The following is a 61,111-nucleotide window of genomic DNA, read 5'->3' on the forward strand; positions in this document are numbered from 1 at the left end:
ACATGACATTTGGTTTACTGACATAATAAATACAATCAGCTTCGGGCACCCCAGATGGAGCCGAAATGGCTTGTGGTCTGAAAGTGTGACGTTCAAAGCTGATAGCCATCGGATGTCAATCAGAACCTTTCGAGGAATTATGAAGGTAAATGTTTGAGGCGCACGTAAAATCTCGTAAATTTAGCAAAATTCTGTCTGTCCACCCGTCCTTCCGTCACGTTTCGTTTCCGTAGAATAGCTCGCAAACCATTTAATATTTGATTTTGAAACTTTGCATTTTTCTCAAACACATGACGAACATGTGTCTTTTGGTGTTTTGGTATATTTTAAAAACAAATTGTGTGTTTCCTTGGCAACAAACTGGACTTTGTCTCAAATTCGTGTAGCATTCGTTTCCTGAGCATAACCCGGAAACCGTTCAATACTGGTATTTTATAATGAAGCTTTGAATATGTATCAAACACGTGCTTAACAAGCAGTATTAGCTACATCCCTTTCTCCACATATAATCATTACTATATTAACCAACAAAATTTGAATGTGCAGGGGACAGTTATAACGCTGTTTTCTTCTTTTAATTTCTTTGTGAAACGTCCATGAGGCGTTTGGGTAATTGAAATGCTGCATTGTCAGTTTGATACCTGTTTATCTTTTGTTTATCGTAAAATATGTTGTCTACATGTAGTCTCTTCATAACCGACATGAGGTGTATTTTTAAAGGTATGTTGATTTCCATTGTTTAAATTCGACATTTAATTCAATGACTACAAAAATGAAAGAGGGACATTTTCTGTGATTGTGTTGAGACAGAGAAAGAGATTCACAGACAGGTTCATTATCATCACCCGCCCATTTCCGTAACCAGCAAGAACAATCGGCCAACCTCGCCATTTCCGTCACCTGCAAGAATTTTCATCCCCTCGTGATCAATGCGAAAGCACGACAAACCAATCAGAACGCGCGTGTTGTTTTAAGTACTTTTTTCAAGAATCCCACCTCAATAGCTTGTATCTTAACGTCACCAGAGTGACAATCACAATTTATTCACCGTACTGAATAATAAGTGGCTGTAAATGGCAACCGTGTTATATTGAGAAAATATCGTTGCAAAATTTCAAAACAACGGTGGATATTGACGAGGTCTGTTTGCGTGAAGACGGAACCAAGTTGTCCACGAGAGGGCATTCGCATTCGGCAAATCTCGAAATTACATGAGTGGTCACGGAAGAAGCATGGTGTATTATTTCAGTTTGACTTGAGATCGTCCATATCTTTGACGTATGCTTCGTTGATTGCACTCTTCCTCGTGGGCTCGGGAATATTTTCGTCCGCGGAGTTATCTGCCCATGGCTCAATCTTTCCACTACCAAAGATTATAAAAATTAGGGCTGCTACTACATAGATGCCGGCGCTGATATAGAAGACGGTTGACCACTGTTCCCGCGTCCTCTGAAATACGTAAAATATAGTTTACTTTCACAGATTTTTGTGTGTGATTGAGTGGTGTTTAACGCCGCTTGAACAGTTTTACAGTCATATCACGAAGCAACAACTTTACGAAGGAGAGCACGAATGGACCACCACTGAAACCTACAAAAATGTATTTGGTGTTTTACACCAAGGATCATAATGAGGGTTCAAACTCACAACCAGCTGATCCTTGCACGGCTAAGGGACGTAACTCTGTACAATAAATAGAGGCCAAGAGAAAAAGACGGATTCCGGCGTGTGAGCTTGGTGCTGGAGGAAAGCACGAAGTGATGCATGTTGGAGTGAGTGAGTTAGTTTGGTTTTACGCAGCTTTCAGCAACGTTCCAGCAATATCATGGCGGGGGACACCACGAATTGGCTTCACACATTGTACCCATGTCGGGAATCGAACCCGGGTCATCGGCGTGACGAGTGAACGCTAACAACTAAAGTGTGGACAGAACGTGTGTCAGAACTGAGTCGAAATTGGTTTCGAACCCCCGACAAATGTCCTCTGCTTCATGACATGTTTTTTGTCGAGAGTTATTTGTTCCTGTCGTTGATCCTGTGTGATTACCTCTGTGACGATGTAGGACACAGTGACGGGGGAAAGGGAGTATGCAACGAAACCGAACACCTCTCCTAATGCCGTTAGAAAGGAAGCGAACCTGTTGAATGAAAACAAAGAGAAATGTAATCAATGTGACCAATCAAATAGATAAATATATCCGGGTGGCGTGGTGACGTAGCGGTATGACGGCAAAGTGGGATGTCGGCGTGGTGTGGTGGCGTGGTGACGTAGCGGTATGAAGGCAAAGTGGGGTGTCGGCGTGGTGAGGTGGCGTGGTGACGTAGCGGTATGGTGGCAAAGTGGGGTGTCGGCGTGGTGAGGTGGCGTGGTGACGTAGCGGTATGGTGGCAAAGTGGGATGTCGGCGTGGTGTGGTGGCGTGGTGACGTAGCGGTATGGTGGCAAAGTGGGATGTCGGCGTGGTGAGGTGGCGTGGTGACGTAGCGGTATGGTGGCAAAGTGGGATGTCGGCGTGGTGAGGTGGCGTGGTGACGTAGCGGTATGGTGGCAAAGTGGGATGTCGGCGTGGTGAGGTGGCGTGGTGACGTAGCGGTATGGTGGCAAAGTGGGATGTCGGCGTGGTGTGGTGGCGTGGTGACGTAGCGGTATGAAGGCAAAGTGGGGTGTCGGCGTGGTGAGGTGGCGTGGTGACGTAGCGGTATGGTGGCAAAGTGGGGTGTCGGCGTGGTGAGGTGGCGTGGTGACGTAGCGGTATGAAGGCAAAGTGGGATGTCGGCGTGGTGACGTAGCGGTATGGTGGCAAAGTGGGATATCGGCGTGGTGTGGTGGCGTGGTGACGTAGCGATATTGTGGCAAAGTGGGGTGTCGGCGTGGTGAGGTGGCGTGGTGACGTAGCGGTATGGTGGCAAAGTGGGATGTCGGCGTGGTGTGGTGGCGTGGTGACGTAGCGGTATGGTGGCAAAGTGGGATGTCGGCGTGGTGACGTAGCGGTATGGTGGCAAAGTGGGGTGTCGGCGTGGTGTGGTGGCGTGGTGACGTAGCGGTATGAAGGCAAAGTGGGGTGTCGGCGTGGTGAGGTGGCGTGGTGACGTAGCGGTATGGTTGCAAAGTGGGATGTCGGCGTGGTGTGGTGGCGTGGTGACGTAGCGGTATGGTGGCAAAGTGGGATGTCGGCGTGGTGAGGCGGCGTGGTGACGTAGCGGTATGGTGGCAAAGTGGGATGTCGGCGTGGTGAGGTGGCGTGGTGACGTAGCGGTATGGTGGCAAAGTGGGATGTCGGCGTGGTGAGGTGGCGTGGTGACGTAGCGGTATGGTGGCAAAGTAGGATGTCGGCGTGGTGAGGCGGCGTGGTGACGTAGCGGTATGGTGGCAAAGTGGGATGTCGGCGTGCTGTGGTGGCGTGGTGACGTAGCGGTATGGTGGCAAAGTGGGATGTCGGCGTGGTGAGGCGGCGTGGTGACGTAGCGGTATGGTGGCAAAGTGGGATGTCGGCGTGGTGAGGTGGCGTGGTGACGTAGCGGTATGAAGGCAAAGTGGGATGTCGGCGTGGTGTTTTGGCGTGGTGACGTGGTGGTGTGGTGGAGTGGGAAGGATAAGGCGTGATAAGATGGCGTGGTGAAGTAGCGGTATGGCGGCGTGGTGGAACTCTTTCTATCTCGACAGTTGTATACTGTTGACATGATGGATCGATCTTTATAACGCCGACACTTATAGAATGTCGACATGATGGGAATCTTTATTGCACTTGTATAAGCTTAACATGTTTGAACTCTCTGTATAATCCCGACACTTACTAGTATATAATACTGACATGATATAACTCTCTTTATAATGCTAACAATTATACAATGTCGACATAATGGACAATTGTATAATGTCGACATGATGTATCGATCCTTATAACGCCGACACTTATAGAATGTCGACATGATGGGAATGTTTATTACACTTGTATAACATGTTTGAACTCTCTGTGTAATCCCGACACATATAATGTTGACGCGATAGAATTATCTTTATAATGCTGACATGGAACTCTTCATTCTCTCGACAATGTATAATGTCGACATGATGGATTTATCTTAGCGGCTTATCAACATCTCACCCGAAACTTAAAATGGTTTCCAACTTACTTAACGATAACATTGCTGAGTGAGTGAGTGAGTGAGTGAGTGAGTGAGTGAATATGGTTTTACGCCGCCTTTAGCAATATTCCAGCAATATCACAGCGGGGGACACCAGAAATGGGCTCCACACATTGTCCCCATGTCGGGAATTGAACCCGGGTCTTCGGCGTGACGAGAGAACGCTTAAGCTTTACCCACTAGGCTACCCGACCGCCCCGCTGAGTTTGTAATCTTTTCAGATTGGTTTTGCAAGCGGAGGTTATATAGAACGTCGTGAGAAAAGTTTTAAAAAGATCGGGGCCTTAAATTGTTTGATAGGCATTACTCAGCAGTTGACGGATGATCGGGGCCTGTTCTGTTTTAATATTCTTAATGCCTCGTTCTTTTTCAGATGAAAAGTAGAATTTATCATCCTTGATTAGTCATCCTTCCCCACAAGAAATAGTTCACGTGACCCCCTACTGCGGTGCTATATCCACGGGGCTGAGCAAACAGGCAACGGCGGTCACCGACTGGAACGGCATGGACACTACGAAGATGGCAACGGCGATGTTCTCCTGACCATCCTCCAGAAAGCACAGACCAATGGTCAGCACGGATGCCACAGCAAACCCTGGCAATAATCAATGACGTAATGTCAATGTGGGTGAGTGAGTGAGTTGAGTTTAACGCTGCTTTGAACAGTATTCCAGCTATGTCATGGCGTGTAAACTTTTTATGCGGAGAAAGCCCGAAGTGAAGACAGGTCCCAGATGCTTACCCCTTTAGTGAAACACGAGAACAGGTATGGTGCTGACACACCTAGACACATGGGAACCGGGATTCGAACCCACAATGATGGGCCCAGCGGCGCCTTGGACGGTTTGGTCAAGTGCAGGCAATAATCAATAAAATAATAACAATAAACAATGAAGTAATGGCAATAATAAAAATAATAACAATAATCAATGAAGCAGTGGCAATAATCAATAAAATAATAATAATCAATGAAGCAATGGCAATAGTCAATGAAGAAATGATAATAAACAATGAAGCAATGGCAATAATCAATAAAATAATAATAATCAAGGAAGGAATGTCAATAAACAACGCGGCAATGACAATAAACGATGAAGCTATGTCAATAGTCAATGAGAAAATGGCAATAAACAACGAAGCAATGGCAATAATCAATGAGGCAATGACAATAAACGATGAAGCAATGGCAAAAGTCAATGAGGCAATGGCAACAAACAACGAAGCAATGGCAATAATCAATGCAGGAAAGTCAATAATCAATTAGGTACTGGCAATAATCAATTAGGTACAGGCAATAATCAATAAAATAATAACAATAGGCAATGAGGCAATGCAGGAATGGCAATAATCAATTAGGTAGTGCACGTGGCAATAATCAATAAAATAATAACAATAAACAATGAAGCGATGGCAATAAACAATTAAGGAATGGCAATGATCAATGAGGTAAGGACAATAAACAATGCGGCAATGGCACAATGAGTGACGTATGAACATCGTTACAATGGCAATCAAGGTAGAGAAGCCAACCAAATCCATATAGTTGGTGCGAGGGGCCCCTTCCAACCCGGAAGTGTTGTGTTATGGTGATAGGGTGGAAGAGGTGTGTGTGGATACCGGTGTGTCCCATCTCTCTGACACTCGGGCGGTCGGGTAGCCTAGTGGTTAAAACGTTCGCTCGTCACGCTGAAGACCCGGGTTCGATTCCTGACATGGGTACAATGTGTGAAGCCCATTGATGTTGCTGGAATATTGCTAAAAGCGGCGTAAAACCATACTCACTCACTCACTCTCTGACACTCAGATACTATGGTCATGGACTTGGTCGAAACTTATTGAAGTCTCAAAGTCTTTTTATTTGACACACATATGGCTACCACCTGTCGCGGAGTTGTTCAGTGTGTGCTTGAAGCGTACCGATTGTCTGTATAAGTTTCCGTGTGTGGGTGACGGAGATCTTTTTCACCAGCTTCATGCTGACGTGGCTCCAAAACACAGTCCCCATGACACGAGTGACATAGGGCAGCGAGGAGAGCACACCATTCTGTAGAGAAACAAACAATAGGGGTGATAAGGAACAGACCACTTGACATTCTTATTTTTAAAAGAAAAACACCTTGCAACAATGTAACTTTTGTGGCAGGCAATTTTTTTTTTCAAAAGATTTTTCGGGGACAATTAACATGTTTCGATAAAATCCCTTGTAACAAAAACATGCTTCGTTGCCATGTTTTTTCTCAATGGAATTAACTCCTTCAAACTGAATCAGTTTTGGTTATTGTGAAACGGAATTTCCTGGAATTTTGGGTTTATTTTTCCATTCGAGTTAGTTTTATCAAGAACGACATAATGCTTCAGTTCCATGGCTGGCCCAGTAGGAGGAGGCGCCGTTGCTTGCCGGTGAAATTTAGCCCAAAGGGTTCGAATATCTGATTCACAGAATATGTTTGCCCTCGCTTTGATCTATCAGCAGAAGACATTGCTCCCTTCCCCATGGAGTATGGTGCTGCCAAACCGGGTTATTCCTTGTTCGAACCCACGTGGCGCGGATCCTGCATGCTAAGGGCCGTAACCCTGCACATAGTGTTGCAGCATCTTTGACCACTGGGCTACCAGCGCCGCAAGCTCCAACCCCTTAATCACTGCATGTGTCAAAATCATTGAAGCTCCATAAATGGGAAAACGTATTGCATGAAGTTGTTAGGCTTCGGGCCAACGATAACTGGGCTTGGTTACCTGTTCCACGTCAAAGTTGAGCACGGTTGCCATATACAAGGGGAGGTAACTCGCCATAATACTACTATTGCACGTATGCAGAAAGATGACAATCAGATATGCCCACACGGGTTTACTCCGGAAAATGTCCTTCCAGGGAACATGTTTGTCCTGGAAAATATGAATGGGGGGAAAAGATGAAATTCAAGATTGAAAATAAACATGAAGCCATGCTATATAATAGAACAAAGTACATGTTCTAAAAAGAACGATATTCCCCGATTACAGCTAAAGCATATAAAATAAATCATATTTCCTGTGGGTAATTGAGGACACGGGTTGATTGTGGTCCGTGGATGTCCGTGGGCACGGGTGGATGTCCGGGGGCACGAGGGGATGTCCAGGGGCACGGGTGGATGTCCGGGGGCACGGGTGGATGTCCGGGGGCACGGGTGGATGTCCGGGGGCACGGGTGGATGTCCGGGGGCATGGGTGGATGTCCGGGGGCATGGGTGGATGTCCGGGGGCATGGGTGGATGTCAGGGGGCATGGGTGGATGTCCGGGGGCACGGGTGGATTATGTCCGGGGGCACGGGTGGATGTCCGTTGGAACGGGTGGGTGTCCTGGGGCACGGGTGGATGTCCTGGGGCACGGGTGGATGTCCTGGTGCACGGGTGGATGTCAGTTGGCACAGGTGGATGATGTCCGGGTGCACGATTTGATGTCCGGGGACACGGGTGGATGTCCGGGGGCACGGGTGGATGTCCTTGTGCAGTGCACGGGTGGATATCAGTTGGCACGGGTGGATTATGTCCGGGGGCACGATTTGATGTCCGGGGGCAAGGGTGGATGTCCGTTGGAACGGGTGGGTGTCCTGGGGCACGGGTGGATGTCCTGGGGCACGGGTGGATGTCAGGGGACATGATTCGATGTCCGGGGTAGGGGTGGGTGTTTTGACCATGTTGACCAATATGGCACAGGAAGAGGAGTGTCACTGTGCAGAGTTGCATCCCTTGGGCACGCCAGAAAAGTATGACTGTGGGTTCGAATCCCGCCCCTATAATATTTCTAGTTTTTTCAGCGCCATACCCGAGCTTGTGGGTTTTACCAAAGTGGTAAACGTCTGAGACCTGCCGCAATGTAACTGAAATACTGTTAAAAGCGGCATGAGGCCCAACCCACTCTGATGAATGACGTATTTGAATACGGTATTTATTGCTACTAAAATAAAAAACCTTGAGCTCTATGTCGACGTTTGTTCTGTTTGTTAAGATATAAATCTTTTCATGCTGTGAGATTCTTGGATGCATTTCCGGTTTGTCATGAGCCCAATACATCCACGCCAGACCCCAGAGGATTGCGCAGCCACCTGGAGAGAGAGAGGGGCGTCACTGAATGTGATGATGATAATGGTGAATAGTAGCGGCATTCTACACAATAAATAGTATTTCAACAACAGAATGAGTACCTTCAATTATAAGCATAACCTTGAAATGGGTGTGGTGGTCAGTGCCCTCCAGACTATGTTGTCCATTCTTTATGACGTCCTCGCATTCTCTCTGCCGCTCGGGTACACGTGGAAAGACTTAGAGAGAGAGGACATTTTTGGTTGTCATTATTTGTTGTTTTAGGCCGCACTCAGCTATATTCCTGCTATATGACAGCGGTCTATAAATAATCGAGTCAGGATAAGACAATACAGTGTTTGACATCATGAGCATCGATCCACACAATTGGGATCGATGACATCCATCAACCAAGTCAGCGAGCCTGACCACCCGATCCCGCTAGTCGCCTCTTACGACAAGCATAGTCGCCTTTTACGGCCAGCATGGGTTGCTAATGACTTATTCCACCCCGGATCTTCACGGGTTCTTTTGATTGGTAAAACATACACAGCCAACAGTAGTAGTCTATTGAACTGAAACTCCCTCTTACCAAACACGTAGAAGATGAACGGCCAACCGTTGTCTATTGGAGTGAGACAGAGGAATCCACAGATAAAGAACGTCACAATACTTGCTATGTTGTATCCTGAAAATTGAAAAAGAAGACTTGACTTTTGCCCTTTTTTTCGTGTGTTGAGGTATAAACGTAAAAACCGGAGAACAAACTATGTAAATCCGTTATACTTGTTTTTCAAACCACAAACACATTATAACACATTGAAGTTAATTCTTGAAAATAAATAAGTACAAATAATAAGACTGCTTATTTAGTCATTAACACAAAATAACTGCAGCCAACAAATCAAAATCAAGGAACTTTGTTCAAAGTAGTCAGTCAGTGGGCTTGGCCTAATATTATTTGGTTTATGGAACACAAACGCATAATGAATTGCTTGTTTAGCCATTCAACGGACTCACAATTATTTTTTATTTGCTCTTTGTTATTGATATACTGTGAAACCTCGTTGTGAACATGTCAGACCTTCTTATACATGTATGGATAAATCAAAATAAAGCACGCTGAATACACTCGAACGTTATGACCTCTTCAAAATCCACATCGCACCAATGACTTCATGTCGGCATTTCACTTGTCTCGATATGGCGCGACATGTGTAGACGGTTGACTGTTTTTTAATGTTCGGATAAAAATATTTCGACAAAATTATTATTTACACCGCCACCATCGACCCGTATTCTACATGGTATGGGTACTGGTGTGTCAATTACGGGTGTCTCCAAAATATAATACCACACATCCCCACTGATTTCGTGTGACATGACAAATACCATGTATAAATGGCAACATGTTGTGCAACGTCCCCTTGGTCTGATAATCATGAGTTGGCACCACCGTAACCTGTTTAAATAAAGTGGTACACGTCGACGACGTGCGCTATAGTGATTGCTCTCTCTTAAATGACCAACTATTTCATATCATGGGAGAATGGGGGTGGATGGTTTTGGAGGGAATTTACTCGAAACAAATTTATAAGTCCCTTTCTGTGCTTCAGACTGTTCAAAGAAACAACACAAAAATCACACTGTTGCAAGTTGTTTTTCTTCTTCATGGTTCTATTATAAAAAAATATCATTTTTTGAAGCGAGATCTAATCAAAGCGGGGTCGAGCCTGATTCCTTCCCTCTCTTACCTGTGAAGGTGTAGGCCACCAGCTGTGCCTTCTCTTGTATGGGAGCCCAGTACAGCCACACATCTAGTGTTATTGGCAGGAAGCCGTTCTGGTTTGTAAGGAACATCATAAACATACAAAAAGAAATTCACTAAATTGATGTTACAGTGAAGTATTCCTCATGCTACATTTGTGGCTATTTTATGTGTTATTATTCAATAAAGAGAAGTTTCAAAATCAAGGCATCTGGTAAATATGAAATGTGAAATCTTGTTAGTTCGAATTCCTTCAACTATTCACATATCAAATATCGGCGCCCCGCTTGTCTCTTACAACAGATAACTCGAATTTACAGTTTATATTGGTTAACATTAGTCCCTGAAATAAAGTTATCTTATTTAAATACATATATCTACAAAATAAAAAATATATAATCCACATGGAGCCCAGAACAGTGCTTAAATTCAGGCATCTTATCATTCTAGACTTGAGTTGGACTCCTTTTTAATTTATAGGAGATAGACTTCTGTATATGGTTTTGGCCTTGTACGCGCACAATTGCAAATCCGAGAAGCAGTCTGCAAATGACAGCCAGATACACGTGACTTCTTGCCGCTACCGGAACAGCGATCGTCGCGACGCCACCCAACATCATACATGCAAACATGACTCTCTTGGCACCAAATCTCCGTGAAGCCATGCTACCAAATATTGGCGAAATAATTCCAATGTAGTAAGTTGACGATATGAGAAGACCTTGCGTCTGGCTGCTGTAGTCAAACTCTGCCGTAGACGCCTGGAAACAACAAGACATTTAATGTGTGTGTGCGTGCGTGCGTGCGTGCGTGCGTGCGTGCGTGCGTGCGTGTGTCTTTTGGGTTTAACGCCGCTTTTAACAGTATTACAGTTATATCGCGGCGTGTTAGCTTAATGTGGGAGGAAAGCCCGAAGTGATGCAGGTCTCAGACGTTTATCACTTCGATGAAACCCACGAGCACGGGTGTGGTGCTGACAAACCTATAAACATAATCGGGGCGAACCGGGATTCGAACCAACAATCATAGGTTTCTGGCGTGCAACTAGGACGACTTTGCCACCCGTGCCCCCACAAATTCGATGAGATTGGCGATATAACACCAATGTTGCAAGTTCTGAGTTAGTATAATGTGTATAAGTTGAATATTTCTGTTAAACTGCAACATGGTATCTCAATGGGTTGGCACTATAAAACTTGCATTAGTCCGGACAGGCACAAGCAGCCACACAGACACGCACATACACGTGCACGTCGGTGTTAAACGCGACGTTATACCCAATTTCATCTCAGCTATATTCCGACTGTAAACATGAATGAGCGCATGCGTTGAAACAAATTAACGGTTGTAGCCCAGTGCATATTCTGAAACCCCGTGTTCGATTCCCCTGTGGATGCAATGTATGCCCCCCAACGTAATGTGGGGGACATATGAACAGTAACTCTCACTTCAAAATATTTGATAATCAATGTCCATTTTTAAAAAAAAAAACATACCTCACGTGAATAATTTAGCGATCCGCTGCTTCCGGGTGAAAATGCTGCTGTGTAATTGGTGCCAGCATTGCTTCGGTTTGAGTGCTCTCCCTTGTTAAGAGTTACCCCCCTTGTCATGCATACTAAAGCGAATGCCATGCAGTTCTTCATGCACTGGACAGAGACCATTCCGAGGATCATCATATATCCAAAGCGCCACCTGTAGGAGGTGTATTTCTGAATCACGGTCGGGTAGTTTTCGGGAAGTGTGTCACTGTGGTGTTGTTTTGGTGCGGAACACGTTCCATTAACTGCAAAAAAGATAATGTGATTTTGTTATAAACATCCGGGCAAAGAAAGTTTACACTCATGCTTGATGGTGGCTCAAAATGAAACAAAAAAAATATGGTTATTTGTTGTATTTGGTACTGGCATCATGGTTGTGTTTCGGGCCGTATTTGGCAGTGTGCGACTGTTTTCAGGCGAGTAACGTTTTGATAACGTTTGTAACTATTTGGTGAAAATATTCTTTTGTTTGTTGTTTAACGCCTCACTCAGCAATACTCCAGCTATATGACGGCGGTCTGTAAATAATCGAGCCTGGACCAGACAATCCAGTGATTGACATCATGAGCATCGATCCACGCGGTTGGGATACAATGACATGCTTCAGCCAAATCACCGTGCCTGGCCACCCGACCCCGTTAGTCGCATCTTAATATTGGCATAATTAGGTTATATTATTAAGGTAAAAACTCGAATATATAATGACTTATTAATACAAGTAATTCTTATATATTAATATAATCCTATAGTGTGGATCACTGGTACCTATGCTTGTCTTGAAAGGCGACTTAATAGATAGGTGGGCAGGTTCGGGGTTTGATTGACAGCAAGGTTTGTACCCCAATGGCGTAATGCTCATAGAATCAACCAGTGGATTGCCAATGCTGGATATTTAGCTGTGAGGCAGACTTGATGTCCCTATTATAATACGACGCCATTATACAATGTTTTCACGTCCTTCCTGTCAACTGAAGCCCTCAAAAGCAAAACGCGGAGTTTACAATCAACAAAATCAAGCCATTCTGATAATATTGTTTAAATTATAAAATATAAATGCAACACCCAAGCCGAATGCCAAGTCATTTTACGATTATGGATTTAGAAAAGCATATGAACAAACAAATTCAAACTCAGTGAAAGGGTAAGTAAACAATATTTCCGTTTTAAGAATCCTATTTGATAACGTGTTTTTAACCGATCAGAACCACATTATTCATTTAGCAATGGATACTTTGTAACTTCAGCAAAATCACCTACCTTCTGCCATGTTGTCTCAGTGAAGTTACGTTCATGGAGTAGTTCTTGGATTTAACACGGTGAGTATATCCCAGTGCTGGGGGGTGTGGGGCACTGACACGTGGAGGTTATGGTGTCTGTGAGGGGGCATGTATAATCCAGCACCAGCAGATGATGACACGGGCGTGAAGATTTCAATTGGCATTCGTGCCGAATTTGTTCTGGGCTGGTGGTGCCCTCGTTTACACGTCATAACAGAATTTTATTGTGCCTAAGGCCGCGTATAACAGCATATGAAGTACATCGTGATTGAATAAGTCATTAGTGAGTGAGTGAGTGAGTGAGTGAATTTGATTTATTGTTTGTTCGTTTGTTGTTTAACGCCGCACTCAGCAACATTCCAGCTATATGACGGCGGTCTGTAAATAATCGAGTCTGGACCAGACAACCCAGTGATTGACATCATGAGCATCGATCCACACAATATGGATCGATGACATGCATCAACCAAGTCAGCGAGCCTGACCACCCGATCCCGTTAGTCGCCTCTTACGACAAGCATAGTCGCTTTTATGGCAAGCATGGGTTGCTCAAGACCTATTCTACCCCGGTTCTTCACGGGTCGAGTTTGATTGAACGCCGCTTTGAATTCCAGTTGGATTGTATATCACACGGCATGTCAGATTAATGTGGGAGGCAAGTCCGAAGTGATGCAGGTCCCAGACGTTTATCACTTTGGTGAAACCCACGAGCATGGGCATGGTGCTGACAAACCTTGAAACATCATCGGGTCGAACCGGGATTCAAACCCACAATCATGCATGTAGGCCATGGCGTGTCCCAGGGACCCAACTTTGCACAGCGAATTTTGGCGCCAGCTACGCCCCCGAATACGCCAACAGAACTGTGGAACGTATGTATGAGTGAGTGAGTGAGTGAGTTTGGTTAAACGCCGCTTTTAACAGTATTCCAGTTATATCGCGGCGTGTCAGCTTAATGTTGGAGGAAAGCCCGAAGTGATGCAGGTCTCAGACGTTTACCACTTTGGTGAAACCCACGAGCATGGGTATGGACATATGTGTGAAAGTCGAGTTTAACAGTTAAGGTTTTAACGGGACTTTTAGGTTTTCATAATGACTGAGGACATTAATCCCTCTCCTGTGAAACATATAATCACATGCAGTTTTTGGCCTACTGCGATGCTGCCATCATATATTGAATGCCCTGTGGGTACGATGTGAGACAGCATGGTATTCAATCCCTATTTCATCGAGCTTTAACATAGATTTGACTAAATTTAGCGAAGAACTCGTTCTGCAAGCAAAAATCTTAACCAGTGTTTCCATGGAATAGTAACACAAGTATACACTTTTGCCAGTTCCTAAACGGACCCAAAATCTAACCATACATGTACAGGTTCTTGCTAGTTTCCCGTATAACACATGTTGGTGTATTGACTTTCACACAAAGAGATGGACACTTTCAATCATTTACCCATGAGCTAGAAATTAAAGACACCTTGTCCGTTTCATATTTACAAACCCGTAGCACAGAGCGTTGTACGACAGTATAAGACTGTACGACATGAAATGATTGCTTCACACTTGTAAGACAACATATGGACATAGGCTAAACAACAGCCTATTTATTTGGTATTTTACAAATAAGTGAACAAATAATACGTCACCCGAAGACAACGAATAGTCAACCAAACGTATATATTACTGATACAAGTAACACATATTACTGATACAATAAAGTCAGGGTCAAGATCCGTGTCGGAGGAATAATCAGGGGTATGCTCGACGGAACAGCTGTTTGTTGACATTTTAGAGAAAAAACGGACAACATATAAAGTTTTAACCTTTATTCCATCAATTGCATAGCAGATAAATGTACGGATACAAAAAACCATATGTGCTGTATAAGACCTGGGATGGATTTGTTCTAGGGTGGACCTGTGGAAACAAGGAAGGAAAGGTAACTATATGCAAGCGACGCTTTGCTTAAAACTTAACATTTGAGAGTGACTGGTAGGACAGGACAAGCGTAGCCTTTTCGCGAATACCTGGTGTCATCACTGAGGTTTCAGTGAACAATTCATATAATTTTCAACGCTATTTTGCTATTTATGCCCAGTGGAATCTGTTTCTGTGGATAACCGAGACTTCATATTCTCTGGCGTGGACGTTATAAATTTATATCACATCACAAATGCAACCTCAGCTAAAACCCTCCAGAAATGTTCAATCAGGACTATTAACCTATGGCTGTTTGCGCATTAAAACACAATAAGGCTCAGAGCAATAGTTGTATATATTCCACAGGGAAAAAAAATGTTAGGAATCATAAATAATTTTAAAAGGGGATAATTTTATGAAAATGTGTGCCCAGTCGTCACTTCAAAAGAAATATCCTACTAAAATATTTGTGATCAATAACTTTTTATGTTCAGTGTATTAAATTGGAATATAGAGGTTATCACGCGAGTGTGTTTGGGGATGGTAAATATCCTGCATTAGGAATAAACATTGTATTTAGCGAGCCTTGGCGAGCTAAATACATAGTGTTTATTCCTAATACAGGATATTTACCATCCCCAAACACACAAGCGTGATAACCTCTTTATCATATAATGTCATTCTTCAATTCTGTGCTTGAAAATCGCTTCCCCTCACTCACAAACATTACCTAAACATTGCGAGTTTTCCTGGAATGCGCGCATTAATATTTATTACGTCACAGGGTAGGTGATGTGTCAGTCGGACAGTGACAGTAGCCAATATAGTTCAAACTGAAATCTGTTTCTTATACAGTGGCGAAGCAACATATACGCAAAACAACAATTGTTTTAACTTGCCTTTCGCGACAATCCATCGGTCTGTCCGCTAGAGTAACTGCCCTTTGTCAAAGGGAAGCTACTCTAACCCTAGTCTATGAGACATCACGGCCAGTGATTGTTCACAGTCGGCCTGTTCTGTCCCAACGTTAAGAAGTATAGTCAGATGTTTACACAGCGCCAAAACGAAACAAGGTAACAATTCATACATATTTCGCCTAAACCCAACTATTTTTATTTGTGGAAAAGGTTTCAAGCCGCAGAGGTCTACAAGCACAGATATGGCTTCTGATCCCGCTCGGCTAGGCCTAGTGCCCTCCCAAAATTGTTTCGAAATTTATATCTCCAAAGTTGCCCAAACTTATAAAATTCCTTAGTTACGTCGCAGTTCGACACTGACTTTCAGTATATAAGACTGTTTTTTTTAAAAATTGTATCAATTATCCCTGTAGTTTATCCAGATTCACGATGGTTAATTCTGACTCGATCGCCGAATGACAAGTGCGACTCCATGTTTGTTTATAAACACTGAAAGTAGTCCCTACTTGACCTTTGATATTTGCATCTCTATCCGCATATGACCCCAACGGATATCGTTTTTATCCGTTGGCTTTATCCTGCCGAGAAACCTACCCATTATATGATAAACGTTTTTACCGGTCTATATTTTGAAATTGTACCAGGTAAGGTTGTACAAGCACTCACACGAGGACGCCATGTCCTGCCTTGCCTGGTCCAGCTGCATCAGATCCAACATGGACTCGAGTCTGCGACCACAGATGTCCGCCAGGTTGTCTACACAACTGAACGCTGTCCGACCCATACTAGAAGGATACACATATCAATCTCAATAAAATCAGGTTTTAAAATCCGATGCCTCACCTCTCCACGTGAAGATCTAACAATCACTCCATAATCCACCAATCAGCGTCGGGACGTCGACATTCTCGGTGCGAGCGAGCGAAGCATTCAGATCAACATATCTGATGTTTCAATTACACACAGACAGCATGCACGTCACTCAGTAACACACACACACAGACACGCACACGCACAACATACACACACACACACACACACACACACACACACACACAACATACACCAACAGACAGCATGCACGTCACTCACTAGCACACACACACACACACACACACACACACACACACACAGAGAGAGCATGCACGCCCCTTACACACACAACATATGCTTGTCTCAAACGATTTACAAACACACAACCTTTACACGCCTCGCGTACTTAGTACCTACATGCACAACCTGCACACCCCTCATTTACACACACAAGCACATGGTCAAACACTTACCTACACATGGTCGTACCCGCACCTTCCGGCTTCTCGTCCCCCGAAAACAGTTCCATGCAGGCAATAAGCCTCTGTTGGAAGTCCGACGGACATCGTCCTTTAAACATTAAACAGTCCATGAAAATAAAACAGGCTCCGGGTTTGTAGCTGTAGCTGAAAGATATCAAATCACTCTACAAAATCCCCAAAGACGCACCCACCCCCTCCACCTAAACTCAATTGCTCGGTCCACAGTAAGCGCCATTGAGGGTATGATTTTGTTGTTGTCAGTGTGTGTTTCTGAGTCCTCAAGCTGTTGGATACTTTCTACGTAGCCAAGGGTAGTGTAATCATCTCAGGTGCGTTCTAAGGGACCCAGTATTTAGTATTCTGTGGCAGGCGGTTCGGGTTAGTTTTGATTTATTTGTCGGTCATGGCCTTAAAACATACAATTTGTCTTCGCCGTAACAACGAAACGAACAATTTCATTTTTTAATTTACAACCGATTTTTTCACGACAACCAGGATGTAGAGCAAACAATATTTGACGCATACCTGAGGAAAAACTGTTACCTCTTGAACGAGACCAGCATCACATCAGGCTTTCCTCAAACATCAACATTTGCAGCACAGCGATCCAGTAATAACAATAACACCAGATCACATGTTGCATGAGTTCTGCAGCAGTATCTGACTTAGAACAACATTAATGTGTTACCCTGGCCTGCGAGGTCCCCTGATCTTTGACTAATCGAACAAGTCTGGGATGAAATGAAACGATGTGTGCTTCTGGTTCTTCGGATATTAATATATTTAGTTTAATGAGGCGAAAATGTCAGGCCTGCCCCAAGGCACACTGTGGACACACTCGCTACTGACTACTGTGTAGACTGAATCCCCTCTTATGGCATGACTAATGTCCACATTATTGGAACTCTTGTGCCATGAGTGAGTGGGAGAGTTGAATGAGAGAGTTGGTCTTAACAGACACCCGTGTAGATCCGGGTTGGGCAAGGCCTTCAACCCATGTTTGCCGTAGGAGGCGACTATGCTTGTTGTAAAAGGCGACAAACAGGATCTTGTCGTCAGGCTCGCTGACTTGGTTGATGCATGTCATCGTATCCCAATCGATGCTCATGATGTTAATCACTGGATTGTCTGGTCCAGACCCTATTATTTACAGACCGCACTCATACAGCGTTGTTCGTCAAACAACGAAGACACATAAACCTTTGAGAGTCAATCATGACTTTCTGGTGGAATGTGGCATAAGAACTCACGACTAAGGGACGCAACTCTGCACAGGAAACCCACCCCCTGTTTGTCATGAGACCAATGAAAAAATAGTTACCTAGTCTTCCACTGTACCCAGGACCTGGTGAATAAAATGTGCAAAATATTCATGATTTACAATACTTTGTTATTTTCAACCTTAGGAATTTATCAAATAGGAGCTATACTACAGACTAAATCAGAGTGAGTGAGTATGGTTTTATGCCACTTCCAGCAACATTCCAGCACGGCGGACAGGGGGACTCCAGAAATGGGCTTCACAGACTAAATCAGCGGCTGCTTCGTAGCAAGTTGATTAAGCAGCTTTGAACAGTACTTCAGTGATTGTGGAATAAAACCACACAAAAACAGAAGCTTGCCACGAAGTCTCTGGCAAAACCCCATGAACACTGATGGATCTGACATATCAATGATTGTCGGATCTCAGCCCAAGATAAAGGGACCAGTGAAGGTCTACTTTCAAGCCACAATGCCTCACTTGCTCCCTTGTGACGGAGGTGTCCCATGCATGTATGAGGGGTTATTCGGTGAACGTTATAATACTTACACGGAAAGTTGAGCATAGTTCTCATTTGGTGCACATTGAACTTGAAAGTGAGACTGGCAAATTGAGGTCTGTTCCTGCAGGCTTCTGTTATATTGACAACACAGTCCACGCTGTGGGTCAGTGACCTGAAGGACACGAAGACACACACATCATATCTACGCAATCTCATTCAAATCAGATCTAAGTTCTCGCTGCCGCTAAACAAAGATCTGAGGACATCCCATTACGGGTCACGCCAGAATGTACTTTCGCGAACTTTGACCAACCACTGAAATGATTAACAAGAAGTCGACATCAGCCAATTAGAAAGCAGCTTTCTCGAGCTTTACGGCAACTGGCGACTTCCATTTCAGACTCCGCTTGAAAAATATGTTGACACAGTTCTCGATTAAAGTTTTGAAAACTGAACAAACGAACATTCCGGTATGTCTAATATATGGTTGAGATTGTATGGCAGTGCTTCACACATACTGTGCAACGCCTCCTCCGTTCAAATGTTTATCCCACGGAAGCGAGAGATAGACGATAATTTTGACGGAATCAGTCGTACGGGCCGTAACTGTCGTTCGGAATACCCCGTGTAAACTTTTTAGAGGTTGAATGATTAGAAAACACATTCCCGCTGTCACTTTATGACCTGGTAAGCGACGCTTTGATTGGTTGGATGAAAGGTCGTTCTGACGTGATATACAAGCAATTGCTATATACTGATGGAAAGAAATAAGGGAACATCTACAGACGGACATGTATTGCAGCAGAATTTTAAAATGATAACAAAATGAGTTACTAATATTTGTATTTTTCGCTCTCACTCGTTTGATACGTTCTGAAAAGGGTATCTTACCTGGATTCGAAGAGTTTTTCATTCCTTTTATCAATATGTTAGTTAGTTTTCAATGTCTAATCATGTCAGTTCAGCTAACAGTGAGTGACTGAACTATACAATACAATACAATACAATACAATACAATAAATACAATACAATACAATATAATATAATATAATATTATATTATATAATATAATATAATATAATATAATATATGTGCGTGAGTTGGTTTTAATGCCGCTTGGAACAGTATTCCAGTTATTATATCACGGTGTGTACGTTAAATATTAGTGGAAAGTGATGCAGGTCTCAAACGTTTACCCCTTTGGTAAAACGGCACGGGTATAGTAATTGGGGCTAAGTGGGATTTGAACCCACAATCATTGGTTTCTGGTAGGCCCAAGGGACGCAGCTCTGCAAAGCCGATTGTGGAGCCTTGGCGGACTTGGACACCCGTTCCCCATATAATATATGTAAACAATTATGTGCAGGATCTCATTTTATGATTAAACATCTTTCAACTGCAGCTGTTACCTCACACCTGTGTGAGATCCTTGCTCTTGGTGAGACAACATGCTTCACTTAGCTCACCTGGTAAGTAAAACCCTTCCCATATACACACAACTTCTCGTACATTGTATAATTCTGACTATATCATGAACATGTGTTTATCAATCACTATCATATAGTGATGATACCAAGTGTTCGCGAAAAGGTGAACATATCCTGCCCCACTGGTGGCACCCGTCACAAACACATGCAAAGACAAGTCAAGTGTTCACCTGATAAAACACGGAGCACAAACAAAATAGGGAAATGCATCGGACAACATTCTTCTCACTGACATCACATGTCTACCAGTAAACGCTTTGAAAGTTTTTCCTGTATCCTTGAGTGATGTTACCTTGATCAAACAACTTTTGTAATGCTTTTTGAAACTTTCACTATTTTATATCATAAAACAACAAGCATCAGAACACATGATATATGTGCAAGTCTATGTGACTGTGAGATCTTTCGCTCACAAAATAACACTTTGCATCAGTAAGCTCACCTGCACGCATCCGCTAGATCCGTGACTCCCCACGGAACATAGGGTATCAGATTGCTAAAGTCCTCTTGGCATGTCTGTAGAAGGGTCGGGAAGTCCTCGGGGCAGTCATCTGGCGCTTCAGTCGTGGTTGGCGCTTCAGTCGTGGTTGGTGCTGGAGTCGTTGCTTCTGTGGTCGTGGTTGGTGCCCTTGTTGTCACTTCACCTTGAAACAAGTTTTGATGTTAATATTGACACAATACCTGTTGGTGAATGACTTTAACGTCGCTTTTATCAGTATTCCAGTTATATCCCTGCGTGCATGGCGGTCATATCGCAGCAAACAACAAACAAACAACCACATCTGTAAATAAAGCCACCTTCTGGCAATGTTTTGCTCTTCCTAAGCAAGCGGACAAAATAGCACGTACACATGGAGCACAAACGTCCACTCTGTCAAAATGCCTTTACAAAATATGTAAATAGCTGTTATGTGGGATAATCTTTGCAGTTGGTTTGTTGGTTGGTTTGTTTAACGCCGCACTCAGCAATATTCCAGCTACATGACGGCAGTCTGTAAATAATCAAATCTGGACCAGACAATCCAGTGATTAATAGCATGAGCTTCAATCCACGCAATTGGGATCGATGACATGCATCAACCAAGTCAGCGAGCCAAGTCAAGCATAGTCGCCTGTTACGGCAAGCAGATAATCATTGTAATTTAAATATGACTGATCTATTGAAATTCCTATTGAAACCCCTTGAAGCGTTTAATGTGTTATCAGAAATGAAGACTTTACCTCAAAGACTCGGATTCATGGCCCAGGTGGGCTAACAAGGAAAGTCATAAATTTCCTTGCCAAGGTGAATACAAAGAAAGTTGCGCATTTCCTTGCCAAGGTGAGCTAACAAAAACAGTTGTACATTTACTTGCCAAGGTGAGCTAACAAAAACAGTAGAACGTTCACTTGCTAAGGTCTGCTGACAAAGTGAGTGGAACATTCACTTGCCAAGAAAGTATATTCACTTACAAATCGAGGAGAAGTTTGAGGGTAGTGTGTCCAGGCTGAAGAGGGCGGAGTTCATAACACTTGGGCATCGGGCGATATGTTTTTGAAGACAGCCAATAGTTCTTCTTACCTGCCTATAACAAACAATAAAAACATTACGTCATACATGATCAGCACTTTAAGTTATATTGTGGTGGTATGGGGTTTTATCAATAGTATTTACAAAAAAACAGTGAGTTCAATACTTTAGAGTTTTTAAAACAAAATAATTTAAAACTTGATGACCTGAAAACTAGTGGTTTGTCTCCTCCTTTTTAAATAGGCAGAACCTTATTGACATACATGAGCATTATATTCCCATTAGGGGATTATATCAACTTAGAGACCTTTTCCATGGAAATGTGTATAAATGTCAATGTTTTCAGTAAAACAAATACTCATAACAAATGCAATTAAAATATACAGTCGAAAATAGGCTAAAGTGAGAACCCAAAGGCTTTCAAGTCTTTGGGGTGTTTTTTTTTTCAATTTTAATTTAATACAATTTTGTCGAGTAGATTTTGTGTTCTCATTTTGATATGAAATGTTAGGTTATTTTTAACAGCCACGAGAGAAGCACTGCAGGGAATATTGTTTCTTTGTACAGTTAAAAGATCTCATTTAGTCGTTATCAACACAACTACTGATACTTTTTAAGGTTTGTTTGTTTAACGCCGCATTCATGAATATTCCAGCTATATGATGGCGGTCTGTAAAATAATCGAGTATGGACCAGACAATCCAGTGATTGACATCATGAGCATCGATCCACGCAATCCACGTACTATGTTAAGGAATCAAAACTTTCTGTTTCGGTCTAACGTAACATTGTATTTACAATTACAAATTATGTACTGGTAGCTCAGATTATAATCCATCATCGTGGTGGATATGAGTGAGTAAGTGTGCTTTCAACAGAATTCCAGTTGCATCACATTGTGTGGGCTCAATGTGGGAGGAAAGCCCGATTATGAAGACCTCAGGCGTTCAGTATTTCAGCGATCCTTTGAGCACTGGTATATAGAGGTTAGCACGCGAGTGTGTTTGGGGATGGGAAATATCCTGCATTAGGAATAAACATTGTATTTAGCGAGCCTTTGCGAGCTAAATACATAGTGTTTATTCCTAATACAGGATATTTACCATCCCCAAACACACAAGCGTGATAACCTCTTTATCATATAATGTCACTCTTTAATTCTGTACTTCAAAATCGCTTTCACTCTCTCACAAACATTACCGAAACGTTGCGAGTTTTCCTGGAATGCGCGCATTAATACTTATTACGTCACAGGGTAAGTGGTGTGTCAGTCGGACAGTGACAGTAGCCAATATAGTTCCACCTGAAATCTATTTCTTATACAGTGGCGAAGCAACATATACGCAAAACAACAATTGTTTTTAATTGCCTTTCGCGGCAATCCATGGGTCTGTCCGCTGGAGTAACTGCCCTTTGTCAAAGGGAAGCTACTCTAACCCTAGTCTATGAGACCTCACGGCCACGGTCAGATGTTGTTGACAGTCGGTCTGTCCTGTCATAACGTTAAGAAGTGTAGTCAGATGTACACACAGCGACAAAACGAAACAAGGTAACAATTCAAACATATTTCGGCCAAATCCAACTTTTTTAATTTGTGGAGGTTTCAAGCCGCAGAGGTCTACAAGCACAGATATTGCTACTGATCCCGCTTGGCTATGACTCGTGCCCTCGCAAATCTTTCGAAATTTATATCTCCAAAGTTGCCAAAACTTATAAAATCCCTAAGCTCCGTCACAGTGAGACACTGATTTTCAGTATATTAGACTGTTCTTTTGATAATGATAGCAATTATCCCTGTAGTTTATCCATATTCCCGATGGTTAATTCTGACTCGATCTCCGACTTGTTTGTTTATAAACAGTGAAAGTAGTCCCTACTTGACCTTTGATATTTGCATCTCTATCCGCATATGACCCCAACGGATATCGTTTTTATCCGTTGGGTTTATCCTGCCGAGAAACCTACCCATTATATGATAAACATGGTTATCTTGTCGCCATTGCAATCATTATTTTACGTTTTTGTCTTGATCAAATATTACCACACAAGAAAATTATTTCAACAAATCAATCGTTGCAACCACTGTGTCGTTAATATGTACAAAAATTTGAATGAAAAGGTCTAACTTAAAACGTCCAGCTTCACATAAACGTACCAGACCTACTTCGAGATTTCCTCCCACACAAAGCAGACACACCGATACATAAAATAATCCATCTTGAATATCTGTCATTGGAAGGAGCCTGTGCATATATCGTGGCGTTGTACGTGTTATGTCAACGTGTAATGTTACCGGCAAGAAATTGGCGACTCGGAGAGAAGACTTTGAAGTCTGCGTGCGCATCTCTTAATGTTCCCCTTCCTTCTGGGGGAACAGGAAGTTCCCCTCCTCTTGTCTTCTTCCTCAGAATCTACGGCGTGACCTGGATCAGTAGGATGTCAATATAACACGATTAACAGATATCACAACACTGGTTGTAATGGATAGATCATTTTACACTGCTTGTGAGTGAGTGAGTGAGTGAGTTGTGTTTAACGGCGCTTTTAACAGTATTCAAGTTATATCACGGCGTATCAGCTTAATTTGGGAGGAAAGCCCGAAGAGATGCAGGTCTCAGACATTTACCACTTCGGTGAAACCCACGTACAAGGGTATGGTGCTGACAAACCTAGGAACATAATCGGGGCGAACCGGGATTCGAACCCACAATCATAGGTTTCTGGCGTGCCCAGGGGACGCAACTCTGCACAGCGAATTGCGGCGCCTTAGACGAGTGGGCCACCCGTGCCCCCTTTACACTGCCTAGAGCAGGACATGTCACAGCGTGTCAGTTTGCCGTGGGAGGAAAGCCCGAGGTGATGCAGGTCAGAGACGTTACCACCACGATGACCATCGCTGGAACAGCATGCAACAATGATGTCATGATTTGTTTGCTATCATTTGTTTGGCAATGACATCATGGAGGTGTGAAAATATCACACCCCTATTAAACAATATCATGAATTGTATGCTATCATTTGAACACTGTGTGGCAATGACATCATTTGGGTGCGTGTGTGTGTGTGCGTGCTTGTACTAGTCCAGACTAACGCCAATTTTATAGTGCTAGCCCACTGAGACACCATGCCGCAGTTTAACATGAATACCCCACTCAGGCACATAATACCCCCAGCTGATCAGTCCTTGCTTTAGCCCCTTAATGCCGAGCGCTAGGCAGGGTAGCAACAAGTACCATCTTTTAGCGTCTTTTGGTATGACGCAGCCTGGGATCGAACCCCAAATCTTCCGCTTTCCTGGCACGTGCTCTACCACTACACCAAGAGGGTGGTCCAATAATATTATTATACGCGGGGACTTGAATTCTTTAGTCTGCTGGAAAAGGACAGTGTCCGCCCAGCAATCGCTAATTATTTCGAAATATTTCAGGAATCAATGTCCAGGGTGGGACATTGTACGCGAGGAATCATTGTCCCACGACAATGTAAATGCTACGAACATAGTTCCTGCTGGACAATGAGAACTTTTACGACAGCAAATCAGACTTTTATAAAATCAGTGATCCACGCCCTGATACAGCTGGATTAGTTCACGGGGGCGTAAAATATCATTCACTCGCTCATTCTACGAGTCAATAAAGCAAATGTATATAAGGAGTAAGGCGTAATCTTGTAAACTCACATCTCTCGGAAACAGCTGCATCGCAGACAGATACGAATAACCCGAGCTTTTCATCTTCCGGGCAGGTGCCAACGACCTCATCCATACAATCCAGGGCCCGTCCCGCATCACTGGGGAAAACACATCTAGATATTCAGGCCTGCCAAGCATCGTATCGTATAACGTATCTCATATATCCAGGGCCAGCCTAGCACTAGTGGGGAATACATAACGTATCTCATATATCCAGGGCCAGCCTAGCACTAGTGGGGAATACATAACGTATCTCATATATCCAGGGCCAGCCTAGCACTAGTGGGGAATACAAAACGTATCTTATATATCCAGGGCCTGCCCAACACTAGTGGGGAATACATAACGCATTTATATATCCGGGGCCTGCCCAACACAGTGGGGAATACATAACGTATCTATATATCCTGGGCCTGCCCAACACTAGTGGGAAATATATAACGTATCTATATATCCTGGGCCTGTCCAACATCACTGTGTTACATGCTAATAAAGAATGGGCGAAGAATTCTGTGTGGTAATATACACCAGTGAACAGTGTTATCTATACCTAAATACAGGGGGTGGTAAAACCGACAGCATAATCTCTTGCAGGCCACCTCGGAAACGGTGACCTTGAAGAAATATGTGTGGATCTCATGCATTAACGATCAGTACCTCTCGAGTATATATACATTGATACATACAGGCCATATTTGGTCCTTCAACATTTCTTTCTTGACAAAAGCCCAACTGGCACAATTACCAAAAACGAGAGTTACGAGAGCAATTTTTTTGTCAATTTGAAAAACAATTATGATTTTGCTTGGTCAAAGATGATTTTTTTCAATATTTGTTTGTTTTGTCTTTACATCCTAATATCATCACCATGGGTCGATGACTGGTTTATTTTCAGATATTAGAAACACACATCCAGATCTATACAATGAGCTGTTTTAATCTCATCTCAACGTTTAGCATTGTTACATATGACAGGACTCTCCTTCATATGCGATAGCTTCCAAAAAGATTTCGAAAATGATCCCTCACATCACATCTTGTCCTTTCATTGTTGGTAAGTGCCAACAATATCTAGAGAGACAAATAACACTTTCTGGCCATTTTGGAAATAATGCCATTCTAATATATTTGCCGATTTATAACAAGGAAAAGAGAAACAAACAACAATCAACAACCTGCAGAACTGCAGCAACTTATCCGATGGAACACCGTGACGATATGCACTCATAAACTTGACAGCACACTGATTCATCAGGTCCAGACCACTGAGAGCACAACTCTGGCCTGCACTCTGTCCGGCTGTAAGAAAACGAAATAAGAACATCAGGCAGAAGGAAAACGTACAAAAGTACAGGCTGTAAGAAAACGAAATAAGAATATCAGGCTGCAGAAAAAGTAAAAGCAATAACAGGTTGTTAGAAAACGAAATTAGAATATGAGGATGTAAGAAAGCGAAATAAGAGTATCAGGCAACTGAAAAGGTAAAAGGAATAACAGGCTGTAAGAAAACGCAAACTAATAACAGGCTGTAAGAAAAAGAAATATGAATATAAGGATGGAAGAAACCATACAAAGAATATCAGGCTGTAGGAGATTGAAAGAGGTATATCAGGCTGAAGTAAAACGAAATAAGAAAATCAGGCCTTAAGAAAACGTAAAAAGAATAAGAGGCTGTCAAAATCGAAATGAGAATAACAGGCTTTAAGAAAACGTGAAAAGAATATCAGGCATTAGGAAAACAAAATAGAGTACCAGGCCATGAGAAAATGAAATAAGAGCGCCATGTTTCCTCTTTATGATTTATTATAATTATTATTAATTCACATGATAGTTATATGTCCTAGAAAGTCGCATGACTTCTTGGGACAACCATGGCATTCGGTAACCTCCCTGGACGTTGAATCCTCGCTGCTAATCTATGAAGCCGATGACTGCCCCCTGTTCACAACATGTGACATGTGACCTAACTACGTCACAATGGAATTTTCTCTCTGCACAGGACAACAGATTTATGAATGAGACTGCAAGATTGTTTGCAAAACTGGATTTCTTTTGATATTTTCTCAGATTACTAACATGTAACGTCTTTTTATTTACCGGTAGGCGTACCATACAGTAAACAGGTGGACACGTGACCTTTCCTTGACATTTGAGAGTGAATACAAGATTGACAATAGGAGAGAGTACAAGCTTGAGAGTACATAGGCCGCCAGCAAGGTGAAAAGGTAAAGTTATGAGAGCAAAATGAGAGAGTCAAGTTGAGCTTTTTGTTCTCGCATCTGTACTTTTCATCTAGTTCAAGGACTATCAACAGCCATCCACATTCCTAAGAGAAAGTCACATTCCCGAGTAGGCACATGATAACAGCACATGACAAACACCAACCCGTGAAGATCCGGGTCAGAATAGGTCTTCAGGAACTACACTTCTCACAAGAGGCTATTTTCATATATTGTAAAGACATTTGGCCAGAGTGGACGTTTGTGCTCCATGTATACATGCTATTTTGTCCGCTTGCTTAGGCAGTCTTATGGAAAAACAAAACATGGCTAAAAGGCGGCTTTTTTACAGATGTGGTAGTTTGTTTGTTTGTTGTTTGCTGCGATATGACCGCGGTGAATGCGACATAAAACAACCACAAACACGATGTTATAGACTTTCCCTGTATGCAAAACAATGCAAAAAGGTACATTGATTTTTTGTTGAGGATTGTATTGGGTACATGTACATGGGTACAATGTGTGAAGCCCATTTCTGGTGTCCCTCGCCGTGATATTGCTGGAATATTGCTAAAAGCGGCGTAAAACCATGCTCACTCACTCACTAAACGATGAGTAGCACAGCCCACATATTATTCTTATTTCATTCCAAGGTTGATTTTTCTGGCTTTGCCTGAAACACCCACCCACTCTCCATGTGAGCTAAATGTATTTATTCTTCTTCAAAAGGTCATATGTGGCTTGGGTAATGACAGTCATTATTAATGTTTCAAATAAATCTAAAGCAATTATGGAGCGTTACAGTAACCTACGATGGCCATGGCCAGATTACAAATTGGAGCCGTGACTCATGAGCCCTTACCACCTGCAACGCTTACCATTTCCCCTATTTATTCTATTTACCCTAACATTGAGCAAGTGATAGTCGATATTTTAACCAAGCAAACAAACTACAACGTTCTTCTCGTGAGCGATGTGACCAGTGAACGATCACATTTTGCACAGTTAAACCCCGTTAATTCGACAGACACAGCTTCAAAAGAAATCTTGATTAAGATCTCGATATGACCAGAACGTGGACATCAAGCATGTTTCTTTGTCTAAATATCCGAGCGTTCACATAAAAACCGGGTACACGGGTGGGCCACTCGTCTAACACGTCTGAAGGAAGGAGCCAAGCAGTTTTAGGGTACCCATAACCAAAACAACCAACATATCAAGTAAACGAATTCTTTTTTATTATTTGTTTGTTTGTTTATTTTTTAACGCCGCATCCGGAAACAGTTCAGCTATATGACGGCGGTCTGTAAATAATCGACCCTGGACCAGGCAATCCAGTGATTGACATCACGAGCATCGATCTACGATGGGATACGATGACATTCATCAACCGAATCCCCAAGTCTGTCCACCCGATCCCGTTAGTTGCCTCTTATGACAAGAGTTTGTTGCTGAAGATCAATTCTAACCCGGTCTTTTTTTAATTAGCTGAGGATAATTTTCGAGAACAGACACTCCGCTACCAGAAATCTATGATTGTTGGTTCGAATACCTGTTCGCCCCGATTATGTATCTAGGTTTGTTAGTACTAAACCCGTGCTCGCAGGTTTCACCAAAGTGGTAAACGTCTGAGACCTCCATCGTTTCCGGCTTTTCTCCTACATTAAGGTGACACGCCATGATGTCACTGGAATACTGCTTAACGCAGCGTTAACCCACCCGCTCACTCCCGCAGAAGACACCAACTTACCCAAAACAGCCATGGTGAAGAAAACCAAATAGGACGCCATGTTGTATGGAGTCTGTTACCTCCTTTCGTGTGCAGCAGAGCTCTCGGTGTCACTTGTGAGTGACATCCCTTATCAAATACTCGCATTATTCACTTATGCCTGTAATTTGAGAGGTCGACATTCAGTCTGACATTAAAACCTTTGTCAGAAACAATTAGGAGGGTAGACTGACAAGTTAATTATCACATCAACAGCTTGGTGATACCTATCATTTTATCACAAGATTGTTGGATTTCCTAATATTTCAGAATTATTGTGTCATTCGCAATGTTGTAATTCATCTAAATTGGTCATTGTTAATGGACTGATCTTTCTGATTCTAGTATTAGTTTATGAGTGGTAGGTGATGCCTTGCTTCCTATGGTTGACTTTGTCAAAGTAATTGTTGTTTGAAAAGTGTTTGGGTTATTTTCTAGTTCCCTAAAGAGGAGATGTAGTCACAAATGTTACTGTATGTTACGACTAAGGGTTCACGATCTCACAGATGTTGTCGGGGGAGAGAGGGGGTGGGGGGAGGTAGGGGGTAGGGTGCGTGATACTTGGGTTAGAAGCCACTACCTGGGTAAGTTGCATGTATCTCCCAAAACGTTCACACACGCCCAAACTCCTACTTGCATATTAAGCTCTTACACACTTGGCTGCAATTTCTAAGATCGATCGTAGCGCAACCAGTGGCAAGTTGGAGTTATGTCCCTTCTATGTCCCACCCATTGACCGACCAATTTCCACCTCTCATATCACTTGCATTTACTTCAAAGAGTAAAAACATGGCTACGCCCAGTCATGACGATCTGATAATCAAGAACTTCATTGTATTAAAATGGTTTTTACAACGCGTAGTACATCAAAACACTTGAGCATCTTGATTAAAAACATGAAAAGATTTGGACAACAAATGTCGACACCCTCTTGACGGTACACATGCTATGCAAATCCTGCAATTGACCAAAATCTGCACGGCAGTCGCAATGTTGTTTATGAACCGAATGTCGATTTTGATTGGGCAATGCACAGACTCGTAGTCCAGCCAAAATATAACTCAATAATTCTAGTCTAATTCGCCAAGGGTGGAAACTGGACTTTTACAGTCAGCTAACTCCCTTGCTACAAGAAGATGAGCCTTGTTAATGAATCGCTAATGTATAGTTTTCAGTTTGGTTTATAACAATTTCTTTATGATCAAACAGTTATCAGTTTATCAGACAACAACGTCTATCAAAATCTTTTTTAGCTATAATTGTTTAATAAGTTTGTATTATCTAACAAACTAAGATCCAAAGATGGAATTTGGAAGAAGGTTTCATAACAATAACAATCGATAACAACAAAGGATAAACAGAAATCTAATTGGAACTGCAAGAATACAACCTTCAGAAATTTCAGAAAGATGGCCAGCTACTCGAACGTATATTAAAGCGCATACAAAGAAATGTTATCAATTTAAAAAATAAAATCATATGATTATCAAAACTAAAATAGAAACTTCATCAAAACTGAAAATCCCAATAGATATGTGTACCCTACTCACACACAGAGACATAGTCCCAAAGAGAGAGAGGTCAGCCGAAATTGCGAAAACAGAAGGCAACTACTTTAACACAAGGGGACGTCACAACTGCTACTTGATGGCCACCTGTACTACACGAATGTTGCCAGACAAGGGTGCTTCTTCCACTTTGGCAACGCACTTTGACGGAACACGCACGACCTTGGCCTTGTTGTTCAGTACAAGGATGATGTACAAGTACTGAGGTATATATGAAGAGCTGATGGTCTCGCTAGTCTTAATGGAGATGTGGTCCAGGACACGTGGATGGATGACTTGGGATCAATGCCTGAAATCGCCACCAACATCAATGACAACATGGCCGTCAACTGGGTGGACGATGATACACGATTCCCCATTCAACGATGGAATCACCACCCAACTAATGGGTCACGTACCAACCACCATCCGGAGAGATTCAACAACCGCCCCAACAAGACTCTGCCACATCGTCACCCGAAATTCCTCCGTTTCCCGGTGGTCATCAAGAAGATCGAGGTTTGAGAATGGGATGTTCTCATGTTTGGCTCAGGCACAGAGTCTGACAAGGAATAAAAATAGCCTTTCTTGGATGCTGTCGGACGCTATTGTTAAGAGTAGATTTCCAAAATTGAAACTCGAAGGTTAACCCCCAAATCGGTACTTACAGAACTACATTGTGGAATCAGTAAATAACCACACAAGATCAATGAACAATCAACAACTTGCATTGAAACACGTACACGCGATTTGGTTTAAGACAATGGCTTAAACATGTGATACAATGGCAGCTGCTATATTCAATAATAGGCCCTATTTCAAAAGGCAGTGCACTCACGAATGTCCAGTATCTGTCATACTTGAATGTCTTGAGTGAGGCACGTGCTCCGTTCTTTAATCCATTGGCGGCTCAGGAATCAATATCAAACAGTGTTAAAAGCAGGCAGAAACGTCGGTGTTTTCCTATAAGTATCTGGTCCGCAGTGGACAAGTTGAAAGATGCAAGTCAGGTGGTAGAAAGAAAGGCCTCGAATCATCCTCGTGTCGCTCATGTATCATGTGTTACGCAAGGATATATATGTCTCGTCTGAATTGTCTTTCTTCCACAACTGTAAACATGGTAATAGACAAGCTCCTCACAGCATAGCTGTCCATTCCGATAGGTTACGAAGGTCATCAAGCACTGGGATGGAGTTTGGACATTAACACCAAGGAAGGTAATGCTAAATCGCGATCTGCCGTGGACCGCTGGAAAAAACACCTGCCCACACCAACAAGAAACTTCATGTTTTACCGCCGCCCTATAGCTGGAATATTGATGAGTGCGGTGTAAAGAACAAACTAATAAACAAACAAAATGTATATATTCAGGAGTTTTCCGTGAGAAAGCTGTTCGGTGTCAGTTGTCATTATCCGTGGTTAGAATAGGTCTTCAGCAACCCATGCTTGTCGTAAGAGGCAACTAACGGGATCGGCTGGTCAGACTCACTGACTTGGTTGATACATGTCATCGTATCCCAGTATTGTGTAAGACCAATGCTCATGATGTCAATCAATGGTATGTCTGGCCCAGACTCTATTATCTTCAGACCGCCGTCATATAGCTGGAATATTGGTGTTAGTGCGGCGTTAGAAAATAAACAACCAAACAAATTATCAAAAAGAATAATTCGTTTACTCGATATGCTGGGTGTTCTGCATTGTTGCCATTGGGTTTTTTGTTTCCAGAGGATAGTTTGTTTCGACTCGGGATAAGGACGAAGCGTTTTGGTCAGGGCATCTGATGATCAGGGTGGAAATCAGAAATGTGGTGTGGTTGGAGTGGAAGGTTGAGGGTCAGCTGCGCCCTAAATGTTGCTCGGTTCTCACGGATATTGTATCGATGTTTAACACGAATAAAGCTTTTGGGGTCTTGGAGAAACTGACTTGACTTTGAAGAAAGTTTGAAAACCAGGGTTTTCTTGAATATATAGTACCATGCTCTGTTCTTATTTGGATGTCTGATGTACCATACACATTATGTGTTTTCCTCTACGTTTTCAACACAGTATGTTCGGGGGAGGTTGGGTAACCGTGTGGTTAAAGTGTCTGTCGTCACGCCGAAGACCAAACGGGTATGACATGTGAAGCCAATTTCTGATACTCCCCGCCGTAATGATGCTGGAATATTGCTATAAACAGCGTTCTGACTTTACTTTCTCAATCCCTCACTCACCTCTCCCAATACATCCTGTTGTCCTCAATACCTCGATACATTACTAACTTCGGATATTACGAACTCTTTGGGTACCTGGCAGATCCGTTCGTTAGTTATTCATTTGACCATTAACGTTATTTTGGAGTTAGAATGGCAGTATGTGAATCCCATGTGTAGTGTCCTCCACCGTCATTTTCCTGTAGTATGGCGTTAAGAGGCGGTGGGGTAGCCTAGTGGTTAAAGCGTTCGCTTGTTACGCGAAGACACGGGTTCTATTCCACATATGGTCACACACACTTTAAAAATGGCGTAAAACAATAGTCACCTATCATTGCCCACTGAACACAAACATGCAGCTGCTATCAAACACAAATAGATTTTGGCACTCTCGCAGACCATGTCAAGCACCCGCTTCTGGCTTTGTTGTCACGATTGTACCGTTATATCCCAAAGTAGAACGCCATGCATCCACTATCTAATGGCGGGGCGGTGATCAAACCACTGGCCTTCCGCTCTCCTGGCTTAACATCTATCCACAAGGCCACGGAGACCGTCATTAATCACAAACAAAACAACTTGATATTCAGTGATCATCTCTATTTAATCATTTGAAAAGCGGGTACGCACACGGACAAAGAAACTAATAATTGCTGCTGCATGGCATCATGAATATGCATTGCATCACTGTAGATTACCAGGAACAACTGTTGTTCTATGCTTGACCTGTGGAAACAAAAGAATTGTTTTGAACCCGGCACGACCCTGTTGTTGATACATTTATTCTTTGTGTAAAAAACGAGTCAGAATCAAAATTGTCTTTTTTACAAACAAATACTCACATATGGACAACAGGGCTTGTCTTGCTTGGTCAAGTTGCATCTCACGTAACAGAGGCCCTAGTCTGCTGCCACAAGTGGCCACCAGGTCGTCTACACAACTGAACGCTCTCCGGGCCATACTAGAAGGAAACCCATACCATTGGTTGAATATATATATATCATAAGATCAATTAAATGTATCACTCGAAGCATGCACCACGGACACTTAATGCCTTTGGACTCCGACTGAGATGCTTTTTGACGGAAGCTGCAGGCGGTTGAAGGTGAAGGCTAAATAGAATCAGGGGGGGAAGCGGTTCAGACCGTACCCGCACACAAACCGCAAGGTGAATTCCCCGAAGTGATATCACCATGGAGATATCCCCCAAATAGTGTCAGGAGGAGAGCCATCATGCCGTGGAAGGTGTGGTGAAGCTAGATGAGTTGGAGCTAGGGCATCCGTTTTGTTAGTGAGTATATAACAGTATTATTCCAGTGTGTCAGCTTAATGTGACGCAGCTCTCGGAGTTGACCACTTTGGTAAAACCCAAGAGTACGGACATGGTGCTGACAAACCTAGAAACATAAACGGGACGACCAAAAGTTTTTTGTCTCCTTTGTCATCCGTCAACGTCTCCAAAATGCCTTTCAAACAATTTGAGTAAAGGCAAGTTATCAAAAAAGTTCAATCGTTTTTCAAACGTTATTTCTATGTATGTAAAACATTTTCGAATACGACTGTGCTTGGGGACGTTGCAAGGCATTATTAGCGTGTTAAATATTTTACACCTTGCATCAAGTTTTAGTGTAGATTGTTATCTATGGACCGAAAGCGATATCCACGTGCGTTTTATGAAATGATGAAATTTCAGTATCCGAAATTAGAATGTTGCTATTTCATTCTGAGTTCTCCAAGATTGTGGAAATGTAGACCTTTTTAGTCATCAATCATATAACGTTAACGTTGACACACACGACATACACGTCCCTGACTTACACACATGACAAACACGTCCCTGACTTACACACATGACAAACACGTCCCTGACTCACACACATGACATACATGTCCCTGACTTACACACATGACATACACGTCCCTGACTCACACACATGACAAACACGTCCCTGACTCACACACATGACATACACGTCCCTGACTTACACACATGACATACACGTCCCTGACTCACACACATGACATACACGTCCCTGACTTTCACACATGACACACACGTCCCTGACTTACACACATGACATACACGTCCCTGACTTACACACATGACAAACCCGTCCCTGACTCACACACATGACATACACGTCCCTGACTTACACACATGACATACACGTCCCTGACTAACACACATGACATACACGTCCCTGACTTACACACATGACATACACGTCCCTGACTTACACACATGACATACACGTCCCTGACTCACACACATGACATACATGTCCCTGACTTACACACATGACATACACGTCCCTGACTTACACACATGGCATACACGTCCCTGACTCACACACATGACATACACGTCCCTGACTTACACACATGACATACACGTCCCTGACTTACACACATGACATACACGTCCCTGACTTACACACATGACATACACGTCCCTGACTCACACACATGACAAACACGTCCCTGACTAACACACACGACATACACGTCCCTGACTTACACACATGACATACACGTCCCTGACTTACACACATGACATACACGTCCCTGACTTACACACATGACATACACGTCCCTGAATCACACTCATGACAAACACGTCCCTGACTTACACACATGACAAACACGTCCCTGACTCACACACGACATACACGTCCCTGACCCACACACATGACATACACGTCCCTGACTTACACACATGACATACACGTTCCTGACTTACACAAGTTCTCAACTTACCTACACCTGACGGATGTGTCTTCGAGGTTTACACCACTATGTATTGGTGTTACGCAATCCATTATCTGCTGTCGGAAGTTCGACGGACATCCTATGGGCATTAAACAGTCGATAAAGCTTGTGTACAAATATTGATATAGAGTACTGGATTTCGGTAAGTGACTCCGATGAGATGATTGCACTTTGCTGTGAATGCATTTAGTACGTTTTCGAAGTGCTGTATTGTCACAGAAAACAAAATAAAATAAACTCCTTTTCATGAAAAGGGAATCTCCGCGAATACATTGATTTTAATGCCAACAAACACGGATGTTATGCTTACAAACAAAGAATCATTGTCGAATATAACGTGGGTTCCGAGCTAAGGGACGCAACTCTTCATGAGTAACCCCAGGTGTGATGAGAAGGGTGGAAACCACACTTACCGTCTCCTCCGCCATTGCTCGGACCTGGTTGATAAAGAGTGTACATATTATTGCAATCGTGCGTACAACATATTTGTATAGAATTTTGCACCACATATAAAATGATATCAGTTAAAGGTTATTTGGAGTGAGTGAATATGTTAATGTGGCCTTAATGTCGTATTGCAGAGATATTATGGTATGTCAATTTTGTTGTTGGACAAAGTCACACAAACAGAAGTTTACACTTTGGCTAAACCCCAAGAACGTATGTGGTGTTGACAGACCAATGACCATAGGGTCCTGTCATGTCTAAGGGAGATAACTCTGTAACTTTTATTGCCTCGTTCAGACACTAAGTCGTGCCAGTTGGGAGTGTTCTCCATGTGAAAGGAAGGCTTATACATTATTAGAGGAAACCGAAATACATGTACTTACATATGAAGCTTGCCTGGGTTCTGATTTGGTCCACATTGAACAAGTGGGCCATGCTAGCAAATTGAGGGTTATCCCGACAGTCTTCGGTTAAGTTGGAGATACGGTCCAAGCTGTTTGTCAGAGAACTGAAGGAGGATAGACAAATAGCTGCTCACGTGCATACAAATAATTCGTGTGTACAGATGGAAAGGATTAAGGGAACGGGTTCTGGGATTAAAGAAACATCTGTTCCTGAAAGTGCTAAAAAAATATAATTTGTTCTCAAGTTTTACCAAAATCTGGACATGCTGGTTGTCCCGAAGCCATTGGCTCCCCCTTGAGTATGATTTGAAGCACTAACTAATTTCAAAAAGAATCCTTCACCTGCACGCATAAGTTTGAGCCATCATTTCTGATTTCGAATACCATCTCACCTTCACGCCTGTTTGACACAAGTGTTTCCAGGTGACACATTTTCCTATTAGCTCACAAGCACGCCTGCGTGAGATCCGTGGCTTCAGATCAGACATTTTCACCTGTTAGCTCACCTGCACATCTGAGTGAGATCCGTGGATTCCGATCAGACATTTTCACCTGTTAGCTCACCTGCACGTCTGAGTGAGATCCGTGGCTTCAGATCAGACATTTTCACCTGTTAGCACACCTTCACGTCTGAGAGATCCGTGGCTTCAGATCAGACATTTTCACCTGTTAGCTCACCTGCACTCCTGTGTGAGATCCGTGGCTTCACAGCAGATAACTTTCACCTGTTACCTCACCTGCACGTCTGGGTGAGATCCGTGGCTATAGATCAGACATTTTCACCTGTTAGCTCACCTGCACGTCTGAGTGGGATCCAAGGCTTCAGATCATACATTTTCACCTGTTAGCTCACCTGCACTCCTGTCTGAGATCAGTGGCTTCACAGCAGCTAACTGTCACCTGTTAGCTCCCCTGCACTCCTGTATGAGATCCGTGGCTTCACAGCAGATAACTTTCACCTGTTACCTCACCTGCACGTCTGAGTGAGATCCGTGGCTTCAGATCAGACATTATCACCTGTAAGCTCACCTGCACTCCTGTGTGAGATCCGTGGCTTCACAGCAGATAACTTTCACCTGTTACCTCACGTGCACGTCTGAGTGAGATCCGTGGCTTCATATCAGGCACCTTTTACCTGTTAGCTCACCTGCACGTCTGAGTGAGATCCGTTGATTCCGATCAGACATTTTCACCTGTTAGCTCACCTGCACGTCTGAGTGAGTTATGTGCCTTCACATCAGACATTTTCACCTGTAAGCTCACCTGGACTCCTGTGTGAGATCCGTGGCTTCACAGCAGATATCTTTCACCTGTTAGCTCACCTGCACTCCTGTGTGAGATCCGTGGCTTCATATCAGGCACCTTTAACCTGTTAGCTCACCTGCATGTCTGAGTGAGATCCGTTGATTCCGATCAGACAACTTTCACCTGTTAGCTCACCTGCACATCTGAGTGAGATCTGTGGCTTCACACCCGGCACCTTACACCTGTTAGCTCACCTGCACACCCGTGTGAGATCTGTGGCTTCATATCAGACAACTTTCACCTGTTAGCTCACCTGCACGTCTGAGTGAGATCTGTGGCTTCATACCAGGCACCTTTCACCTGTTAGCTCACCTGCACACCCGTGTGAGATCCGTGGCTTCATATCAGACAACTTTCACCTATTACCTCACCTGTACGTCTGAGTGAGATCTGTGGCTTCATACCAGGCACCTTTCACCTGTTAGCTCACCTGCACACCCGTGTGAGATCCGGGTCTGAGTGAGATCTGTGGCTTCATATCAGGCACCTTTCGCCTGTTAGCTCACCTTCACACCCGTGTAAGATCCGTGGCTTCATATCAGACAACTTTCACCTGTTAGCTCACCTGCACGCCTGTGTGCGATCCGTGGCTCCCGATGACAGAACCTGCATCTGGGCGCTGATGTCCCCAACACTTGTTTGTATTGACATCATGAAGTCGTCCGGGCAGATGCCTTGTGCTTGCGTAGTCGTGACTGGTGCCAGGGTGGTTGGTGGTGCTCTGGTGAATGGTGGTTCTTCACCTAGATGTGCGTTATGAAGGTGACATTGACATACCAACTTAACACGGTATATGCCATAATGGTTCACCTGTGAACAGGTAGTGAAACAAAAACAGAAATGGCTGAGTGAGTGAACCAGTGAGTTGATGATTGAGTGAGTGAGTGAGTGAAGAAATTGGTAGTTGAGTGAGATGTTTGAAAAGGCCATTGATTTAGTGTGTGAGTGAGAGGTTGGGTGAGTAAGTGTGTTGGATGATAGGTGATAGGTGGATGGTTGTGTTGCTGGGTGGTTGGTTGGGTGTGTGAGTGGGTGTGTTTGCTGGTGGGTAAGTGAGTACGTATCTATTATCATTTTTTCAAAGTTGCCGCAATTCGCTGTGCTGAGTTGCGTCCCTTGGACACTCTTGAAACCTATGATTGAGGCCCCGATTGTGTTTCCAGGCACCATACCCGTACTCGTGGGTTTTTACCAAAATGGTAAACGTCTGAGACCTGCATCATTTTGGGCTTTCCTCCCACATTTAGTTGACGCACCGTGATATAACTGTAACTGTTCCAAGGTGCGTTAAACCCAACTCACTCACTCATACTGAAACCGCTTAAAGAGGTTGTTAGTGGGGGGATTCACTATAAAAATGCTCAAGTTCGATGCCCAGGTGAGCTAACATAGAAAATGTACATTCACTTACACATCTCCGAAAGATTTGTCATCATGTTCGTGAGGGCGGGGTCGGCTACACTTGGGCAACGTGCCATGTTTTTTCGGAGACATCTCACTGTTCTTCTTACTCTCCTAAAACCGTAAAAAGGAAAATTTATACAAACATGAAAGATTTCGTCATGTTTTATTATATCTTTAGGAAAAAGAATAGTTTATTCTAGAAAATACTGATAAAAATAATTTGGTATTAGATTTCACAAAAAAAGAAATATTTCTTCAATCTATGTTCTAAAACAAGATTCATCAGGAGATGACATATCTCCCCCATCTGGTGCAATTTGGATGTGGCGTTTGGCTACTTATACCCCCTTTTTGGCTCATTGCCTTTGGATACCTTTAGTTCAGTGAAGAAAAAGACAATATTGTTCAGTATTTTTGAAAATCGCAAATCATCAAAAGGCACCAGTTCCCCACCAGACTGGTCTGTTCATAAAGAAATATTCAACAGTTTTGAAGTTCTGCAACGGAAACGGAACACGGACGGATGGAAGGATGAAGAGACATGTTGATCGCCTAACTAGTTATTCCCCGTTTTACAAATGTCTTTGAAGTCCGCAAAATATGTCCGACATTCTCTTTTGAAATATGTGTTTCCTTATTGGCCCGCATTATGATCCTTCGTCTGTCAGCACCACACCCTCGCCGTGAGTTTCACCAAACCTATCACTCCTGCATCACTGTGGCCTTTCCTCCTATTTTAACTGACACGCCGATATATAACTCTGATAAAAGCGGCGCTAAACCAAACCCACTCACCCATTCTAAAAACAGCCACGAGATGCTGATTAATAGCAAGAACGTGTTGTATTACCGGCAACGAAGGTTACTGAGAGAGGAAGAAAGACGTCGGAGTCTGCGAGCGCATCTCCGAATGAGCCCCCTCCTTCTGGCGGAACAACCAGTCCCTCTCTTTGTGTCTTCTTCCTCAGAATCTATCTCCTCACCTGCATCAGGAGGATGACAATATAACATGATTAACAGATATAACACGACTGAGTGAGATGGATAAGCATTTAACTCCGCTTTGAACAGTATTTCAGTTATATCACACCGTTTTATCTACCCGTGCTTCCCGCCTTATATACTACTCAGAAGAATTTAGGGAGCTTCCGATTCTTTCAAATTAGTATAGTTAATATGGCATGGCATGAAAGGGGGGGGAGGGGGACACTGGGATTTTATTGAAAAAAAATATATTGTGCCCGAAAATTCTTGAAAAATGATAGGCTCCAGACTGTTGAAAAACAAGACTGTTTTTCTTTACAACACCTCTCATAGTAAAACTATAAAAATTGTAGCTGAACCTGGTCGGTCCCTGAGGGTGGCGCTGATACAGCTGGAATAGCTTACTGCGTTGCAAAATAACATTCATTCGCTCACTCTTCGTCTCATTAAAGCAGATTTATGTATAGGAGCAAAGCTTCATCTTGTTTACTCACATATATCGGAAACTACGTCATCATAGATAGATACAAATGCCCCTATCTTTTCATCTTCCGGACAGGTGGCAACGACTTCATCCATACAATCCAGGGCCCGTCCCGCATCACTGGGGAAAACACATCTAGATATTCAGGCCTGCCAAGCATCGTATCGTATAACGTATCTATATATCCAGGGCCTGCCTAGCACTAGTGGGGAATACATAACGTATCTTATATATCCAGGGCCTGCCCAACACTAATGGGGAATACAAAACGCATTTATATATCCGGGGCCTGCCCAGCACTAGTGGGGAATACATAACGTATCTATATATCCAGGGCCTGCCTAGCACTAGTGGGGAATACATAACGTATCTTATATATCCAGGGCCTGCCCAACACTAGTGGGGAATACATAACGCATTTATATATCCGGTGCCTGCCCAACACTAGTGGGGAAAACATAACGTATCTTATATATCCAGGGCCTGCCCAGCACTAGTGGGGAAAACATAACGTATCTATATATCCAGGGCCTGCCCAACACTAGTGGGGAATACATAACGCATTTATATATCCGGGGCCTGCCCAGCACTAGTGGGGAAAACATAACGTATCTTATATATCCAGGGCCTGCCCAACACTAGTGGGGAATACATAACACATTTATATATCCGGGGCCTGCCTAGCACTAGTGGGGAATACATAACGTATCTTATATATCCAGGGCCTGCCCAGCACTAGTGGGGAAAACATAACGTATCTATATATCCAGGGCCTGCCCAACACTAGTGGGGAATACATAACCAGCATCACTGCGGAAAACACATCTAGATATTCAGGCCTGCCAAGCATAACTGGGGAAAACGTAACTCATCTATATAGCCAGGGCCTGTCTGGCATTACTGGGGAAAACGTGCATAACACATCCATCTAAATCAAGGGTCTGCTAAATATTACTGGGGACAACTTCCACATCTATTTGTACTTAACATCAGCTTGTGGACACATTTTAGCTTTACATCTACATTTAGTATTGTGACAAGTAAAGGAATGTGGAAAAGTCCAAGGACTATCTCTCCTTCATATCAATATTCATGATAACTAGAAAAAACGATTTCTAGAACGATTCTGAAATTATGGAGATCTTAATAAAAATGGTGTCATTTCTTTATTCTTTAAATAGTTCGTCCTTTCTTTAGTGATAAGTGCTAAAATGTTTCAAAAGGAAGACACGTAATATTTGCGCGACCATATTGAAAATAATGAGAAACAAATATATATGCTGAGCTTTGATGAGAAAAAAGGGACACAAACAACCTGCAGAACTGTGGCAACCGGTCCGATGGAACACCCTGGCGATGTGCACTCATATGCTGGATAGCACACTGCTCTATCATGCCCATGCCACAAGTCTGGCCTTCATTCACTCTGGCTGTTAGAAAACGAAATTAGAATATCATGTAAGCTGAATATCAAGATGCAAGTAATTCCAAGAAAGTCTCATTACTTTAAGACTCTTTGTAACCGCATAGGCATTCACGAGGAACTCTCCTGGAAGATCATCGGGAGATGAAGAAATATTGATCAATGCTCACTATACCCGCATTTATAGTACACCTGCATTATAAAGTTCTGTCCTCACATCTTAGTAGAGTCCCAGGATATAACTGAAAGATTGTTCAAAACATTATACCTCACTCAGAGTTGATACGATTTATGAAAAGAAAATGTGGATGATAAGCTTTTTTTATGTTTCAGCCACGTTTTGATTCTCACATCCGTATCAAGAGCTATACATGTAGCTGTACAACTTAGTAGATGAGGATATATGTGCAGGTGGCATAAGTGACACGTCGGGGAACAAAAAACCCGCATTTGGAATTTGGAAAAGTGCCTTGTATAAATGTATAATATAATGTATATGAAAATAAGGTATTTGATTACTGAACACTATGGAATCCTGAGTTCCTATACACAGTGCATGAACTGAGAGTAAAGGAAGCCATCGAGGAATACCCAAAGGCTGGAAGACCTGCAGGAACACGTGACCTCAATACGTCACAATACGTCTTTTACAACCAGTAATGGTTATTTTCAGCATTAAACGCACTGAACACAGCCCTTGTTGAGGGTATTTAAACACAAGACAAGAAAGGTTGCATTGTCAAATCTCGATGTTGAGTTGTAACATCGGTTTCAAGCAATTGTTGAAGGTGAGGGATATATGATACATTAGAATATGCCCACATGTAGCATAATTATATGGCAGTTGGTAACCTGGCATTAAGCTTCTTAACGCAAGTTATGAATCGATGAATGTGGAATCATACATGTAAACAGAAATCATAAGATCTGTGTGTTAGTTTAACGCCACATACGGTTATCACAGCTAAGTGACAGGGATCGGTAAATAATCAACTGGACCAGACAATGATTGATATCATGAGCAATTGCGAAAGACGCAATCGGGATACGATAACATGCAACAACCAAGTCACAGAGCCTAACCATCCAATCCTGTTCGTCACTCTTACGACAAGGGGCGGTCGGGTAGCCTAGTGGTTAAAGCGTTCGCTCGTCACGCCGAAGACCCGGGTTCGATTCCTGACATGGGTACATTGTGTGAAGCCCATTTCTGGTGTCCCCCGCCGTGATATTGCTGGAATATTGCTAAAAGCGGAGTAAAACCATACTCACTCACTCACTCTTACGACAAGCATGGTCGTGAAGGCCAATTCACGTGGAAGAAGCACTAAAAAGAAGAATTGATTCCCACAAAAGTTTCTTGTGAATATCTTTTGTCATAGTTTTGTTTACAGATAACGAGAGATGTGAACGTGAGCACGTAGTTTCACCCTGATCGTATTCACTAACCATTTCCTGTATATAATTTCTTTCCTCCAATCATGTACAGATGTTGCAATTTCCAGGGGCTATCATGGTGAGTTGACTCCGCTGAGCACAGTAGTTGGAGGTATATCAGTTATAGCGACAGCTTCACCCAACCCATCCCAACAACACTGAATGAAAATTGCGACAATGGCAAACGGGCATCTCTGTTATTTGGGAAGTTCGGGGTCGATGCATCCTTGGTCGTTGAAGCAGACATAACTACCACCTTTGAAAAACAAACTTTCTACGACTTTAAGTCATTCTCTCAGCAATAAGAAAGTATAAGTAGCTTCGTACCACCAAATCATTATTTGATTCCAGCCAACTCAGTCTGTTCCATCTTCCCTTCATCAATCTACACGCGTTGTTCACTGGCAGTGAGCACATTTGGTAATAATAGCCGTAATTCCTTCTATTCGTACATATTGTTTGTCAATTCACACAGAACTGACAAGGTAACAAAACGTACCGGGATGCAACTATTATTAGAAAAAAAACACACCAGTGCGTACTTCGATCTTATTTCAAGAAGATTTCTGATTCATAGTTTTTGCAGAAACCTCAGGTGAATCAATGCTAATATTATTAAATTGTTCTGGAATTTGCTTAACATCTGAGAAATGTAAAAATATGTTACTAAGTTAACTCTAGTTGTTCTATTTTTGTTCAGATACATTGTATGTACATTTATTATGTGAATGAATGCTTTTAAAATGTGAAATCTGCTTCATTTAGGAAATGATATTTTAAAAGATGTTTGTCATCCTAATTCAAAAAAGATATAAAAAAACATATTTAATAAACTATTCAGATCTAAATCTGTGTAGAAAATATTTCCCTTGATCGTAAATTTACAATGTAGTATTCGGTTCTCCTTGTCCGAGTCTGCATCAGAGGATACATGTTTGTTTTAAAAATAAAATTTTATAAGTAAGTTTGAAGCTGATTTAAACCTTTGTCTTATGCAGCATTTATGGCTTGAAAAGGGTCTATGGATTTTATTTCGTGATGGTTGCTTTTAAATCTACATGCGCTCCCCTTCACTACAATGCGTTTAGATTCAAGTTTCGGTTTCATCTTGCTCCCTGTGGGCGGTCGGGTAGCCTAGTGGTTAAAGCGTTCGCTCGTCACGCCGAAGATCCGGGTTCGATTCACAATGTGTGAAGCCCATTTCTGGTGTATATTGCTGGAATATTGCTAAAACGGCGTAAAGCCATACTCACTCACTCGTTTGCTCTCAACCAGATATATTTAAATTGTCAAATATTTGATATACCCTGAAAGAAAAAAGAAACGTCACTTCTGAAAATACTGATAAAACTTCACAGACACTGGTAGTTACATGTTCTGTGGTCAATAAACTCATTTAACGTTCTAATGCTTCTTTTTGTTGCCTTAAAGTCCACTTAACAATTGAGTTTAAAATGAAGTGCTTTGCCCAAACGCAGCCTACAAAAGTGCAATGGGACTCAGTTGCGAAAAGTCTTGTCAAAAACAAGATGCACGTGCATATCGTGGATGGTATGTGTATAAAAGACGCCCAAAAATGTTAAGCTGGCTTTCGTTATTTCGATTCATCAGCCATGCCAAGATTCTAAAGGAAATGAGAGACAACAAGCGATCGGAAGACTGCAAGCAGGCCAGAGTGCACAGGTCGTTACAAATGCATTCAATGTCAACGTCAGAACGATATATTGTTTGAAACATCGCCACAACACGACCAACACCACCGACGACCGACCGCGTCGTGGTCGTCCTAGAGTCACTACTCCCAGACAAGATCGGTTCATGATACCCCAACATCTGCAGAACCGATTCCGAATGGCCACTGAAACAGCTTGGCAAACCATTGGCAACCACCAGCGTGTCATCAGTGATCGTACAGTCCAACGTCGCCTAACTGCCAACAACATCTCGTGCCACCATCCTGCTTGTGTACCCATCCTGAGAGATCGTCACCTACAGGCCCGACTGCAATGGGCCAGACGGCATCAAAATTGACGTCAACAGCAATGGAGAAGAATCATCTTCACTGATGAAAGTCGCCACTGTGTTTCAGCGAACGTTATGCTGATGCTTGTTTTATGGAACGAGGCCCGTGGGGCGGCCCAAGCATCATGGTTTGAGGTGGAATCGGACTGAACCAGAGAGTGGGACCTGTGGTCTTTCAGAATATTGGTCCAGGCAGGGGTAATGACATCACAGCTCTCCGCTACATTGACCAAGTCCTCAGACCCCATATCGTGCCTTTTTTGCCCGTCATCAAAACCACACCTTTCAGCAAGAAAAAGCCCGTCCCCACACTGCCAGAGTCACCGGGGACTTCCTCCAGCAGCACAACATCCAAATCATGCCTTGGCCTGCCCTCAGTCCGCATTTGAATCCCATTGAACACTTGTGGGATGAGATCCAACGCCGACTTAACGACGTACGCCCAAGGCCGACAACTGCAGCAGAACTGCGTGTAGCGTTTCTGAGGATATGGGCCCATATCCCAATGGCCTTCATCAACAGGCTAGTCCACTCCACGCCCGTGGTGGACACACCAGGTACTGATTTTGAACCCCCCAGCTGTGATGAATTCTGGTGCCTCCCCAACTTCACAATTCGCAAAAACATTCCCCAGACTGTTAATTTCATGTGGGTCAAACACTGACTTTCTCCGCTGTCTTTACTTACATATATAAGCATTTAAAAATAAAGATATTTATATGATACATCCACATGACGTTTCTTTAGCCTTTCAGTGTAGATCGTCAAAGTCTTGGGACTGTAACTATGTTAACCATTTGGTTTCACATTGTAGGTTTTGACCATCCGGAATAGGCATTCTGCAAAAGAAAACTCCCCCCCCCAACCCCAACCCCAACCCCTTTGAGATAAAAATATATAAAGACAACGTAACCTTGTTTGTGTATCATCGTACCCCGGTGGCGTGTATCGTTACCTTTGCTTTCACGCACTGGTTTGTAGTTTCGAGATTCGACTGTTTACAGCCAGACGGGATATTGTAGGAATTTTGGTGATGGAGATGTTAAAAGACTCTTTGACGCAAATCTTGGCAGTTGTCGTGTTATCAACTCCTTCAGTGGGTTATACAGGTTCATGCGCATCCTCGACCAGGTGTTAACAATCAATATATAGAGGATATTTAATTTGTTTTCTCATACCACTTTTATCTCATCTCGTGAGATAAAAGTGGTATTTGAGAAAACACATTGAATTTTCTATTTATTATATACATGTTTTATTTTTATTACTTGCAATTTATATATATTTTCGAAAACAGTGTCTGATAAATTACTAAGTTCTCCCTGTCGCACCTTAACCACCGCCGTATAAAGGGGGTTTGCGAAAAGAATATAGTTCGTGAATAAAACTAGCCCTAGCTGTTAATATATGTTATGCGAAATATATTATTTCATATCGAGTATTAAGTTGCGTGGACATTTTTGTTTGTCATAATTAAACATTCCTGTTAAAATGAAAACAGAAATCATTTTGAAACAGCGATTATGTTATTGGCGTAGGAATACATAAACAGTTAGTACTGTGACCATGTCGAACGATCAGCTGAGCGCTCTCCAGGCTTACAAAATCCGCCAAATTTGATCAAATGTTCTCACAGATAAGTATGAAAGTTGACATAAACACATTTATAGAACCCCGAACATTTTAACTGAAACATTGTTGCTTGCTATCATGAATTAAATTAGGAAAGTTCAATTCTCGGAAAATTCAAGCGGGCGCTTCTCGCCTCGGCGGTACGTCTCGCTGTCGCCAGTTGTGCCGAATGTCTGGTGAAGCATGCCCGACGCAAGAGTGATATTAATATTGCCATAGATGTTATTTCCAGACATCAGACTCGTCAAAAAGTTCCTGGGGTCAGTTGAAGAGAAGCTATGCACCTGCGGTTTAGACAGTCGGCATCTGACGTAAACGTAATGTTTTGATTCAGGAGAAAGTAGTTCCGGTACCCGGTAACTTTTTTATATCACTCACTAGTGACTGATAACTTGATCTATCGTCACTGATAAATTCCAGTATTTCATTCATATGTATATAATAAACACCGAGACTCGCCCAGGTATTACACCTGTCACTTGAGCTTGAATTCTTTACATGTTATGAATGTTACCATCCTCAAACAATAGGAACATTAGGAGATTTTAAAAATGGCCCAAAACAGTTTCTTAATTTTCGTAAAATAGAAGGCAGTTTGTTTGTCTGTTTGTTTGTCTGTTTGTTGTTGTTTAACGCCGCACTTGGCAATATTCCAGCTATGTGACGGGGGTCTGTAAATAATCGAGTCTAGACCAGACAATCCAGTGGCTGATACCATGAACATCGATCCAGGCAATTGGGATACGATGACATGCATCAACCAAGTCAGCGAGCCTGACCACCCGATCCCATTAGTCGCCTCTTACGACAAGAATGGGTTGCTGAAGACCTATTCTACCCTAGATCTTCACGGGTTAAGGCAGCAGAAATAGCACTTACCCAAAGCAGTCATGACGACGAAAACCAAACAGGACTTCATGTTTCGAGTCTGTTGCCAGCTCTGTACACAACTGAGCTACTGGTGCCGCCAGAAAGTGACACTCATTATATGATGTTAAAATTATTAACTCATATCCGGAGTTCAATCAAGTTTAATCATTTCTGACATTAAAACCATGGTCCAAACCAATTTGGAAGGATAGAGTTATCAGTAGCATTTCGGCAGCAAATAGTGATGTCACCTTACCCTTTGATTCGCGTGATCATTGTTTCCCTTTCTGTTTCAACATATAGGTAAATGGGAAGGGGCGTCAATCGCGATGTTGTAATCTGTCTACTTGGGTCTTTGTGAAAGTACTGGCCTTTCTGGCTGTTTCTGGGTTTAGTTAGACAGTGGGCGTAACGCCTTGTTTCCTGTGGTAGGCGTGTTCATAGTCACTGCAGTTTGAAAGTGTTTTATGGGAACTTGGGTTTCTCTTGTCAGAGTATGGGTAATAAACAAAACTGATTACATGAAACAGGACAGGGAAATATGCTTTATGATTTCACATTGTGGGGTGAGAGTAATTATGTTATCAATTATTACCCAAATGTGTAAATAGTGTGTGTAAATTGTGTCACACTCGGATGCTCTGTCCCAAAACTATGGATCCTCTCTATATGGGATGATGGGATGGTTGTCCCAGAACTTAGTCATGGGTCTTCTGTGTATGGTAAGATTAGATGAAATGGGGTTTAACGTCGCGTCCAAGATTATTGCAGTTTTATAGCGACGTGCATGCACATGTGTGTGTGTGTGTGCGTCTGTGGTTTCTTGGACTAGTTCTTGTTCTTGACGAATGTCGATTTTGTAGTGCCAGTCCACTGAGATACCATGCCGAAGTGCACAATAATACCCCACTTAGACGCAGTATACTGACTCCGAGCCGACCAGTCCTTGTTTTAGCCCCTTCATGCCGAGTGACGCGGCCTGGATTCGAACCCCGGACCTTCCGCTATGCGGGTTGTCCCAGTTCCTAGTTAGGGACTATCTGTATATGGTTATGAGGAGTTCAGTGTATAATGAAAGCAAACGCTCTCAAACAGTCCCTGTTAATGTATTTATCTACAGGACAAAACAGCGTGTATTGAGTCTTAAGCAAGTATTGTTGATGAGTGATTTATGATATAAGATATATGAGAATATGTCTGCATGTAACATAACCATATATAGTGATTAAACAGTAGATGACCTGGGGTGAGGCTACTTGAAGCCAGTTATGAATGAACGAGTGTGGAATCATAAAAAAGCGTTAGATGTGTGTGTTCGTTGTTTAACGCCACACCCAGCAACATTCCATCTGTATCACGACAGCCTGTAATAATTAATAATCCAATGATTGATGTTATGAACATCCACCCACGCCATACACGCCAAGTCACCAGGCCGAACCATCCGATCCACCTAGTCGCCTCTTGCAAATAGGATAGGTTTCTGGGGATACGTTCAAACATATAGGGGACACAGTTACAGCCAGAGTTTTACCTGTAGGGAACATTTATCTCTGATTTCATTGGCTAGGATTTTGAAATTCAGTCTGTAGATATCTCGTTCAGAAGAGTGATTTTGATTGTTAGTTGGTTTCAAGCTCATTAGCGAGAGTCACTCTGCGCTAAGTTGGTTTTGCAGATGATGCTACCACTTTCCAAACAAAGCTATGGCGGCGAACGTTATTTTTTCAAACCCGGAATCCCAAATGGCGTTTTTACTAAAAATCATGCTATGGCGGCGAACGTTATTTTTTCAAACCCGGAATCCCAAATGGCGTTTTTACTAAAAATCAACCTGAAGCTGAGAATCAAGGCAACATTAGATGGGAGATGCTACGTTAGCGTGGAATATGGTTTTGTGTTTAGCTGCAGACAAAACAGACACATTATTAAGTAATTACCTTTATTTTATCATTTGAAAAGCAGATGAATATACAGAGATGTACCATAGATGAGCTTGAACGATGTTTTCTACGCTGGACCTGTGGGAATAAAGGAATTGTAGGCATAAATGCAGGACTCGCTTGTTTCCGCTAGCTAAACAAACAATGTTGCTACCAAATAAGCTCTTTCTTTCGCATTTTAGTTCATAAACACCTTTTTTTAAATATATAGTGTAAAAAGCGGAATGAAATTAAATGAACGAAACACTCTTTGTTGGAGAGCTGTTTTTGCTTAGTTGTCACAAACAAAAGCGAGAAGAAGGAAAACTAATCTCTGGGTTTTTTTAACATTTATGTTTTTATAAGATGGGAGCGGGGAGTGCTTTGGGATCTTATTGATGAAAGCCTTCCTTTGTCGCGCCTTAGGCCCGGGTCGATTCCACACATATGTGAGTGAGTGAGTGAGTATGGTTTTACGCCGATTTTAGCAATATTCCAGCAATATCACGGCGGGGGACACCAGAAATGGGCTTCACACTTTGTACCCATGTCGGGAATCGAACCCGGGTCTTTGGCGTGACGAGCGAACGGTTTAACCACTAGGCTACCCGACCGCCCCCCACACATATGTACAATGCATGTGAACAGTACCATTTCAGTGATATTATTTGAAAACTGATAAAAGTTAAATAAAAAACCAGTATTAATAATGTTTTGTACAAACATTTACTCACATACAGACGCCAGTGCTTGTCTTGTCCGGTCAAATTGCATCTGACTTAACAGATCCCCGAGTCTGCTACCACAAATGGCCACCAGGTCGTCAACACAACTGAACGCTGTGCGGGCCATACTAGAAGGAAATATACGATAAGGTCAATTAAATGTAACACTCAAAGCATGCACCGCCGACACTTCTCACACATATCTCATATCACATATCCATGACATGCAAATCCCTGACAGACACACATAAGATATACGACCCTGATTCACAAACATAACATACACGTTCCTAACTTACACGCGATATTCACGTACGTGACTAACACAGACGACATACACGTCCCTGACTTACTTACACAGTCGACATACACGTCCCTGATTTACACACGACATACACGTTCCTGACTTACACACACGACATACACACGTCCCTGACTTACACACGACATACACGTCCCTGACATACACACGACATACACGTCCCTGAATCACACACGACATACACATCCAACTTACACATACGTCCCTTATTTACACACATGTCATACCCATCCAACTTACACACGTCATACTCATCCCTGACTTACACACACATGACATACACAACCGACTTACACACACATGACATGCACGTCCCTGACTTACACACGACATACACGTCCCTGACTTACACACACGACTTACACGTCCCTGAATCACACACATGACATACACGTCCCTGAATCACACACATGACATACACATCCCTGACTTACACACATGACATATACGTCCCTGAATCACGCACATGACATACACGTCCGACTTACACACATGGCATACACAACCGACTTACACACATGACATACACATCCGACTTACACACATGACATGCACATCCAACTTACACACACATGACATACACATCCCTGATTTACACACACGACATACAAGTCCCTGACATATACACGACATACACAACCGACTTACACACATGACATACACATCCAACTTACACACACACGACATACACATCCAACTTACACACACACGACATACACATCCAACTTACACATACGTCCCTTATTTACACACGTCATACCCATCCAACTTACACACGTCATACTCATCCCTGACTTACACACACGACATACACGTCCCTGAATCACTCACATGACATACACATCCCTGATTTACACACACGACATACACGTCCCTGAATCACTCACATGACATACACATCCCTGATTTACACACATGACATACACGTCCCTGACTTACACACACATGACATACACAACCGACTTACACACACGACACACACAACCGACTTACACACACGACATACACAACCGACTTACACACACATGACATGCACGTCCCTGACTTACACACACATGGCATACACAACCGACTTACACACACGACATACTCATCCCTGACTTACACACACATGACATACACAACCGACTTACACACACATGACATACACGTCCCTTACTTACACACACGACATACACGTCCCTGAATCACACACATGACATACACATCCCTGACTTACACACATGACATACACATCCAACTTACACACGTCATACACGTCCCTGACGTACACACGCGACTTACACGTCCCTGACTTACACACGACATACACGTCCCTGACTTACACACACGACATACACGTCCCTGAATCACACACATGACATACACATCCCTGACTTACACACATGACATATACGTCCCTGACTTACACACACGACATACACATCCGACTTACACACATGACATACACATCCGACTTACACACATGACATACACATCCGACTTACACACATGACATGCACATCCAACTTACACACACATGACATACACATCCCTGATTTACACACACGACATACAAGTCCCTGACATATACACGACATACACAACCGACTTACACACACATGACATACACATCCCTGATTTACACACACGACATACACGTCCCTGACTTACACACATGGCATACACATCCGACTTACACACATGACATACACAACCGACTTACACACATGACATACACAACCGACTTACACACATGACATACACAACCGACTTACACACATGACATACACGTCCTTGACTTACACACACGACATACACAACCGACTTACACACATGACATACACGTCCCTGACTTACACACACGACATACACGTCCCTGAATCACACACATGATATACACGTCCCTGACTTACACACATGACATACACGTCCCTGACTTACACACATGACATACACGTCCCTGACTTACACACATGACATACACATCCGACTTACACACATGACATATACATCCAACATAGACGTCCCTGACTTACACACTCTCTTCACTTACCTACACATGGCAGATTGGTCGTTGACTCCAACCCCCTGCAGCGGTGCTACGCAATCAAGTATCTCCTGTTGCAAGTTTGACGGACATCCTCCTTTGAACACGAAACAGTCGATAAAACTTGTGTACAAATATTATTATCGAGTACTGAGTATGTTTAGTGCCTCGGGTGGGATTATTACATTTGCTGCGAATGCATGTCACTTTTCGAAGTATTGTACCTAGCATTGTTACAGAAAATATATAAAGTCATATATAAAAGCAAGAAAAAACTTTCAAGTAAAGAAGAAACTCCCTGAGTAACTTTGAAAATGGGGAAGTAATACACGCGAACATGCATGGATATTGTGCTGATAAACTAAGGAGCATTGTCGCGGAGAATTTAAGCGTCCTGACTTACATGCGATATTCACGTACGTGACTTACACACATGGCATACACGTGTGTCGAGCACACAGGCGGATCTTTGCACGGCTATAGGAAGCAATTCTGCGCATGTTACTCGGATCCTAAATGTTATGAGAAAGATGGAAACAATACGTACTGTCTCCTCCGTCATCGCCCGCACCTGGTCGATAAAATGTGTAAATAGTTATGAGATTACACATATTGAGACCATAAAAGATTAATTCAAATGAGATTTCACGGTACCACATATAAAGTTTTTTGCCCCGAAGAGCCAGAGGCTACTCAGAGTGAATGAGTAGGTTAACGTCGGTTTTAAAATATTTCAGAGATATATCATTTCACTTCTCATATGAGAAGTTTACCACTTCGGCAAAACCTCAAAAACGCAAGTGGTTGTCATAGACCAATTATCATTATCAGAGCGAAACTGGGATTTAAACCTTTGACCATCGGATCTTGACTTGTCTAAGGGGGGTAACTCTGTGCATTGGATAACTACTTTCAAGTTGGGTTGTTCTCCGTGCCAATAGGAAGGGTTATACAGGGGTTATAAGAGAAAACAGTAATACTTACACAGGAAACTTGCCTGAGTTCTGATTTGGTCCACATTAAACATGGATGCCATACTGGCAAATTGAGCATTATCCCCGCAGGCCACGGTTAAGTTGGAGACACAGTCCAAGCTGGATGTCAGAGAACTGAAGGAAGGATAGACGGATAGCAAATTGTTAGGACGTATGATGTACAAATAATTTGTAAATACATGTACTGATGGAAATAAAAAGAGAACTGCTACGAGGGGATGGTGGTAATAGTAGTAGTTAATTTTCATTTATTATAATGAGTTTCAGCATGCAAAGGGAGATAAAAAATAGTCCTGCTACATCAATAGTGGTGTCATGGAAAGGTTTGAGTAGCTTTTATTTACATCAAGTGTGGAAGAGTTTCAGGCAATAAGTAGTCACTTCTATTCTGATTACATGCTAACAAATAAACAACACTAGGTTGGGCCATCAGACCTGCACACTGTAAGATGAGTGGCTTCCGACAAGACACATTTCTTCTGTCAGATCACCTGCACGCCAATGTAAGATCCGTGGCTTAAGGTCAAACAACTTTCATCTCTTAGCTCACCTGCACGCCTGTGTAAGATCTGTGGCTTCAGGTCAGACAACTTTCATCTCTAAGCTCACCTGCACGCCTGTGTTAGATCCGTGGCTTCAGGTCAGACAACTTTCATCTCTTAGCTCACCTGCACGCCTATGTAAGATCCGTGGCTTCAGGTCAGACAACTTTCATCTCTTGGCTTACCTTCACACCTGTGTGAGATCCGTGGCGTCAGATCAGACAATGTTCCCCTGTTAGCTCACATGCACGTCTGTGTGACATCCGTGGCTTCAGATCAGACAAATGTCACCTGTTAGCTCACCTGCACGCCCGTTTGGGATCCGTGGCTTCGTATCAGACGTTCACCCGTTAGCTCACCTGCACGCCTGCATGCCTTCCGGGGCTCCCGATGACAGAACTTGCATCTGGGCGCTTAAGTCCCCAAGGCAGTTTTGCATTGGCGTCATGAAATCATCGGGGCAGGTCGCTGGTGCTTGTGTCGTTGGTGCTTGTGTCGTTGGTGCTTGTGTCGTTGGGGGTCCTCTGGTTGATGGTGCCTCCGTCTCTACACCTAGAAGCATGTTGTGAAGAGGATATTGATTATTACCAAAAAACAATATTTACCATACTAGTTCATGTGATGGCTGTCTAGAACACTTGATACATGGGAGTAATTGAGTGGGTATACGGACGTGTTGGTACATGTAGCTGATTCCTGCTTTCACTGTGTAGGAGGGTCAAATGATGGTCACATTTATCATTTTCTATATTTTCATTACAGCTGACCTACAGAAAGAACGAACTATCATGTCTATGCTGAGCACCACCACACATAGCCAAAATGTCATTGCAGTATCCGTAATTAACTGCCTAATGACCGATCATTCATATTTAACTATGGCTGTCCTGAAATATCATGGTTCTTTTGCGAGAACCTTAAAAGGTTCATTGCCCAGGTGAGCTAATACAAAAACTTGTACATTCACTTACAAATCGACAAAAGATTTGAGCGTAGTGTGTCCAAGCGTATAACTGCAGGGTTAAAAACACTTGGGCATTTCGCGATGTTTTTTTGGAGACAACCAATGGTTCTTCTCACCTTCCTAAAACAAAAACAAAAATACTAATGACATACTAATTGATTATGAAGTTAAATTGCTATCTGCAGAGCAAATATATTACGCTCATCTTTTTGTCAATCCAGTATTTTACTGGAAAAATTATGTTTAATACTACCCAGGATTATTGTCAAAACCAGCTCCATTTCTCACTCACTTCAGATACATGTAACTGATAAATAATATCATTAATAATAATATTGCTTAAAGCCGCGTAAACCAGATTCACTCACTTCTTAAATCAGTCAAAGAATTAAATGCAAAACACATGTTAAGTATTGAAGAAAACACGCTCATGAGGTTTTGGTAGACAGGGCATGGCCTGGGGAGAGGGAAAAACCAAGGGGGCCAAATCCCAGGGACATTACAACGTGCCTGTTTATGAGATTTAACCCGACTGGGAAGTAAAACCTCACAATAGGTTTTAATGCCTATAGAAAGAAGTCTTTTACTTAATAGCGCTCCCAATGAATAGGTTATAAAAATGGATAATGCATGTGTCACCCGCAAACGATTGGTTGATCGTAGACAAGACGTTGCAGTTTGTGTGCGCATCTCTGAATCTTGCCCTTCCTCCTGAATGAACAGGTTGTCCCCCTCCTTCTGTCATCCTCATTCTCGTCCTCATCCTCATCGAGATCCCTCTCACCGCCTGAGTATCAATAACACATGCGAAGCAGATGGTTCATGTTTGTTTGTTTGTTTGTTGTTAAATACCGCATCGCAATTGGGATACGATAACATGCATCAACTGAGTCAGTGAGTCTGACCAATCGATCTCGTTAGTCACCTCTTACGACAAGCATGGGTTGATGAAGACCTATTCTAACCCTAATCTTCATGCGTGAACGAGGGTGATGGATGCTGGTTCGTTTTTTAAAATATAATTCTGGAATATTTCTGGCAAAAATCTTGTTCGCCAGATGCCAGCTGTTGTACAAATACTGTGCTGTTGGTTTAAAAATGTTGTTTGGCTTGTCCTTCTAGAGATTCAATTGTATCGTCTTGAAAAATATCCCATATTCACGAAGAGGGCATACGGTGTTCGTCTTGTGTACTCACACACTCTGGAAATCATGACATCAAAGGAGGATACCGTATCTTTCATGTATTGACATTCTCCAACGACCTCATCCATACAACCAAGGGCCTGTCCAGCATCACTGGGGAAACATAACGCGACATAAATAGTTAAGACTTAACATAAAATATACACGGTTGAAACATACTAAAAATAAATCCGGATCTGATCAATAACTTAATAAGCCAATACTGGAAGGTACAGACATCAACAAGGCGATATTGATTTCCTGGTCATTCATAGGTTCCACAGCTAGAAATGTCCAAATCGGGTTCGATTCCCCACATGGCTACAATGTGTGAAGGCCATGTCTGGTGTCCCCCGCCTCGATACTGCTGGAATACAGCTAAAAGCGACGTCGAATATACTTACTCACTCATTCACATGAACCTAAACGATATCAGAATGGTTCCTCATATCTGAAAATATCACTTTAAAGATTGTGTCGTTATCCTACATTGTTTTAAATATTGATACATACGATACATTCAAATCAGCATGTTTACAAAAGGAGTATCTACCTGCAAAATTGAGGCACCTGGTCCGGAGGAAGCTCACTGAGCGCACCACTATAGGGAATCATTGGGATATAACAATGCCTCATGTCACACCTGTCACCATAACTCAGTCTGGCTGCAAAGAAACACGAATGTCATGCTTGGTTTGACTAAGTTTATGATGCTGGAATACATCAGCAGCTCACGTGACTGCTTATCACAGGGGCACTTAGGGCTAGGATGTTGCGTTCAACTCTCCATGCTCATATATATACACTTTCTCTATTGTCCCTGAGCTACAGATGAGCAGCGTATTAGTGTAAAATACCCCCCCACACACCACCCACCAGCCCCTCCCCCCCAAATTGTTTTAAAATAATAATAATATTGATCAAAAATATAAAAAATAAAAATATAAAATAAATATATTAATAAATATATATATTCAAAACCTAATTACTCTCAATTAACTTGCGAACAGGAACGCAAGCATTAAATGAAAAACTCAAATGTATAAAAATAACCAATGAGGTTTTTTCAGCATGCGAACAATTCCGAGCTTATTTACTTTTCGAGTCAAGCCTATATTTAGAACATTTATACACATCTAAAACATTATTTCACTTTTTAAAAATCGTAAAATGTTCACTAATTTTTGGAAAACCCCAATAGAGTGATGAATAGACGAGTGAAAAAATATTGGTTAACCAATGAAAAATGTAATAACCCAATTAAAACAGAAAATTGCTCAAAAAGTTATCTGGAGATCTGATTGTCCATGTATAACATTGATTCAAGCCGCCTACTCCCGAAGGAGTAAAGCCGTGGGTGTTGAACGTAAATCAATAAAACAAAGAGCTACAATAACATAGTTCAATGTTATGGGTCACGTACAAAGATCAAGGTCAGATATAATGAGAGCTGTGACCCGTGCGACCTTACAGCTGACACAAAATTACACCAGAACATGATTAATATAAACTTTCCTGTATTTAACCTCCTTGTCAGATAATTATGTACACAGTCTTGTTCCGCTGCAGTTTTCAGGAAAGTGGAATTGAGTTAACGCCGCTTTGACTAGTATTTTAGTCACCGCACCGCGTATCAGCGTCATGCGAGAGATGGGTTCAGTTTAACGTCGCGTTAAGGATTCTTGAACTAACATTATCTTACAACCGATCTCAAGGAGTATATATGGTGTGTTGTGATTGATTTCTCATACACAACCGGATTACAAGGAAAATAATTGCCGCTCATTAGCCAATCAGAATCTGTATTTTCATTTAATGTGAGATCAAGCCACGTTGCTTGTGCTCATCCGGACTTACGGCTTTAGTGCCAGCCCACCGAGATGCCATGCTTGCAGTTGATCATGAATACCCCATTCAGACACAGTACAATTGTTTTACGCCCTTGATGATGAGCAGAAGGCGGGGTAATAATTAGTACCAACTTTGAACGTCTTTTGGCATGACACAGCCAGGGGATCGAACCACGAACCTCGCGCTCTCCGGGGGAAGAAGCTCATCCACTAAGTTGAGTTTTCACGTTACAGATGTGCAATATTATGAAATCCCGTTAATCAGTGAGTACTATTTCAGATGAAGTGACATCACGTAACAAAAACCTGGGACGATCTGTATACATTTGTTGACGTGCACAAGGTAATTTTATGACGTTTCCGGATAAACAAGGTTTCACTTCAGTGAACATAGCAACTTTTAAAGGTCTCCGGCGGACAAACGAGGTTTCACTATATGGCTACTGACAATTTAAAAGAGACATTTTGAAAAACAAATTAACACACGTATTTTTACTTCGACCATAAGAACTGTATTCCACATATATCACGCCGTTTTAACGCCGCATTCTGCAATATTTACATTACAGTTAAATGACGGCAGCCTGTAATTCGTCGAATAAGGAGCTGAAACGTTGACCGAACCGAACCACCCGAACAAAAGGTCGCCTCTTTCAACCAGCAAATAAGTCATGTAAAAGTATTTCACATGTTTCTGGGGACCACTTCTGACCTTGGCCCACCAGCACAAAGCGATGTTCGCGCTAAGATGATTGTAACTCCCATGCTTTAACACAGGCTTACAATAGTCGTGGCGCTAAGATCGCTTTGTGCAGGCGGGCCCGAATCCGGACAGGTTTTAATTACAGTAGGGGGCACGGGTGGCCCAGTCGTCTAAGGCGCCGCTATTCGCTGAGCAGAGTTGCGTCCCTTAGGGCACGCCAGTAACCTATGATTGTGGGCTCGAATCCCTGTTCGCCCCCAATATGTTTCTAGGTTTGTCAGCACCATACCTGTTATAAAAAGTTTGGCCAAATAACATTCAATAATCTGTAAATACAGCAGAACAATGCATAGTACTTACCCATAGAAGCCAGCATAAAGACAACCAAGTAGGGCGTCATGTTGTTTAGAGTCAGTTACTACCTCTGTACCCAGCTGGGCTCAAAATGCAGCAAGTAGATGACGACCCGTATTATATACTCGCGCTGTGCACTTAAACCTGGTGTTAAAGCTGTCCCAATAAAGCCTTGACATTAAAACCCTGTAATTGGTCCGAACCAATTGGGAAGGATAGTTATTACAGTAAACGTTGGGCACGTCACTTCTAGCAATGATTTATATATATATTTTTTAATTATCTTATCATGCTAATATTTCATGAAACATGTTACTATATATATATATACACAACAATGTCACTCACGATGTTCAAGATCTAAAAGTGGAATTGCGAAATGGTTGACCTTTTCTGATTGTATCAGTTTTCACATCAATCTCGCTTATCCGGACACTAGCGTCCAAAACAGTGGTATCCGAAACAGTCGTGTGTTTTGCACTGTCGGTTATTACTATTCTCTGCCTGGATCCGGAAAACAGATTCCCGGATAATGGTTGGTTGGTTGATTGGTTTGTTTGTTGTTTGACACCACACTCAGCAATATTCCAACTATATGACGGCGACCTGTAAATAATCCACGCAATTGGGATACGATGACATGCATCAACCAAGTCCCGTTAGTCGCCTCTTACGACAAGCATAGTCACCGTTTACGACAAGCATGGGTTGCTGAAGACCTATTCTACCCCGGATCTTCTCGGGTCCCCGGATAAAGGAATCATTGTATGTAGTATTCATTTTGCGTAAATATCATCCGACTATTAATCGAGAACATTGTTAAAATATTTTTCGAGGCGTAGTCTGGAAGCATACGATAAGTTTGTGTGTGGTTGGGTGGGAGACACTGTGTCGTACTTGCATTTGTCCGTCCAAGATGGAAACGTTTGAATGGCCATTCACGTGATGATGTCAAAGGACAATGGCTCAAACCAACAGGGGATATGTATATTTTACTATCAGACAGGCTGCCTATGTGTATGAAGTCATAGTACTCTTAGCATTCAGGTATTGTTTGGAGAGGTTTCGGCGATGTTATAAACACCTATAACACGCTAACACCAGATGACAATTAGTTAGACAGACAGACAGACAGACAGACAGACAGACAGACAGACAGACTGTGATTTGACATCTGGAGATAATAATCTTAGTGACAGAATATAAAAGGTCTTCAGCAAGTTACAAACAATTCAC

At 42.6% G+C, this 61,111-nt stretch overlaps 4 protein-coding genes and 1 long non-coding RNA gene across 6 annotated transcripts; all 5 read right to left on the minus strand.

Annotated features, from left to right (window-relative positions):
* Positions 1-1,245: 1,245 nt before the first annotated feature.
* LOC139471546 (uncharacterized transporter slc-17.2-like) lies at positions 1,246-12,783 on the minus strand. Its single transcript, XM_071253922.1, has 11 exons — positions 12,774-12,783; positions 11,472-11,761; positions 10,497-10,736; positions 9,962-10,049; positions 8,800-8,895; positions 8,097-8,230; positions 6,882-7,031; positions 6,063-6,189; positions 4,590-4,740; positions 2,048-2,138; positions 1,246-1,449 (listed from the first exon to the last, which is right to left on the minus strand). The coding sequence occupies exons 1-11, from the start codon at positions 12,781-12,783 to the stop codon at positions 1,246-1,248; spliced, it is 1,581 nt and encodes a 526-aa protein (XP_071110023.1).
* Positions 12,784-14,624: 1,841 nt separating this feature from the next.
* On the minus strand, positions 14,625-17,009 carry LOC139471572 (uncharacterized). The gene is made up of 3 exons (XR_011653845.1): positions 16,917-17,009; positions 16,297-16,415; positions 14,625-14,710 (listed from the first exon to the last, which is right to left on the minus strand). It is a non-coding gene; the product is annotated as an uncharacterized lncRNA (long non-coding RNA).
* A 1,443-nt stretch (positions 17,010-18,452) lies between these two features.
* LOC139471913 (uncharacterized) lies at positions 18,453-29,421 on the minus strand. The gene is made up of 8 exons (XM_071254422.1): positions 29,346-29,421; positions 26,552-26,675; positions 25,365-25,474; positions 23,979-24,108; positions 21,628-21,740; positions 20,618-20,819; positions 18,736-18,860; positions 18,453-18,586 (listed from the first exon to the last, which is right to left on the minus strand). The coding sequence occupies exons 1-8, from the start codon at positions 29,383-29,385 to the stop codon at positions 18,453-18,455; spliced, it is 978 nt and encodes a 325-aa protein (XP_071110523.1). The 5' UTR covers positions 29,386-29,421.
* A 4,278-nt stretch (positions 29,422-33,699) lies between these two features.
* Positions 33,700-48,370, minus strand: LOC139471670 (uncharacterized). The gene is made up of 11 exons (XM_071254116.1): positions 48,295-48,370; positions 42,217-42,331; positions 40,912-41,021; positions 40,284-40,416; positions 39,441-39,544; positions 38,595-38,772; positions 36,704-36,828; positions 36,287-36,310; positions 35,862-35,952; positions 33,947-34,065; positions 33,700-33,830 (listed from the first exon to the last, which is right to left on the minus strand). The coding sequence occupies exons 1-11, from the start codon at positions 48,332-48,334 to the stop codon at positions 33,820-33,822; spliced, it is 1,050 nt and encodes a 349-aa protein (XP_071110217.1). The 5' UTR covers positions 48,335-48,370; the 3' UTR covers positions 33,700-33,819.
* Positions 48,371-50,225: 1,855 nt separating this feature from the next.
* LOC139471747 (uncharacterized) lies at positions 50,226-59,958 on the minus strand. 2 transcript variants are annotated; one of them, XM_071254228.1, is made up of 11 exons: positions 59,882-59,958; positions 57,522-57,633; positions 56,982-57,082; positions 56,424-56,571; positions 55,792-55,904; positions 55,180-55,372; positions 54,268-54,392; positions 53,831-53,854; positions 53,290-53,380; positions 50,942-51,060; positions 50,226-50,306 (listed from the first exon to the last, which is right to left on the minus strand). In XM_071254228.1, the coding sequence occupies exons 1-11, from the start codon at positions 59,919-59,921 to the stop codon at positions 50,296-50,298; spliced, it is 1,077 nt and encodes a 358-aa protein (XP_071110329.1). In that variant the 5' UTR covers positions 59,922-59,958; the 3' UTR covers positions 50,226-50,295. The 2 variants fall into 2 exon arrangements, with proteins under 2 accessions (XP_071110329.1, XP_071110330.1); XM_071254229.1 differs by lacking the exon at positions 50,226-50,306 and having other exon boundaries at positions 50,934-51,060.
* Positions 59,959-61,111: the final 1,153 nt, after the last annotated feature.

This window comes from Haliotis cracherodii, unplaced genomic scaffold (assembly GCF_022045235.1).
Source record: "Haliotis cracherodii isolate W230 unplaced genomic scaffold, xgHalCrac1.p SCAF_23, whole genome shotgun sequence".
In the NCBI taxonomy this organism is placed as follows: domain Eukaryota; kingdom Metazoa; phylum Mollusca; class Gastropoda; order Lepetellida; family Haliotidae; genus Haliotis; species Haliotis cracherodii.

Coding starts and splice junctions, on each gene's coding strand:
- LOC139471546 (XM_071253922.1), bottom strand. Junction 8,231..8,799: donor GTTCATCTTCTACGTGTTTG/GTAAGAGGGAGT, acceptor CTCTCTCTCCAG/GTGGCTGCGCAATCCTCTGG. Junction 7,032..8,096: donor ACGTCGACATAGAGCTCAAG/GTTTTTTATTTT, acceptor CATATTTTCCAG/GACAAACATGTTCCCTGGAA.
- LOC139471670 (XM_071254116.1), bottom strand. CDS start 48,334: ATGAAGTCCTGTTTGGTTTTCGTCGTCATGACTGCTTTGG. Junction 39,545..40,283: donor CTCAGTAACCTTCGTTGCCG/GTAATACAACAC, acceptor TTACGGTTTTAG/GAGAGTAAGAAGAACAGTGA. Junction 34,066..35,861: donor GACACATCCGTCAGGTGTAG/GTAAGTTGAGAA, acceptor GTTTCCTTCTAG/TATGGCCCGGAGAGCGTTCA.
- LOC139471913 (XM_071254422.1), bottom strand. CDS start 29,385: ATGGCGTCCTATTTGGTTTTCTTCACCATGGCTGTTTTGG. Junction 25,475..26,551: donor AAGTTGCTGCAGTTCTGCAG/GTTGTTGATTGT, acceptor TGTTTTCCCCAG/TGATGCGGGACGGGCCCTGG. Junction 20,820..21,627: donor CTCAAACTTCTCCTCGATTT/GTAAGTGAATAT, acceptor ACTTGTTTCAAG/GTGAAGTGACAACAAGGGCA.
- LOC139471747 (XM_071254228.1), bottom strand. CDS start 59,921: ATGACGCCCTACTTGGTTGTCTTTATGCTGGCTTCTATGG. Junction 53,855..54,267: donor AACTCAGGCAAGTTTCCTGT/GTAAGTATTACT, acceptor TTTATCGACCAG/GTGCGGGCGATGACGGAGGA. Junction 53,381..53,830: donor GGGCGATGACGGAGGAGACA/GTACGTATTGTT, acceptor TCGTGTTCAAAG/GAGGATGTCCGTCAAACTTG.